Raw genomic sequence first — 72,089 nt, forward strand, 5'->3', positions numbered from 1 at the left:
CTTGAATATCAAGGACAAATATTCTCTAACATTTTTAATTATTTCCTTTCAAGAACAGAAGAAGAAATCCCTAACCACAAAATTAGATTAAGATGGAAAAATAAAATCTACAAATTACCCCTGCCAGGCTGCAGAGAAAGAGGGTAATAGGGTTTCTGCATTTCAACCCCAGCATTGCTTCCACTTCCTCTATATCCCGGCTGCTCCCACCTGCCTTTGCTCTGTTTGGGTGAGCCTTCCCTGCTGCCCCTCAGCTGGCTTCATTTCTGCCTGTTATTGGCACATTTCCAGTAAGTCCCCATTGGTTAAGCATTAACATTCTGCTTGCATGCAGCAGATTCTGTCTGTGTCAGCCTGTATCACATCCTCATATTATCTTCCCTCCTCAAACTGTGTGATATTGTCATTCAGTTGTATAACCAGAGAACACAGCAGGGCAACCATGCAATCTGTTGGGAGGTAGTAAATATGGGGTACCACTTAAGAGGATGTGGAGTCAGACGCACCAAGTTCAAATACCAACTGTGTTTCTTATTAGCTAAATGACCTTGGTGAAATCACTTATTTTCTCTACCTTTATTCTTCTCTCTGTAAAAAGGAGGGTAATAATACCACCTTTATGAGAGTACAGTGAGGATTAATCAAAGGGAGTGAATGCATATATGAACTGCTTAGCACAGTGCCCAGCACATAGTAAACACTCAGCAACTGGCAGCTTTCATGATTTCCCATTTATGTATTTAGGGCAAGTGTTGTACCTAGACAGACATGGCCTACATGATACGATGTGAGGATTACCAAGTGTGCCTATCTCTGAAATTCTGCAATCTCTCTCAGAACCTCAAATCTCCAGTTTAAGTCACCAAAAACTTTTCTTTTTTTTTTTTTTTTTCAAATTTGGGAACAACTTTATTACATTTTTCTCATATTATTCTTTTTTTGTTATTTTTTATTGGATTTTAGGTTTTGGGGTACATGAGCAGAGCATGTAAGACAGTTGCGTAGGAACACACATGGCAGTGTGCTTTTCTTTCCTTCTCCCCTTCACCCACATTTGGCATTTCTCCCCAGGCTATCCCTCCCCACCTCCCCCTCCCACTGGCCCTCCCCTTTTCCCCCCCAATAGACCCCAGTGTTTAGTACTCCCCTTTCTGTGTCCATGTGTTCTCATTTTTCATCACCCACCTATGAGTGAGAATATGCGGTGTTTCATTTTCTGTTCTTGTGTCATTGTGGAAGACACTATGGCGATTCCTCAAGGCCTTAGAAATAGAAATTCCATTTGACCCAGCAATCCCATTACTGGGTATATATCCAAAAGACTATAAATTGTTCTACTATAAGGACACATGTACACGAATGTTCATTGCAGCACTGTTCACAATAGCAAAGACCTGGAATCAACCAAAATGCCCATTGATAATAGACTGGATTGGAAAAATGTGGCACATATACACCATGGAATATTATGCAGCAATCAGAAATGATGAGTTTGTGTCATTTGTAGGGACATGGATGAATCTGGAGAACGTCATCCTCAGCAAACCAAAAACTTTTCTAATAGCAAGAGACTCCTATAAAATGCACAAATATTAACCAGGAAGAAGTGCATATTAAGCCATTTTTACTCATTAACAGCAATTACTTTATCAAATTAGCTATCCCAGTCAACTAGCATATTCTTGTTTCAACTCAGCAAACACATGTTGAACCCTTACTAGTGCAAGAGAGTGTGCCAAAGCTGAGGAGAAAACGGAGTTGAGTAAGAGCTGATCCCTCATTTCAAGGGGCTCACAAATTAATGGCAACAACAGATGTGCATGGATGTACTCACAAAACGTAAGGAACGCCATTGGATAGGAAACTGCTGTGCACACATGCTTTTATGGTAAGAAGGTAGAAATTCCTTTCTACATAAAAGAAACCATACTTGAGCTGAAGCACCCATTAATCTATCTATCCATCCCATTCATTCTTCTATCCATCTAACCATCTATCCATCCATCCATCTATCCATCCATCCAACCCATTCATTCATCTATCCATCTATGCATCCATCCATCTATCTATCCCTCCATCTATCCCATTCATCTGTCCATCTATCTGTCTATCCATTCATCCATGTATCCATCCATCCAAGAGATATGTATTAAATGCCAATGAAGTGCAAGCATATGTTAGGCACTGAGTTAATTAAAATAGTGAATAAAAAGATATTAACATTGTCCACATGAAACTCCTGGTCCAATATAGTGACAGACTAACACGAAATTAGATATATAATTACAATTTCTAAGAGGAGACAGAAAAGAAAATAGACATGTTTTATGATAAAGAATAAAAGCAGGCCAGGCTCCGTGGCTCACACCTGTAGTCACAGCACTTTGGGAGGCTGAGGTGGGTAGATCACCTGAAATCATGTGTTCAAGACCAGCCTGGCCAACATGACAAAACCCCATCTCAACTAAAAATACAAAAATTATCCAGGCATGGTGGCATGCATGTGTAACCCCAGCTACTTGGGAGGCTGAGGCAGGATGAGAATCACATGAACCCAAGAGGGAGAGGTTGTAGTGAGCCGAGATTGTGCCACTGCACTCTAGCCTAGGTGACAGAATGATACTCTGTCTCAAAAAAAGAATAAAAGAATAAAAGCAGAAAGCGTAAGGATTTCGTAGAAATCCTGTGGAAGAAGGGACATTAAGGGAGACCTGGAGGCTTCCCATGGGTTGTCCATGTGGTAACAGAGGGAAAAATAATTCTAGTGAGAAGAAACAGGGGTGAGAAAACAAGATGGCACTGTTCAAGGACTTGGAAAGATGCCCCAGTGTGGTTAGGAATTTTGAGCAAGGAAAAGTGAACTGAGTTGAGATTATTCAAGTGGAAAGATCAGATAGCACCTTGAACATCTTGCTAAGACACTGGGATTGTACTTTCTCCCACAGAACAGAAAAACACTGCAGAGTTTTAAGTAGAGGGAGGAAATTATGTTATTTAGTTTGCATTTTAACAGTTTTTCTTTCTGCTGTGACAAGAATAGATTAGAGGTAGATATAATTTACAGAAAGCAAGGACACAGCAGTTATCCATGATAAGAGATGAAATCAAACGTAGAAGAACCTCATTTATCCCATCTGCAAAATGGGGAAAACACCTGCAAGTAGGGTTGTTTGTGAAGAGAAACTGAGTTCCTATGCATAAAGTGTTTAGAACAGTACCTAGCATATAATACAGGTTTATACTGCTGGCCATTATAGCTGATATTACTATGGTTGTGATTTTGTATGTGGATTAACAAATGAGAATGTATCTGTTACTATCAGGTGCAAGAAGTATCACTGCCCACTTAAGTGATTTGCCCAACAAAGGACATGAACAGACATTTCTCAAAAGAAGACATACAAACAGCCAACAAACGTATAAAAACATGGTCAATATCACTCATCATCATGAATATGCAAATTAAAATCACAATGAGATACCACCTTCCTCCTGCAAGAATGCCCATAATTTAAAATGTCAAAAAATAATAGATGTTGTCATGGGTTAGGTGAAAAGGGAACACTTCTACACGGCTTGTGGGAATGTAAATTAGGACAACCACAGTGGAAAACAGTATGGAGATTCCTTAAAGAACTAAAAGTAGACCTACCACTAGATCCAGTAATCTCACTATTGGGTATCTACCCAGAGGATAAGAACTCTTTCTATGAAAAACACACAGGGACACACATGTTTCTAGCAGCATAATTCACAATTGCAAAGATACAGAACCAGTCTAAGTGCTCATCAGCCAACAAGTGGATAAAGAAAATGTGGTGTACATACCATGGAATCTACTCAGCCAGAAAAAGGAATGAAATGTCTTTTACAGCATCTTTGATGGAGCTGGAGGCCATTACTCTAAGTGAAGTAACTCAGGAATGGAAAACCAAATGTTGTATGTTCTCACTAGGAGCTCAGCTATGAGGAAGCAAAGACATACAGAGAGTGATATAACGGACTTTGGAACTTGGTAGGAGGAGGTTGGGCAGGAGAGAGAATAAAAGACTACATACTGGCTACAGTGTACACTCCTTGAGTGATGGGTACACTAAAATCTCAGAATTCATCACTATAGATATCATCCATGTAACCAAAAACCACCTGTACCCCCCAAAACATTGAAATAAAAAATAGTAATTCAAAAAAGAATCAACCTAAAAGAAATAATAATTTGCCCAAGTTCACAAGGCTAGTTAGTGGCAAGACAGCTTAAACACAAGCAATCTGGCTGCAGAGCTCTGCTCTTAACTGTACTATTGACCCTCCAAGGCACACATTAACTTGTACTGTACAGGCTTTTGTAATAGGATTTTAAAATTTAATGGTATATTCAAACACGTTTTCATTTCTATAAAAATAATCTATAACATTATTTTTCATATATACAACTTAATTTATTTAACTGTATGCAGAGCATAGAGATTGGTTCCAGGCTTTTTGATATTATAAACAATGCTGTGATGAACATCTCATTATTTTTTTTTGACCCACAATGATGACATTTTTCCTTTTAAGAGTTATTTCTTAGGAGGGAGATTATTCGTTAATACACATGAATATTTTAAGGATTTTGCCACGTGACGCTAAGTTATTCTCCAGAAATGTCTCACTAGTGTCCACTATTATAAACTTTTCTACTGATTCTCCCCTCTGGTCACAGATTTGGCCACAGGGCACCATTGTGGCTACTCTCAGGATCATATCAGTAATGCCTCTAAAAATTTGCACCCTCTCTCTTTCTGTTTTGCTCACGGGTTTCTGTGGGGGAGGTGCTACAGTACGGAACTCCTTGGACCTAGGCAGATAGAGAGGCACTAAGAGCGGTGCTAAGGAACATACAGGAAGATCCAGAGAAAAGGGGCAGGTTTTCTCCCAAACTGCTCAGTGTAAAGACTTGCTGCCTAGCATCTGGCTTGTCAGGCTGCCATTCTACTATCAAAGATGAAGTACAGAGCTTCAATATCAGTAGCTCTGGGTTTAAACTCTCATCAGCTTTATGTTCTTAGATAAATTCCTTTCTGAGTTTCACTTTCCTCATTGTAATATATAGCAATAAGATGGGTAATAAATTGAAAAGAATATACTGATTTTTTAAAGGCAACTTTTCTCCCTTTTTAACATTTCTGAAATAGGAATATGTCATACAATTGATGTCTTTAAAACTGTTTATAAGTGCACATTGTTCCACAGTTTAATTGGCAATGTTTTTTGCTTAGTGGTTGTGACAGGCAGGTGTCAATAAATGACTCTCTCCCCAAAAATGATGCTCTCCCTTATACAACCTTCTCCTCTTGAATGGGTGAAACTGTGAATAGAATGAAATGTCACTTCACTGATGTTATGCTATAGAGCAAAAGGGAGATTTCTAGAAAAGCCTCATATAATCACAGGAGCCCTTAAAAGTAGCCAGTTTTCTTTGGCTGGTGGGCAGAAGTCAGAAAGATTCACAGTGGATCAGAGATTTAAAGAGATCTCAGCCCTTGACTAAAGATGGCTTTGTGTTTTACCTTTCTGCACACATTGTTACCCTAAACAAACTCACTCTGTGAGGAATAAACTCAGAGAACATGGATATTGAATAGACATTCGTGGTGTCAGCCTGTACCCCTACACTATCCTTGGTGGAGGCAGAGTGAGGATTTCCATTTTCATCCCTCAGTTTTTGTCTTTTAACCTCTTTGATGTCTGTGTCAAAAATGGCTGACTCAAAACACTAGTTCTAGAATCACCGTGACTAAATATTCCTGGATTTGAATACTTAAGAGTTTTCAGAAGTTTCCATCTATACTCCTGTATTTTACTAGGAACTTGTTTTTTCCTTTTAATGGCAAAAGTAATGTTTTATCTGCTTTTGACTATTTTCTTTCTGTCTGAATCCAAGGTTCTAAGAAGTAACCAAATAGGAATAGCTCTTCAAATTTTCTAGTGCCTCCCTCAAAAGCCCTCAGGCGTTACTTCTGAGAAAAAAATAAATACCAATGCTCTCTCGTGGGTCAGAAAGTCACCCAGTGCTTAGGAGTCCTTTGGAATTTCTCTTCAAGTTCTCTAAGTTATTCAAATGAAAATAATGAATTTCTAAAGAAGGGAAAGTTTTACTGATTTTTAAGTAAACAAAAAATGTATTCCATCTGTCTATAAGAATTACTTTCAGCCACATTTTTTTCCTCTTAGAAGGACAGAATAGGCCCCCACTATCCCCCCCAAAAAATTACCAACAAACTTTTAAAGAAGATGGCTTTTATTTAATTTTGCAAATTAAGGGGAATGGCTAAACATTTCCAAATTGAGGCTGGATTTCTTGTTCTCTAATTTATGTTTGGCACTTAGAATATTGATAAAAACAATGTTACTGGAGTTGTGTTTGTATTGTGCATATTTAGTGTAAGGGAATGGATGCAGGCTAAGGAAACAGAAAAACTATAAGGGAGCTGGATTTGCAAATAAATGTTGTGGATGCAGCCACAATACTTAACGTCCAAGCCATACGCTTCCAAGTTTACAATAAAAGGGAAAAACACCCACTACATAGACTATCTACAGATTAAATAAGCCAGCACTTTATGTGTGTATGTATATAAATATATGTAGGTATGCATGTATATCATATGCATTTCATGAAACATGTAAGTATTAAATAATATGGACTTCAAAGTAAAATAACCTCATCAGCACAAATCAGTCTCCCCTGCTGTTACAGAAGCGATCAACAGAGTAAAACATTTCAGAAACAGCCTATAGTAGACTTAGAAAATAGAAAGAATATCATCTGTGTGCTGGAAACTTTAGGGAATTTCTACCCAAAATTGCACAGATCTAATCAGGTTGAAAAAAGAAGAAAGTGGTGACTTAATTCCCAAATCTATGTAGGAGTTTTATGGACTGTAAGGTAGTGGAGCCTGACCTTACACAACTCCTCCAGATCACACTTTATTCTAAGGAGTAACAACAGGTCATGAGGCTGAAGGTTCTGATCAGCATTGGGCTGCCATATCAAATATTAAAAGCATGCCCTATCCAGTATTCAGGACAAACATATACTAAGGAAAATTCACTGTGTATCTAAAATTCCAATTTAACTGTGTGTCCTGCATTTTTATTTGCTACATTTGGCAACCCTAAGCCAGCGTAATACAGAAGTTCCCCTTCTGTAAAAGTGGAAAACTACAACCAGATTACAACTGTCAAAGAATTAGGAAAGGATTTTAGAGACTGTTTAATTTATGGTTTCAAGAGACCCTACAGCACACTCCATTTTACAAAACTAGAAGCAGCTGATACAAAGAAAATCAAAATGCTTGACCTAGTGTTCAATTACCAAACAGGTAAAATAAATCTGTGAAAATTTCTATTGGGGGGGGGGGGGAACCCTCAGGTGTGTATATATATTTAAAAAGTGGAACTGCATCAGTGTTCCTGGGTGCAAGTAATAAAAATCAACTGACTGATCACTGTAGACAAAGAATCTATGGAAAGCCTATTGAGAAGCTCAGGAAATCATTCAGAGGGTTGCTGCGATAGGGCTTAGAAAATTAGCAAGACAAAATGGAAGAGGCAGGAACAAGAGCCCCGCCCAAATCATGCCACATCATCAGTCAGTTTCAAAACAGTGAGTACCAAAAGTGGCCTCACCAACAGTGGCCACTGCAACTCTGGGCTCCAGGCTCCAACAGGTGCACCTCCACCAAAGGGCAGACTCATGCGTTCCTGGAACTACCATGTTGCTGCTGTTGCTACTGCTTCTGTCACCAAGAACTCTCTGCAGTCCCTGGTCCTTCCATTCTCGACTCTCAATTCAAACTGAGAAGGTTTCATCCCACTAGGCTAGCCACAGTCATGGCTCCACAATCCAGCTGTAAAAGTGAGTGGAAAAGCCAAAATTTGGCAGTTAACCTCTTCAAAGATGTAAAGAAGATTCAAACATTGGGCAGTTAAATTAGAAAAAAAAAAGGATGCATTCTCCACTCAGAAATAAAAATACATGAACACATCAGTAGCGTGTTTCTATGTGGTCATCTCTTTGGTGAAATATATTTTTCTTCAAATTTTTCTGCATTTTCCAAATTGCCTACAATACTTATTGTAATTATAGTTTTTTTTTAAAGGTTATTTTAAAAAAGACTTCAAATGTCTCTTACAAACCTAATGATAATTATTTCTATCCATTTTATGTTTTATATCCTTTTGGTGGTAATGAAACATTGTTCACAGTTTTATTTTTCATTGAGATATTAAAATATTTTTTCTGCTCATAAATTTTTTTCAAATGTGTCAAGGAAAATTCCCTTAAGTAGTGGCTGTGCACAGCAGAACTCAATGTATTAGAAAATATTACTGATCTCTCTCAGACAAGCTACCTAAGAGGGAGTGAATTATGCCTCTTCCTCACAGTAATAGTTCTTGGTACAGAAAAGGGACAAGGCTGGTAAGTAGAGGCTACATCCATTATTGTCTCAGTGGTACACATTCCATAGAAGAATGAAAGCCATCAGGATAAAATGTGGCATGCAGCCCATGTACATCAACCAAGGTGAGTGAAAACGCTGGAGACACTTGTATTTGTTTTGCTGGTGGTGTGCTCCCTGCATCAGCCCAGAACTCATTATGGTCTTATTTATACAGTTACAGAGATTTCATTTAATGTGTATGGCAATATCATATTATGTCTTTAAAGGAGGAAGTATTAGCTAAAGCACAAACAGGTCCTGTTTGCATTAACTTGAGAAGGATAATCATTTGCAAGGAAAATTAAAAGAAAAAAACCCATAATTTCATAAGAACCACACTTCTGTGAAAATTTGGACTGAGAAATCTGGGCATGTCATCAGAGGCAGTTACAGAGCTTGGGAGGCATACATGAGAGTCAAAGGTGAGGCAAGTTCTGTTTATCTTCCAATGTCTCATTGGTCTCCCGGTAGAACCTCATCATAATGCTCTGCCCTTGTATGTTCTTTTTCATTTGTAGACACTTGGAAGCTGCCTAACCTTATTATATCCATTATTAGTTACTAGCTTGGATAATTCAGTTTTTCAGTTCATCTTCCATTGCTTAGAAAACATCACATCATTAGTACTTCTGTTAAGTTACCACGTCTCGGTAGTCAGCACACATAAGCAACCCTGTGTGGCCAGGTTCTCACGCTTAATCTCTTCGGTCATTTGTTAGTTCACATGCTGGTTATCATACGTTCTCTGGTCAGGACCTACACACACCAGCGGTTGAGGACAGAGACTGAAGCCAGAACAGCTGGCTTTAAATCATGCTCACCAGCTAGGTGAGCTTGAGCAAGTCTCTTCACTTTTCAGAGTTCAAGATACATGTCTACAAAAGGGCAATAATAAACCTGTCTTAAAATGCCATCACTAGGGATAAATGATGTAATTATTTGTAGATGCTTATTACGCTTAACATATAACTGATATATATGCAGCTGTCCCCCATTATCCACAGGGGATTGGTTCCAGGGCCTACTGCAGATATGAAAATCTGCAAATATTGCAGTCCCTGATATAAAATGGGAAAGTATTTGCATATAACCTATGCACATCTGCCCATATACTTTAAATCATCTCTAAGTTACTTATAATACCTAACGCAGGACAATGTCAATGCTAAGTAAATCGCTGTTATTGTGCATTATTTACAGAATAATGACAAGATTTAAAGTCTGTACATGTTCATTACAGAAGTAATTTTTTCTAAATATTTTTGATCTACCCTTAGTTGAATCCAAGAGGTAAAACCCACCGAAATGGAGGGCTGGCCGAATATGTGTATCTATGCACTTATAAGATGAATTCTTACACTTTACAGAGAGCATTTTCTCTAAGTATAAGAAATTTATTTCTCCTGCAAGAATCCATTTCTAAAATCTTATCTAGTCATAATTACTCGAAAAATCCCCTGGGTCACTCACAGAGAACAGAATTTTAATAACTCTTGAGAAGTCTGAACTACCAATTTTTTCTCCAGTGTTAAACTAGACCTTTGTTTCATTGACCAAGTGACAGATACAGTGGCTGACTCATCAATATTAGCAGCACAGTCAAAATGATGGGAACCTCCATGAGCACAGAGAACCCACCAACACCAGGGAAAGTGAATCCAAATCTTCCATCTCATGCTAAGGCAGATGTCATGTTCTAAAATTCTCTGTCTCTGTCTTCAGCCTTCCTCTCTCCCCCAGGGATAAGTTTTAGTTGAGTGGATATGGTATAGTTTCTATAATTCATACTAGTACACACATTAAAAAAGAAATGTGTTTGCCACAACAATGGTGCAAAAGCTGTGTGCTTATCATGTTTTATATTGGACTCTTGTTTAAGTGTGTCTCCTGCACATGTGTATGCACCAGTGTGTTCTGCACCAGTGTATCTCAAAGATTATCACCCACCCAGTCGCTTGAAAAGTCTATGGAAAATGCAGATTTCAGGCCCCCCGCACACCCCAGGGAGTATATTCAGTACATCTGGAGCTGGCCTTGGGCTGATGGGTGGCCGCTGGAAAAGGCTGGCTCAGAGTCACCAAATTCTCAACACATATCAGGGCTTTATTCAGGTCCATTTTTCATATATGAAAAGTCCAAGGGAATTATCTCTCACTGAAATTCAACAGCAACTGCCTTAAATGACTGGAGAGACTTCCATGAAAAAAATATTGAACATAACAACTATAGGAAGTTAAACAAAATGCCAACAGATACATTTGCTGATAGTCTTTTGCATTGGCCAGTAATAGTCTAAACTCTGGGTCTTAACTCCTAATGTGAATATTCTAGTATTTAAAAGAATGGTACTTGAAAGTTAGAAAGAAAGAAAAAAAAAAGAAGAGAAGAAGGGAAAAGACCACTGATTCTTTTTCTTCCAACTTGGGAAAGACCAAGAGCAAACACTGCATTTATTCTCTCCAAAGGCTTCAATATGAAAGGGATTCACAAAAATACAGCAGAGCTAAATGCAGTAGTGTGTCCTGGAAGATACAAGAACAAGAGAAAGACAACAGTGGATATGCTGGTGAAATCCAAATAAATTGAGGAGCTTTAGTAAACAGTCATGTACCAATGTTGATTTCTTGCTTTTGACACATGTACCATGGGCATGTGACAAAACAGAATCCTCTGCATTATCTTTGCAAATATCATTTCTTCTTTCATTATATATACATAATAGTCATACCGATTCATGGGGTACATGTGATATTTTGATGCAAGCATACAATGTGGAAGGATCAAATCAGAGGAATTGGGATATCCATCATCTCGTGCATTTATCATTTCTTTGTGTCTCTGCATATTTTCTATAAATCTAAAGTTACTCCATACTCAGATATGATTTTTTAAAAAAAGGTATTTAAAAAACATGGCAGTAGGCCCTAACATTTAAGAGCATGAGGATACAAATCAGATAGATCGTAGTTTGGTCTGTGGACCTGTATCATGGTGGCAGCTCAGCCCTCACCAGCTCTACGGCCTCAAGTTCTTCATCTTTTAAGTGGAGATGATAGTACTACCTGCCTCATAGAATTGTCACGAATATTGAATGGGTTAGAACACAAAAAGTGTTTAAAACTACACCCAATACCCAACAAGGACCTGTTGAGTGATGCCTATTATGACCCAGCAAGTCAGCCTCAGTTTCTTCCTGTGTTCAATGGAGACAATAAAAGCACCAACTCACCAGTGTGCTGGGGTGATCAAATGAAATAATGTAAGCAGTGAGCACAGGGTCTGTACATAGAGAACTTTAAATGGAATTTGGCACAGACTAAGCATGCAGTAAGTGGTAGCTATAATTACTGTCATTAATACTAATAAAAACTGATGGGTGACCTGCCCCAGTTCTAGCTTCAAAGTAACAAGAATCTCAGATTTGACTTCATTAGCTCCTCGCAGCCCACTGCCTGGCATGCGTATCTAAAAATGGAAGGACAAATACACCACGGAGCCTGTATAACCTCCACTCTTTCTTTTTTCCAGGAAGTAAGAAGTATCCCCATTTTAGGGCTCAGGTTTTGATTGACCAAAGACACAACTCGAGCTGACCTCAAAAACAAGGGTTGCCACTGACTTGTGAAACACCCAGGGAAGGCTGACTCCAGGGATGCAAAGATGCTGCCAGGATCCATCTAGCTGCACCTCCTAACTGGGCTTTCCTCCAGGTTGGCTTCATCCCCAAATACCTGCCGAAATCTCTAAGAGGTAGATCCTCAGTGGCTCAAATCCAGAAGTGGAGCCTCTGTTCTCTGAATTTGAACCAAAGTCCAGAGGCCTGTCTTCGTGGCCCAGGAGAGATCCTGTCTATCCCAGACCAGTCACAGTACTCAGGAAGATGGGATCACCAATTGACTTGGACCCACGTGCCCAGGTACTGAAAGTGAGGTCAACTCCTTGCAAACTAAATGAACTGAAAATAGGGAGGGGTGTTTTGCCAAAAGAAATTTGAGATATTGCTGCCAAACGAAGAGGTACTGAAAGCTGTGTGGCTCTAAACCAGCATATGTTCACTATAATCATGTGGATTTTGTAATTGATGATCACAGTTGGCTCAGCAGATGCAGAAACTCAGGGAGAAAAGCGTTAGCCATCCTGCTCCCAGTCCTCTCCAGCTAGACTGCTGTATCCAGCTGCCTCCAGAGTCAGTCACGCACATGTACAGACCTCCCTGGCTCTTTCGAGGGACACAACTTTGATTCAATTCAACATATATTTATTAAGCCATTATTACATGCCAGGCTCTGTACATGTCCCTGATTATAAATCATGTGCACTTTACTAAAAGAAACAATAGACTCCATGGTGAGCCTCTGAAATTTTTAAACAGTCTGATTGAGGTACCACTTCCATACCATAAAACTCACCCATGTCAAGTATAAAATGCAATAATTTGTATTAAATTTATGGTTGTGCAGCTGTCACCAGAATTCAGTTTCAGAACATTCTCATCACCCATTCATCATCATGCCCATTTAAATTAATCTCATTCACACCCCCAGATCCAAGCAACTCCTCATTTCTATTCTGCCTTTATAAATTTGCCTTTTCTGGATGTTTCTTATAAATAGAATCATATTTTTGTGTGTGCTTGCTTTCTTCCATTTAGCGTTTGTGTTTAAGATTTATTCTATAAATTCTTTGGAGCAGGTATCAGCATTTTGCTTTTTATTACTGAATAGTATTCCATTGTATGGCTGTACCACATTTACTCATTCATCAGTTGATGGATATTTATACCATTTACACATTTGGGGCATTATGAATAATGTTGCTATCAACATACAAGTCCTTGTATGTATATGTTTTCATTTCTATTGGGTAAATACCTAGGAGTATTTCTAGGTAACACCTAACATTCCTAAATCTTACTGAATAAAAATTGAAATATTTATTGCCTGCCCAACTTTCCTAAAAATTTAAATTAAGCCTTCACTCCAAGCAAATCATATTCTCAGTATTATATACATCACCTTCATAAAGGTTACAATCTTTATGGACCAGCCTTTCAACAAAGTTAACAAAAGTGGCACAGCGCTGAATGGTAACCAAAGGTTACATAAGTAGTCTAATCTTTACAGGCATCACTTGAGGAAGACTTGTGGTAAACTAAATTATATCCCAACACTTTATAGAATCTTCCTCCCTTTTATTTCTAATTTTTCTAACCTCTCTTCCAAAAAGTGAACACTGTCTTTACCCACACACACGGCATCTCATCTGTTTCCTCCTCTTTCTTCTTCTCCGGTCCTTTACTGTGTCCTCTGTAGAGCCTCTCTGACTTATGCCTGTGCAGGGCACCATGTGAGAAAACCAGGGACGCGCCCCTAGGTCTTCAACACCAAAACTTGAGTTCAGGAAAATAATTGTCCAACCAGTCATTCCATTAAAAAAATATTTGCAAGACAGGTTTTCTCACAGATTAGAGGGAAGTTAGCTTTAGAGTCTCTGTCTATAACTGAGTCATGATGCCAGTGGATCAGTGCAGATAGGCTAGCTTCTAATGTAGTCAAAAACAATTCCAAAATCTCCATGGGTACTTTGGGTGGGCAGGGAACTCTGCTCCTATCAGTCACTCATGGCCGAGGCTCAAATATTGGTGACCTTCATACCTTCAGAGCTCCAGAGGGTCTCCCACCAGTAATTGAATACTTACCCCAGAAGTAACACTTCTGCTTGCCTGCAGCTGGTTGGCAAGAGTCAGTCAATAGCCTCACTCAGTCACAAGGAAGCCAGGAAGAATCCTGCCACACGCCCCTCAGATGGGACAACAGGCTGTGTTTGAGAAACAGGACTAGTGACTGTCTTTCACCACCATCAGTTTCTCCACCACACTTGACACTTGTAAAAATGTGGGTATTTAAAAGTGGAACATTCACAACAAAAGAAAAGAATGAATCAGTATGATTTATTTCAGCCCTTTGGCAGGATGCAGGAAATTTGTATATAGTTCACATATTCACATATTTAAATTTTAAATGTTTTGAGTAAATTTCTTATTTTAAGAAGAATGTTGGTACGTCTTTTTCTTTCTTATTTGAGAAAAATTGCCCCTAACTGTAAATTCTCAGTTTGTGAACTTCACCAACATGGGATGCATACAGTCATTCATAGAGACAATGAGTCCCAAATATTTGGCAAGCAACGACTATCTAGGTTGCTCCTCCAAACTCTAGGAACAATTTGTTTTTGTCACATAATTGGAAAGTCTTCACCTGCGGCTCCAATCACCAAAAATCTTTTTCTTTGTGGCCTCCCCTCTGCCCACCCTCACACCTGCTTCGTCCAATTGCTGCTTCTATTGAGAATCATGAGCATCTCCCAGGGCTCAGCACCTGCTATTTCACATATAATAGAAGAGAAAGAATTACTCTTAGTAGCCCTCCTGGAACAAAAGGAGGCACCTTTCCCGGAGTTCCCAAGAGTCATCTCCACCCAAATTATGATACATTAATGCACATCACAAAAACAAGTCCACACTCCTCACACTGAGGGACAGGTCTGTCCTCTTCAAAATGCAAGACCAAAAATGGAGATGGAATAAATTCCCAGAGAAAACTCTGAGTGTTAGGAAAAAAAGGAGTTGAAGAAATGGTTGCTCTCAAGGCAATGAATACGTGCTCATAAGCTCATGTTATTTGAGGATCTTGACTCTCTACTGTGATTCTAAACCATTATAATATTGTGTGCTTCCTGCCTTGTAACATTTATCTCAGAAACACAGGGCTCTTCTGTATGTAAAACAAGAAGCCAATATCTACTGTGAATTAAAAACCAGATGATTATAAAACATTATTGTTCTTAAACTTCAAGAATGTAGAACATCATCAAGATTATGATGATGGGATGAATTTTTAATCCTCCTCTTTTAAATAAATGTTAGATGCAATGCAAGATCCCTGAACGGTAAAATTATTTCACCCTGTTATTGTTTCACCAAGATGTCATGACTTGACACAAGCCATATGTCATCACTCAACCTCCTTGCTTAAAGAAAAGAAAATTCAGAGATTAGAGTCAAGCCCCCTGTCTGACACAGGAAATATTTGTTTTAGTGGTCTTCAGAGTGCTGTACATAAAGTTGTTCAAACCATAGTCATCAGACTCCAATTTGTATTTCTGTTTTTACATTTCTGCCTGTAAAGCTAATTCAGTCTAATCCATCTCTTGTGCATGATTGGAAAACCCTCAAAAGATAAATACTGACTGTGGTGAAATGTAGCCAGAAGAGGAAGCAATTCAAATTAATCTCACTAAATATCACCGTTAGTGAGCAATAATTTATCTCACTCACTCAGAAGGGAGGATTTCTGTACACGCCTCTATAACTGTTATTTGATATTGGGGCTAGCCCTAGTTGACAAGAACTGTTTCAAGAAATGAAAACAGTCAGCACCAAAGCTAATGGTTGTTTTCAGTGTAATCTTGGGTTTATCCAGCCCACTTGGAAAACAGTCTTATCAGAATCACACTTGAAAATATAGCATTAGAGATCTTAAATTAGTATCTGTTGTCTGAGCAATGCTCAAGGTAAAATAAACATAAAACTCTCAATTTATACATGTATTTTAGGTGAGATGAAGGGCAATGTATACTTTATGGTAAGCCAGAATGTCGAAAATTTGGTTTGAACTCTACCATTCATGTATTAATTGATACCAGCAAAGTAAGTAACATCAGTTTTTTCCTATTTGAAATATGCCCAAGACATCTACTCTCATAACATCTGACTCACACAACATAGAAAATATATTATACACTGTTGATAGTGTTTCCTCTCCACTGAGAGAAGGAACAAGTTGATCAGACAAAGCACTGAGGTCAGGAATCTTTTCCAGGTTTAAAATTCCCCCAAGCACCATGCACATGGTGAGCCCTAGCTGATTTTTATCCAACACCCAAGTTTCTGTTGCTACTGCGACTTCTCAGCAGGGGTCCTGATTTTAGGTGCATCAGCTACAGCAGACATTGGGACCTACATATAAGTAATTTTGACCACTGAGTCATGTGGGTGAATTCATAAGATAAATTTGTGTGAACTTCAGGATAAAATATAAGCACACAGTTTGAGAATTTATGAGTAGGTGTTGAGCAGATATTTTCAGAGCTGTCTAAGGCAGAAAAGCATCAGGGGATGAAATCCAGGGGCTGTGACTTCTTATATTGTGACAATCTCTGATCCTGACTGTCTGAGTCATTTTAACTCCCTAAATCTCCCCTTCTCTGTGGTCAAAATGAGGAATAATAATCTATAAAGATATTTCCCTGTTTGTCCAGCATTTTCTCCTTCCTAAGGGAAGAGTAACCAGCCCACTCCCCTGTTCTAGGGAAATCCCTTACCCCTCATGCCCAAGTTCTTATATGAAGGGTACCTGCCCATAATAAAACTCCACCTCTGACCACAGAAACATCATGTACCCAAGATGAGCCAATTGGACGCCTTCTCCAAGATTTTTTATGTAGAAAAAAAACGGGAATAGTGTCTAATGAGCACCACCTGCTCTAGCTATACCCCTAGCTTCTCTGCTGGATGCGACAGCAGGAAATAAAACTGGGTTCATCAAATATCAATCCACAGAGGGCCTTTTGCCAGAAATCAATTTATTCTTTACCAGATGAATACATTTACTACTTTTTTTTTTTTTTTTTTGAGATGGAGTTTTGCTCTTGTTACCCAGGCTGGAGTGCAATGGCAAGATCTCAGCTCATAGCAACCTCCACCTCCTGGGTTCAAGCAATTCTCCTGCCACAGCCTCCTGAGTAGCTAGGACTACAGATGCACACCACCATGCCCAGCTAATTTTTTGTATTTTTTAGTAGAGACGGGTTTCACCATGTTGACCAGGATGGTCTTGATCTCTTGACCTTGTGATCCATCCACTTCGGCCTCCCAAAGTGCTGGGATAGGTGTGAGCCACCGCACCTGGCCAATTTACTACTTTTTATCTAGGAGCTATTGATGATGTTTGCCATAAACTATTACTGGATGAGATGCTATCAATAATTTCTGGATATTCCTACCGAGTTTTAGTTGAAAGTTATTTGTTTTTCCCTCAGACAAGCAGTTGAGGAATGTTCATCTTTATACCTGCAGCTCCCCATTTCCCAACTGCCCACGTTTCCTGTGACAAAACATATCTTTAGCCTTATTCCCACAAAGTGCTGGGAAACCAAGCCAAACTTGGTGGTCATGATAACACAGACCTATTATGACCTTTTACACCAGTTATTAATCGAAGTCCAACCATCTCCATGCCTCCTTCATTTTATCCCCAGAGGGTGGTGCATGCTCTGATATGGTCCAATCTGCAACTTCCAACCCCTGTCCTACACTGGAGTTCATGCTCTGTCATCAGAAAAATCTCCCTGACTCTCCATCTCTTCTCAGAATATTGTCTTTTTTTTATGGTTCTAACAAACTAGACTGTAATCAAAATACAACTTCTGCACATCCCAGGTCCTACCAGGCCTGTGAGTCAGGTATGTTTCCTTCTAGCTCTTCACAGCTCCCTCAAAACAACTTATTCCACGAAGTAAATGCCATCTAAGGCACAAGCCCATATTTATCCTTGTTGCCATCTCTTAGAAATATGTCACCCCCCCATCATTCAATGAAGACTGTGGCCTCTGGCCTGCCTTTTCGTTTCTCCCATCAGTCTTCTTGGGACCTTAAGCAACCACATAGGCTAATAATCTGAATTCACACATAGCACGGTATTTCCTCTAGCTGGCCTCAGTCTTGCATTTATATAATGACAGCATTAACTTTGCATCACTGAGAGCCATACCACCTCAAGACAGGTAAAATCTTACTTCCATGGGTCTCACTTTCTGACCACCATCAATCTGTCTTTCCAGTACAGTTTCTCTCTAGTATTATCATGCAACAATTCTCCAACCATACTGAGATAATGATATTGTTTGGCTGTGTCCCTACCAAATCTTACCTTGAATTGTAGTTCCCATAATCCCCACATATGGTAGAAGAGACCCAGCAGAAGGTAATTGAATCATGGAAGCAGTTTTTCCCATGCTATTCTTGTGATAATGAGTAAGTTTTCACAAGATCTGATAGTTTTATAAAGGGCTTACCCTTTGCTTGGCTCTCGTTCTTCTCTCTCCTGCCACCATGTGAAGAAGAACATATCTGCTTCCCCTTCTACCATGACTGTAAGTCTCCTGAGGCCTCCCCAGCCCTGTGGAACTGTGAGTCAATTAAACCTCTTTCCTTTATAAATCACCCAGTCTTGGGCAGTTCCTTACAGCAGCATGAGAATGGACTAATACAGATATCCAATCCATCCGCCCTGCTACTTTTTTATCATACATTTTCATGTCCTCACTTCCATTCTTGTCTAGGTTAGTACCCACTGCCCCACACTATAATCACTTGCTTGCTGCTCTATCTCCTTTGTATTTGCCTGAGAGAACCATGAGATGGGTTGCTCGCTGCTCCACACTTAGGCACAAGGGCCTGACCAGTTGAGCACAGCCACTCTTTGGGGCTTTTCTCCTGCCACTCTTCACAATCTCTACATTTTAACTGCTTCTATCCCTAAACTTCTGAGAGTAACTCAAGCCTCACAACCTGCTCCAATTCAGAGTCTATCAATTTTCTCCTTCCTCTACCTTGAGCAGTCCGCAACATTCAGATGCTCTTACCTGGCTCAGCTTCTCATCCTTCAGATCTCTGCTTTAACATTTTGCCCTTTTTATTTTTAGTTTAATTGTAATAAAATCAACATAAAATTAAGCATTTTAAAGTGAACAATTGAGAGGTATTTAGTACATTTACAGTGTTGTGGAACCAAAGCCTGTCTAATTTCAAAACACTTCCATCACCCCAAAAGAAAACCCAGTGCTCATCAAGCAGTCCCTCCTCATTCCCACCTCCCACCAGTCTCTAGAAATCACTGATCCATTCTCTGTCTCTATGGACCTGCCTATTTTGGGATACTCTACCTGTTTGATAGGTTTTCTTTAAAGATCCTCAGAGAACAAACGTTATGATTCTCTATCCTCTCATTCTCACTGTTTTCTCTTAATAGCACATGTTACTATCTAAAACTGTATCATTTTTATAGTTGCCTTTTCCTCAAAGATGTGAACTCCATAAGCAAAGATCTTGTTTTGTTCATTTTTCTGTTCTCAATGTTTAGAAGGGTGACTGGCATAGAAAGTTCTCAATACATATTTGTCAAGTGAATAAAATTAATCTTATGAGGTGGTATAGTCTTAGACTATACTTAGTTTACCGGTAAGTAACAATACTAAATTTAAACTAATTCAGGCAAAAACAAGTAAACAGATGAGGTGACTCTCTCTTCATCATCTTCATCTCAGATCATTTTCTTCATATGGATGGTTTCCAGATGAATTATGTAAACATTGCCTGTTTATTTTCCATCCACTCGTCTGTTCATCTATCCACTCATCCATTCACCCACCCATCCATTCATCCACCTATCCAGCTATCAATCCACCCATCTGCCCCACCCATTCATTCATCCATCCATCTATCCATCCATCAATCCAGCTATGTATTTATTGAATCCCATTTCTATGTTTAAGCACTTTTGTAAGCGCTGTACATGAAGCAATAACTAAGACTACATCAGATAAGGTATGTTTTTCCCTCTCAGTCACATAAAATTTCCTCTACTTAGAACCCTCTCCTCCCACATATCTCCCACACAGTGGGAATAAAAATTAAAATATTTATATCATGTAAAATTTCCAATGGGAGATATGTGTGAGAAGAGGGTTCTAAGTAAAGGAAATGCTGAAAACAAATGTTTTGATGAAAAGCTGTGCTACATGTGTTTAAAGAACAGCAAGGAGTCAAGTGTGACTGCAGGAACACAAATAAGAGAGAGACTGGCAGAACACATGGTCAGAGAAATGGCAACGGGCAAGGTCACATAGGGTCATGTTGGTCATTGCAAAGACACTGGATGTTATTTTGACTGAAATAAGGAGCTAGCATAGAGTTTTAAGCAGAGTAGCAAGTTAATGACATGACCTGACTTACGTTTTATAGTTTTACTACCACAACGAGATGTAGACTGCAGGTAGGCAAAAGTATAAGCAGCAAGATCTGTTAGGAGATGATGGTCAGAGTCCAAGAGAGAGATGCAAGTGGCAGGATAGAAACAGTACATGTGTAAGCAGTGGGGTTTTGAACTAATTTTTAATGTAGCCGATGGGATTAGCTAACAAATAGACAAGAGAAAAGAGGTAGGTAAAAATCCCTTGGGGTTTGGACCTAAGCAATGGAAAGGGATAAGTTGTCATTTACTGAGAAGGGGAGATGCCTGGGGAAGAAGCATATTTGGTGGAGAATTGAGATTTCTGATTTTGTCACGTTAAGTCTGAGACATCTAATGATGCATATAAGGCAGTTGTGTATACACATCTGGAACCCTGGGAACAGGTTAAAGCATGGAATAAAAATAGTTTAAAATGAAACAATACATATTAAAAAAAATTTGTGGCCAGGCGCGGTGGCTCAAGCCTATAATCCCAGCACTTTGGGAGGCCGAGGCAGGTGGATCACGAGGTCAAGAGATCAAGAACATCCTGGCCAACATGGTGAAACCCTGTCTCTACTAAAAGTACAAAAATTAGCTGGGTGTGGTGGCATGCACCTGTAGTCATAGCTACTTGGGAGGCTGAGGCAGGAGAATTGTTTGACCCCAGGAGGCAGAGGCTACAGTGAGCCGAGATTGTGCCACTGCACTCCAGTCTGGTGCCTGGCAACAGAGCGAGACTCTGTCTCAAAAAAAAAAAAAAAAAAAAAAAATTACATGTTGATCAGATTCTCTTACTTTTCAGCTCAACTTTGCAACAGTTGCCAACCTGAAAGAAGATTCTGGGTCTTTACAGTGGCCTCCAGAGTTCAGGTCCTCTTTGACCTCATCTCCTATACTCTCCCTCCATCCAGCCACATCAGCCTCTTAGATGTGTCTTAGCCTGGCAAACATGTTTCTTCCTAAGCACTTACGCATATCTTCCCATGCCTGGCATGTTCTGCCCTCAGATACCATCTCACCAGACCTGATCAACAACTTTAAGTCTTTTCTCAGATGTCACCTTCTTAATGAGGTCTACCTAGATCACTCTACCAAATTTTTAGGCCACCTTCACTGCATTCCATACATCTCTTTGCTGGGGCCTCTATAATTCACTATTTTCTGTCTCTTCACTTATAAATGTCCTAACTCCATGAAAGTAGAAACTTAGTTTGTTCCATTACTGTATTGCAAGTGCCCAAAATAGAAAACCCTGGATCAACATTTGTTCAGTGAATTGAATAAAAGAAAATACTACTCTTCAGGTGTGACCTAGTTTGGCAAGTATTTCGCTTTCCTAAACTTTTGCTTCTGTCTAGAAAATGAGACATTTTCAGGAAGATTTTCTCCTTTTGTCTTCTAGGAGTTTTATAGTTTCAGGTCTTACATTTAAGTCTTTAATTTATTTTAGTTGATTTTTGTATATGGTATAAGGATTCAGTTTTAATCTTTTGCATGTGCATAATCCAGTATTTCCAACACCATTTGTTAAAGAAACTATCCTTTCTCCGTTGATAATCTTGACACTCTCAGTGAAGAGCAGTTGATCATATATACATGGATGTATTTCTTGGCCCTTTATTCTGTTCCATTGGTCTGTATGTCTGTCTTTTTGCTGGTACCATGATCTTTTAATTACAATAGCCTTGTTATATATTTAGAAGCCAAGATTTGTGATGCTTCTAGCTTTATTCTTCTTTATCAACATTGTTTTATCTATTCTGGGTCTTTGGGGGTTCCATATAAATTTAATGATTGTTTTTACTATCTCTGAAAAACGGCCACTGAGATTTTGATGAGGAGAGTATGGTATCTGTCAGTCACTTTACAGTAAAGTATCGATTAGATGTTTTTCCATTTATTTGTGTCTTCTTATTTTTAATCAATGTTGTGTAATTTTCAATGTATAAGTCTCCTACATCCTTGGTTAAGCTTATTATTATGGTTATTTGTTGATATTACAAATGATTTTTTTAACTTTCTTTTTGTATTGTTCACTATTAGTGTATAGAAATGTAATTGATTTTTGCTGGTTGATTTCATATCCTGAAATTTAACTGAATTTGTTTATTAATTGTAAGAAGGTTTTTTAAATAAAGTTTACAGGGTTTCCCATATATAAGATTATGTCACCTGCAAGGAGAATTTTGCTGGATGCCTTTTATTTCTTTTTCTTGCCTGACTGCTCTCACTAGGCTTTCCAGTACTATGTTGAATATAAGTGTTGAGAGTGGGCATCCTTATCTTGTGCTGATATTAGAGGAAGAGCTTTCAGTTTTTCATCACAGGGTATAATATTAGTTGTACTAAATATTTTCTATAGTCTCTCCCAATTCAGACCTCTAAATTTAAGATTCAGAAGAACAATGGGGTGTAAGGGGATTTGACGCTGAAGCCAAAGTGCCTTAGTTCAAACATGGTTTCCATCCTTTATCTGTAATTTTCCTTTGTGTGGGTTTCTTTACCTGAAATGTGGGTAAAATAACAATACCTAACATCAGTCAGCAAACAGAAAAGCCAAAATTATACTGGATATTACAATTCTGGGGATGGGACGTGGGGAATTAGTCATACTCAGGGTCCACTAGGGCTTGTGGACAATTGTCAAGGTCCTGACACACAGTAAGTATACTAAAAATATAAGCTATAGGTGCAAAACAGTTAAAGAGATTATGCCTTACATTGAGGCTTTTGTCATTTCTATCATTGGATGCTTAAAAATGAGTTATTTAGAAGGCAAGAAAAGGGGAATAATAAGAATTCAACTAGAAATTCAAATGACTAATAATTAAAAAGAGGAAAGTTGAGGTGAAAGGGTGGAAAATAGTGGTTCAACTCATTCATTTTCTGCTTCCAAAAGAACACTAGTGAGAATTTCTACTTAAGAGCAAAGAAAAAGAAAAGTTAATTTATGCTGTCAGAGTCGGCCATTATTTTAGTTCCAAGCCCCCTGGTGAGCATACGGTATTTTTATTACCAAAGTTCATCACTAGTGCTTACTCAATAATTAGATAATCCCCATAGCAATCTATTATAATCATGCCTTAAAAAATTGCTTATTGCATCTCCACATATGTCAATAGCTTTCACAAACCATAAATCAGTAATATATTGCTGGCATCAGAGTTTTAAGCAATTAATGTTAATCAATATGAAAACCAAAAGATTAATGTGGTTGGTCTTTTTCTTTCTCTATGTACAATAAAGAAACTGCAACTCTATTTATTTGAATTAGTTCATCATCTTTTGATGTTTGTCGTTAAGCTGAAATGATGATTGCTGTCAAATCATCATCATCATCTAATAATTTTCTACAAATTTAACTTTGCATAGCACACTGTATGAGACTTTGAGCATGTCTCTAACTTCTTAGAAAGGCCCATGTTAAATTCTAGCAGAGATCAAAGACTCAAGGGAGACGTTAGTTTGAATAGTTCCAAAACACCTTATGGTATGCCAGTGTTGGAGATACTGTAAAGCATGGTGTTTCAAACTACAATGATACATGCTCCTCTGGATTAAAATATAGATAAGATTATGGAGAAGTACCCCAGACAACTACCTCTGTTCAGAGTGTAAGTCTGGGCCCTGGAAATGGAGAAAGACAATGTATCTGCTACCAATAAAGTAACTTGCAGATGGCAATGTTCTCTTACAGCCCTCCTGGAATAGGTTGTAGACTGCCTGCCAAGCATCTCCTTGCTCTTTCTCAGTTCCTGATAGGATTCTCACTTTATACAGGTATGCACCTCTTTTCTGTGCAACCCATGTGCTTTGCAGGAAGATGACATCACTCTCAGCATTCCAGATGGACTATTGGTATCAAGATCCCCTTGCCAGAGATTGGCTTTGGAATTGTCATGTGGCTCCTATATGGCCAATAAAACAAAGTGGCATCTCTTAAGAGAGTCCTAAGAAGGGTTTTCTTTCTTCTAAGAAGGAATCAAACGGGGGGAAAGTCTTTTTGATTCTAGACATTGTTTCTGTAGATGTCAAGGTTGCAATTTCCGCAGCCATCTTGCTGGGAATAAATTCAGAATGAAGATGGCAAAATGCAGTAAGAAATAAGTTCATGCCCCTGAAGGCCTCCTTCTGAAGTTGCTGTTACAGAAATAATATACTTCCTTATTGTTTAAGCTGGTTTGAGTTGGGCTTTTTTTTTTAATCACTGCAGCCAAAATTCCATTAGCAAAAATCTAAACTGGTGTACTTTTCACTTAATTGAGCAGCATATATTCCTGCTATGTTTTTGCTATACTCATTTGAAGGCTTCCTATGAAGGTAAAGTGAATTTATTCGATTGTGACCATTAAAGCGAATTCAAATATCATCTGGTCCTTGAAGCCTTCTTCAGATCTGCCAAAATAACTGATTCTTTTTTCTGTGTTTTTGTAGCATTTGCATCTACATCTACCATAGACTGCATCATTCTGTATTATAATTATTTCCTGCCTCCCAATATCATTTGATTTGGAGTACCTTAGGTAAGACATTGTTTCCCAGTCTCCTTCTGATTATCAGGTACTCTTGTGATAACCATTACTTAAGGAGATTTTCAATACTTATCTGAGAATGAATAAATGAACAAATGCATGAATGAATGAACCTCTAATCACAGATACCCATAACTCTCTACACGCCCTTCCTTGTCCTATGTTCTTGAATTTATCTAGCACAATACGCAGTTCTTTCTAATTATATCTCCCTTCTGTCCATTCGAAATGGGTCACTTTTTCCTACACTTAAAGTTTTCCTAAAATATCCTGAAGTGGTAACTGAAATGTATATATGTCATTAAGTAAACAATATCAGACCTTAAATAATCCAGTGAAGACTACCAATGCTCCTTGAAGAATTAAAGCTTAAATGGAGTAGATCAGCATTACTAATAATGCATTCCTCAGAAGAATTATCTTTTAAGATATAAACAGGTGTTTTTCTGGATAAGAAGCTCTATAATCAAGTAAATTAGAATACACTGTGTTTTAAAAATGTAACAGGTTCTTAAGCACAGAATTGCTTAGAGCTCACTGGATGCCAATATGCTCTATGAATCTCTGAGAGAGATACAGTATAGTATTTTTTCCAAAATGTACGTGATCACAGAACCAATTTTTCAAGGTACAACTATTAACATACCATGACAATTAGTCAAACACAGTTTGAAACACATTTTACTAGATCCATTGAGCTTTGACTGGGACATCCTCCTATTTTCCTATTTGAGGGAAGACAAAAAATAAAAAAGAATTACACATAAGATATTATCTTTACAAAATTTCTTATGTATTTTATATTTTTATATTATTAGGTTTTAGTAGCAACCTTAAGAGAATCATAGAATCTTTGATCTGAGAGGAAATCTTAAAATCTTAAGATTTTACATTGTACAGTATGGGGAGTGATTATGATGTTTGCATTTGTGAATCCCTCTAAAAATCTGATGAAAATAGCCCACCCTCACTCCAGGAAAATGCACCTACACAGAAAAGTTATGAGGAGTTTACAAACTTCATAGACCCCGTGTTTTATATGCCTCTCCTCTTAAGCTATCACGGCTACTGTACATATTGAAGAAACTTAAGTCCAAAAGTCACACTTAAGTCCAAAAGTCACAGCTTTTAAGATCAAAGTCAAGATAAGAATTTGGGAATTCTGGCTGGGTGCGGTTACTCATGCCTGTAATCCCAGCAGTTTGGGAGGCCGAGGCAGGCACATCACATGAAGGCAGGAGTTCAAGACCAATCTGACCAACATGGAGAAACCCCATCTCTACTAAAAATACAAAAATCAGCCAGGAGCGATGGTGCATGCCTGTAATCTCAGCTACTCAGGAGGCTGGGGCAGTAGAATTGCTTGAACCCAGGAAGTAGAGGTTGCAGCTAGCCGAGATCACGCCATTGTACTCCAGCCTGGGCAACAAGAGCAAAACTCTGTCTCAAAAAAAAAAAAGAAAAGAATTTGGGAATTCTGACAACCCCTCTACTTCTTTTTAGATTCAATCTAGCCAAAAATAATTTTTATATTATTTTTGGACTCTATCAGGCCTCTCTGATCTTCTCAAGCTGCTAATGGAATTAGTTGAACTTGGCTCAGTCCATCACTAAAGACAGTGTGGTTGACCAGTGTTCTCCAATATCTTAGACAGTTGTCCTAAGATTAATTCCCTACTACTGTCATACTATAATCATGCCACTATTGCCATAATTCAGTTTTTTTATATTAATTTCTAGCTAGTGAAGTATGTTAACATGAATGTTCTAGACTTCCTATGACATGCAAAGCACAAAAAAATAAGGATTCAGAAGCCTATGGTCATAAATTCCAGAAGAGAAATAACATGAATATTCTGAGCATGCTTCTTCTTTTTTTTTTTTTTTTTTTTTTTGAGATGTAGTCTCACTCTATCACCCAGGCTGGAGTGCAGTGCGACAATCTCAGCTCACTGCAACCTCCACCTCCCGGGTTCAAATGATTCTTTTGCCTCAGCCTCCCGAGTAGCTGGGACTAAAGCATGCACCACCAAGCCAAGCTAATTTTTGTATTTTCAGTAGAGATGGGGTTTCACCACGTTTGTCAGACTGGTCTCAGACTTCTAATCTCAAGTAATCCACTCACCTTGGCCTCTGAAAGTGCTGGGATTACAGATGTGAGCCAACACACCCAGCCGCTTCTTTTTAAATAAGTTTGATGACCCTTGCTGAAAAAAAAAATTATGAGTAGAAAATATGGCTAGTGATATTATCACTGAAACTTTATTGATGTGTCTGTGTGTCTGTATATAGTTGATAGATGATAGAGAGAGAGAGAGGTATATAGATAGACAGATAGATACGTCGATAAAGAGATATAAAATGGCATGTGTAGACTTTAAATGCTTTAATGTTTACAAAAGGTTATTACTATGGACAATACTCATGAATATTAATGAATGAAAGTTTCATGCTTTTACTCAAAATAGAGACTATACAATTAATTTAGTAAGCATTTATTAAGTAGAACATAGGCTAGCACTGTTACAAGCTGATGCTCCAGTATTGTTCTAAAAGCTTAGCTGAGGGGAAAAGCCCCAAACAAATGCAACCACTTTCGAATAGACCTATACACTGTTAACATTCATGAGTTACCACAGCGATGTGTCAGGTACCCAACTAACCACTGTACATGCAATCTTTCTATTTAATCTTTACAACAGCTAAAAAAGATGACTACTTACCACTCTTTTTTAACAGACTAGGACATGGAGACTCAGAAAAGACCAGTAACTGTCTCCTGCTCATACCACTAGTAAGGATGACAGCTTGAGTTTGAACCACTGACTTTTTGGTTCAGGATCCCAAGCTCCTAATCATTATACATCCTGCCCCTTGATAACCACTGGCAGTTCTGCAACTAGGTAGGGCCAAATGCAAGCTTTTATCTCCCCTACATTTGTTAACATAATCAGTCATTTTTGTTGAAAGATATTCTTTTCAAAAGCCAGCTATTACTGAGTTTTTCCACTTCATTCAAACTTTTCAATATGCATCATCCTGGTTTCCTTCAGTCAATTCCTTCACCTATGCATGCATTTATTATGGAAGACACTATGCAAAGCAAAGTTGAATGAAATATGGCCTCTGCCCTCAAGAAACTTGGAATTCAGAAGAGGAAGAAACAATTAAACCAATTAGTACGGCATAGCTTAAAATGTCAGCACATGAGTTACAAGATCATGGAAGAGACTTCCCCGAATTGCCCTAGTTTGTAGGATTGTATTCCTGAAGGAACTGTTGACTGAGCTGAGTTTTGAACAATGGTGGGAATTTGCTGAATAAAGAAGAGTTGGGGCTGGGAGTAGGCATTGTGGACCTAGGGGATAGTATGCATGAGACATAACCTAATAGAATGAATCCTACAAATTATAGCTACTTCAGAGCAAATGAGTTCTGGAGCATAGGTGCCCTGAATGTGTGTACTTTAATGCATGAGTAAGCTATGGCTCAGCCTTAACAAAGCCTTAGGATGCTGCCCACAAGTTTGCTCTGGGTCTAGGTCCCAGCTTCTCTATCAATCTAACTCTGAATATGCTGTGAGTGTGTGCATGTGTGTGGTGTATGTGTTTCGAGTGTATGTCTGCTGTGAATGTATGTGCATATGTTATGTATGTAGGTAGCATCTGTGAAAAACTCCTTTCATGTCCTTGTTTCTTGCAGAAAATTCTACATCATCCTACAAATCTCTTCTAGCTCCTTCCTCCTTATGAGGAAGGTGCTGAGAAACTTCCTTCATGGTCCTCCACACCCTTTGCCATCACAGTTTCCCATTATTCCTTCTTAAAAGAAGCAGATGGGATGAACCGACTATAACTATTACCAAATAAATTATACTAGCAACTGTCAGTCCCTTCCTGGGCAGTACAACTGCAGCAATGAAAAAGATATCTCTAATGTCCCTGTTCAATATCCCTTTGTTCTTAGATTTTGATTTCTCTATTTTTAATTTCTACTAAAAGAGAGAAACTGGCTTCTTAATATCTCCAATGAGACAAGAGATTTGAGATTAGATGTCACTATATGCTTTGAAAGTATACAAGCAGGTAAAATACTGCACCCAATCCCAACCCCTTGGGTCCATCAGTCTTGGCCGATCTCCAGGGTCTTGGCTTTGTATTTTGCATTCATTCCCATGGACAAGCCAGTCCTGTGAGCAGAAATGCAGAGACCGCGGAAGCAGCTCACCATGAGAAGAGCTCTGTAATGTTTGTATGTAACTTACATAGGGAGTAATCTGAATGTGACACTCTGTAATTTTCTCTATCTCCTTGGAATCTACCATTTTTCTCTGCAGTTCTTTCAAGGTACAGTCTGATGCAAAGAGAAGAGTCATCCCTGATTTGAGCAAATCCTAAGACTACCTTCATGAACTCTGTTCCTCTTCTTACACATTTAGCCTTTTGAAAATGAAGCCATCTATGGGACAGAGAAGCCCAGGATACATCATCCTGCTTGAATAGTTTTTAAAAGGCCCCAAAATGGGTAGAGGAGTCACAAGGAATAAAAACCCTCTTTTAATTACATAAGCCTATGCAGATTGTTCTGGTTATGAGATCACATTTTTCATGAAAATCTCAGAGGACTTGGCGTCCTCTAAAAGGTTAAGAACCCCTGATTGAGAGATATCTTTAGCTATGGAAATAAAAATTCTGCTTCTTCAGAATAAAGTGGATGTGCATATGTCATCTCCCCTCAGATAAGTTTGATGCTAATTGCTCATTCAGGTATGAATCCCTTCCATCTGACAGCACTGCTGCTTCCTGGTGTACCTGCAACTTTTGTGATTTTACTACCCATGCAAAGAGTCACTTGCTGCCTCCAGCAAAAGACACGAGCTATTTATTGCCTCTCTTTACAGATGCTGCTGGAGATCACATTTAACAATACAAATATCACAGAATTGTCTCTGGGTGTCACAAGCTGCCAAAGTGTAGCTCAAACCAGAGCCTGATAACGTACTTTGCAAAACTCTATGCTAGTGATTTTACACACATTCCAGGCTTAATTAGACAAGGCTAAAATAGAACTTAGCTTTTCGCAGTTACACTCTTTTGTCAATATCTAAACAGTAATGCTTATCTCTTGGTTTGTGACTTATCTCACAAGTATATATAATTGCAGTATTTCATTACTGGAAACAAACTTTAACATCTACAATAGCATGCAAAAATACAGTGAGCAATTCTATTTGGGCTGAAGATGTACCCCCAAAATAAATGGAATCTAGTCTTACCTAAGCATTCATCTTTCATTTTTAGGGAACACACACACTCACAGGCACACACCACTCCTAATGCTTGCTTTGTTCTGAGTTAACTGTAGATATATCTGAAACTTTCCAGGTTTACACGGAGCTGTCTAGTAGGTGGGAAGGTGAAGGTAGAGATGGCAGGTACAGTAGGAAAATGTTACCTGAGAAATCCTGGGGAGTCCCTTCACCCCTCCATGCCTCAGTTTTCTCAGGTTTAAAATTGGATAATAACAATTTCAGAGAATTGTTACATGAGGATTAAATCAAATGAGTTAATCAGTGCAGAGTCTTCAAACCAGACATGCTGCTAGATGGATGTTTATTAGTAATACAGTTATTATCTCACAACTGAGCATAAGAAGAGCACCTTATTGTATGACGGCTTCTCTGAAGTCAGGCAGGTTAGTACACACACAGCATTTAGAAGCATGTCCACACGTGTGAAAACTGTGCAACTGCCAACTGTTGCTATTTCATCTTCTGGAGGCATAATTGTAAAGACAGAGTTTAAATGTACCTATTGTATTCACCAACCCTCCACTATCGATTTTGTGGACTTATGTGCATTTTGGGCCTTTTGGTTTCAGAGTCAAATACTGTAGAGGGTAAAGAGACCAAGGACGGAAATTAGGAAAAAGGAAAAGGAAAAAAGAGAAAGAAAAGGAAATCAATAGAAGATGCACTTACTGAACTATTCTATGACTGATTAGCAAGGGTAGCTTTTTCTGCTTTCTCTGTTTTCTTCCTTCAGGTAAGTTTCCATCATTTTAGGCTGGTTTAAACTGTATCCAATCACTATAACCAAGCTTAATAAAGAGATAGGAGATTCTCTTTTTATTATTTTTGGCCAGTGATGTTCCAGCTTAAACTAATTACCAAGAGGCCCAAGGTGCTCATTCACTCACTTTTATATGAAACTGTAACAATTTTGCTTTCAATTGGGAAGAAATTTAAAGTGAATGGATTTGAAAAGGAAACAGCTCTAGCTGGTACCCATCTACAGCTGCAGTCATGCCAAAGCCTCATAGTGATGATGGCAGCAGTAACAACATGCAATCCGGGCATCACTTAGGGTCCCACATCCCTCAAGATCTCGGCAGGGTTGCTCCCGATCCCAGTGTCACAGCCTAATGGAGCCTCAGCGAGTCCCAGTCTCACCCACATGACTGTAAATGCCCATGGGATTCTGCTCTCAGCATCCACTCTCAAGCATATATGTACAGCCTTTATTCCAATAATTGTTGCATATATTAATTGGAGTCTTTGGGCACAAACAACAGAAATTAATTCTGGCAAAGTTAACGAATAGGGAATGAAGGTAAAGGTATGTGATGGTTCAAAGAGGTGAAGAAACCAGTCTTAGAGCAGAAGCCTGAGAAACCCACAGCTTCAGGTAGGAGTTGATTGATTGCTTTCTCACGGCTGTGAACACAGTATCCGATATGTATTTTTTCAATCTTGCCTCTTCTTTCCTTCCCTTCCTTGGGAATTCCCAGTGCCTTTTTAAATGTTTTTATGTTTTTAGGAATGGGTTTTGCCATGTTGCCCAGGCTGGTCTCAAACTCCAGAGCTTAAGCAATCCATCCACCTCCACCTCAGCTTCCCAAAGTGCTGGGATCACAGGTGTGAGCCACTATGCCCAGTCCCCAGTGTCTATTTTTCCCACCTTTGTGACTGTGTATATTCAATGTTTTGTTCCCACTTATTAGTGAGAACATGTGAGTTTTGCTTTTCTGTTTCTGCATTAAAGCACATAAGATAATGGCATCTAGCGGCATCCTTGTCGCTGCAAAGACATTATTTCATTCTTGTTTATGGCTGTGTTGTATTCTACAGTGTATATGTCCATTTTCTCTATCAAATCCACTGATAAGCACCTGGGTCGATTCCATTTTGTTATTATAAATAGTGCTGTGATAAATATACCAGTGCAGTTGTCTTTTTGTTAGAACAATTTCTTTTGGGTATATATGCAATAATGGGGACTGCTGGGTTGAATGGTAATTCTATTTTTAGTTCTTTAAGAAATCTGCAGACCACTTTTTTACACAGGCTGTACACCAACAGTGTACAAGCATTCCCTTTTCTTGAAAACCTCACTAACATCTGTTGTTTTTTGACTTTTTAATAGCAGCCATTCTGGGACACCTTATTCAATAAATAGTACTAGGGAAACTGGCTAACCAAAGGCAGAGGAGTGAAACTCTTTCTTGGGGCTAAGAGCAGTGGTTTGGGTACTCATGCCAGAGACTTGGTCCTGAGGTTCTGCTCAACTGCTTAAAGGGCACATGACTTTGTGTCATTCATTAAGTCACTCAGTGTCCTAATCTGCAACACGGGGATGGAAATAATCTCCCATATTAATAGAGCTATTGGGAGAATTAAATAAGTAGCCTGATACATTGTGAGTATTCAACATTCAATATATATTAGAAATATAGCTAAGAAATGTCTCTTTTTTCTTTTACTACATGTTTACCTTCAACTCATGTACTATTTTTGGTTTTGGACTTCATATTCTCACCCAGATTTTAAAAGCACCCAAGGGGTAGCTTCAATAGCATGTGACCCACAAGTCATTCAGGGCCCCCTGCTCAGAAGCGCCCCTTGTTTGGTTTAATACCCTGCTGTTACTATCTTGAAGTTCTTAATTTTTAAAGGGACCTCATATTTTCAGTTTTTCTTTCTATTACTTTACACAGCTATATTAGGCCATCCTTGCATTACTATAAAAAGATGCCTGAAACTGGGTAATTCATAAGGTAAAAAAGTTTAATTGGCTTCCTGTTCTGCAGGCTTTGCAGGAAGTATGGTGCCAGTATCTGCTTCTGGCGAGGCCTCAGGAAGTTTACAATTATGGTGGAAGGTGACAAGGATTAGGCTCATCACATGGCAAGAGTGGGAGTTGGAGAGAAGGAGCAGGGAGGTGCCACACTCTTTTAAATAATCAGATCTCACTTGAACTCGTTATCACTCATTACTGTGGAGAAAGTGCCAAGCCACTCATGAAGAGTCCATCCCCCAAGACCCAAACACCTCCCACCAGGCACCACCTCCAACACTGGGGATTGCATTTCAACATGAGATTTGGAGGGGAGAAACACGAAAACCATATCAAAAGTGATGCTCTGGCTGGGTTCAGTGGCTCATGCCTGTAATCCTAGCACTTTGGGAGGCCAGGGAGGAGTTTGAGACCAATCTGGTCAACACAGTGAAAACCCTCTCTACTAAAAATACAAAAACTGGCTAGGTATGGTGGTGGGCACCTGTAATCGCAGCTACTCAGGAGGCCAAAGCAGGAAAATTGCTTGAACTCGGGAGGTGGAGATTGGTTGCAGTGAGCCAAGGTCAGGTCACTGCACTCCAGCCTGGGCAACAGAGCAAGAATTCAAAGAAAGGAAAGGAAGAAAAGGAAGGAAGGAAGGAAAGGAAGGAAAGGAGGGAAGGAGGGAAGGAGGGAAGGAGGGAAGGAGGGAAGGAGGGAGGGAGGGAGGGAGGGAGGGAGGGAAGGAAGGAAAGAGAGAGAGAGAAGAAAGAGAAAGACAATGAAGGAAGGAAGGAAAGAAAGAAGAAAGAAAGAACAGACAGTTGTCAATCAATCCCCAAGGTACAGCTATTTTATAACAGTCGTAGCATTGTGATACATTTCTGGAGAGTGCTGACATCCCAGGACTGAAGACACAACCCTCCTCTCCAGCTCTGAGCAATACAGCAACACAAGGACAGGGTACAGTACAAGTTTGCAAAAGCTTCTGTTTTTCTGGAAGTGGGGGCAGAGAAAGGGTCTCAGATTTGCTTCAGGTCAGCAGCATAGTTACAGCAAACCTCCATTTTACTTTATTTAGAGAGGTTACAGATAAAGTACATTTTTGTTTGTTGTTTGTTTTATAGTGCATTGTTTTGTTACCCGAGTTAGATCTTGCTTTTTTATTAATGTTCCTTGATCACAAACTGTGGTCATTAACCAACCTTTTGGATCTGGCTTAATTTTAATTAAACAATCCTCCAATTCTTAACAGGCTAAATGTTTGTTTCTTCTGCAACTCTTATCACAAGGCAATTTTGTAGTATTTATAGATTTTCTGAGAAATTGCTTGATCAATTTTTCCCTGCAGCTGTACACTGAATCTGACTTGTGTTGCTAGCTGTTGCTTCAAATTAATTTTCTAATTTTTCCAGTTCTTTCTATTTGGCTAGTTAGTCCCTACATTAAATTTCTTCACCTTCTGATTAACAATTAGCAGTACTTATGGTTATTCCATGGTTATAAAATTGACCTTGCTGGGTTGCACACTTATCTTGCCTTAATGATCAAATCTGTTTGGTATAAGATTTTTTTTTCGTGACATCAACTTTCTATATTCTGGGATCTACAACTCAAGCTGTGTCCCTTTAGCCTCTTATATCATCACCAGCAATAAAGATTTTACTGTCAGGACTTAGCTAACAAATTTGCAGGCTCTTTATTACGGGCGATGATGGACTATAAGAAGCAGAAAAAACACAGCTTGAATCTCATTCCCAGCTTGAATTTGCAAGGCTGGCATTTAGAAAAATTATGTTGTGATTTCATAAACCAAGAAAATTTGAAGATGAAAGAGAATTAATAAAAATAACTTTTCCCTGTCTTCTTCTGAAATGGTTTTGGTGAAGTCATCACACAGTGTGGACTTGGGCAAGTCTCCACCAACAAGATTGAATGTATACATCATTCATGTGAATTCCTCTTACTTCAAGTATCTGCGTCACTTCAGTTAGAGGCATTTGAAGGACTGAACTATCTTGCTCTGTGGCAAGAAACTTTCCTGCTGTGTTCTAAGGGGACACCACAAAACATCCTTCAGTGGAAACCTAAGGATTGTCTACCCCAGAGAATTATCTACTCTATGGGAGCTACTTTACGACTCTGTAAATGATAGATAACTGTTAGCAAAGCAAAGTAATTCTTGTCTATGGACATCCAAATTCTGCCCTGTTCAGTAATTCAACTGACTTCCTTCTGCCACTGTGGAAAGAGCTGATTTTGCCTCCATTTGAACTTTTGTTTCAACGTTCCTTTATTTCATATGAATATGTTTTTTGTACTTCTCCTTTGCACCAATTATAAGATCCTCCTGTTTCATTGATTGAGTTCAAATATCGAACACATGTTCCTTTTATCTGAGTCATAATTTACTTCTTTTGAAAGTTATCTTTTAACAATATTTAATCCCTGTAAACTATCAAATTATAGTTTGATAAAGTGGTGGAGCAATGTGCTGCTAGGAAAGAGTTAAAGGTCAGGTTTGAGAGTCACTCCACATGGTTTCTAATTCCAGATTTGTTCTTTGCTACCTGGGCATATTTAAATGCTTCTAGTTTTATTACCTCATATATAAAATGTAAATAATAATAATACCTACTTTGTGGGTTTTGTTGTAAAAATTAAATGAAATAATACAAATGATTACATGTTTGGTTCAGTATTATTTATGCTTATAATATTAATTATTTCTATACAGGATTTAAAATGTATTGATGCATTGTTTAAACATAATCAAACTCATTAATTGCTTAAAAATTTCATTTGGAATTTCTTTACTCGAGTTTCTTTTTTATAATTTTAAAATAATTTATTTAGAGTTTATCATTTATTTTTAAGTTATATATATACATATATTTTAAGTTCTGGGGTACACGTGCAGATCATGAAAGTTTGTTACATAAGTATACATGTGCCATGGTGGTTTGCTTCATCCATCCCCCTGTCATCTACATTAGGTATTTCTCCTAATGTTATCCCTCCCCAAACCCCTGACCCCCAGCTATCCCTCCCCTAGGCCCTCACCCCTAGACAGGCCTTGGTGTTTGATGTTCCCCTCCCTGTGTCCATGTGTTCTCATTGTTCAACACCCACTTATGAGTGAGAACATGCAGCGTTTGGTTTTACTGCATCCCATCCCTTCAATAAGGAGCAATTTTGTTTCATGAATGTCTTGTCATCAGACTTACAAACTTTCTGAGCCATTTTAATTATTTACCTTCATAGTGAGTCTATATTTATATATATATATACAATTCCAGATCAGACCATATATATATATACAATTCCAGATCAGACCAAGTTTCTGCCTTTCTGTTTCTCAGAAAGGAACAAGAATCTAAACGTACATTGTCAGCAAACTCAGATGGGACTAGGCTCCTCACAGAGGAGGAAAGCGCAGAGGAAGCCTGCTCCAGTGACACTGACTCAGCTCCTGCCTGAAGCACCGCTTTCTGGCTGTGCGGCAAAAGCCACATGCAAAAAGGAAAGGGAGGTCCCAAAACCTCACCCACAGTGTGAGCACTGTATTTCAGCAAAATGGATTGAGAGCCTCAAGGTTACTCATGTATCCTTTGAAGCTGGCATTACACTTTCAGGAAAAGGCCCTGAAAAAATTTATATATATATGGACTTAGGTACAAACATATTTACCTAACAATTTCTGAGAGTGAAAAATTAGAGATAACCTTAATACCCTACACAAATAAACAAAGACGCTTCTTTCTTATAATGGAATATTAGTGATCATAGCCAGGTTTTTCAAAACTTTTAATAATATGAAAAATTCTCACCGGATAATGTTAAATGTAAAAAAAGAACATAAAATTACATATTCTATGCTTCCTATTTTGTAACAATTCACACACACACACACACACCAGTAGCGCACACACACCAGTATCTGTGTAATACACAGAATGAAAAGCTGGAGGAAACAGGCCAAAATAGTCGGCATTATTAAGTGTTCATTTCTGGATAGTAAGACTGGGGGGATATTTTCATTTTTCCTTAGGTTATTATGAATAGTCCAAACTTTAAACAGTGAGCATGTGTTGTTATTATTATAGTTGATTTTTAAAATGTTATTTAAAAAACAAGAACCTTCAGGTAGTATTAATAACTCTATTTAAAACCTCTGGAAGTGACCATTGATAGCTGAGGACATCATGCAAAAAGATCAGAAGGAGAATGGTTGCTGGCATCACCGTGAAAGGCCCAATGTGCCACCTCTACCGGCCGCATTGTCAGTAAGAGTTGGCTTTTTTTTGGCCAGGGACTAATTTCAGGCAGAAGATTTAAAACAGGTAAATGTAGATTCTGTCACAGCTACTGTTTTGTTTGCATAGCCAGCCATCTACACTGTTCCTACAAGGCCTTAATGTTTTTCTACCTCGAGGTGACCTTCAGAGAGTTGCCCTTTCGTAGAAAGAAGTACAACGGTCACCAAAAATGCTCATTCCGCAAACATCCAAACAATATTAGACGATTTTGGATTCATTTGGATTTTGGATGTCTTATTCCTGACAACTCTGATGTTGACAGCCTTTAGACGTTTTATATGTTTGCTTTATTTTCTCTCTTTCACACCATTCCCAGGAACTCATTATCGGATAACTAAAGTTTATTCATTTTAAAGGATTAACACAGTAAATTTAAAATCTTCGTTAAGCTGCCCTACTGCTAAAACGTACAACTTGATTATATACAAAATAATTTTAATTAAGAAGGTAATATATTTTTGCTGTGGTAACAGAAAGCATTTGGAAATAGACTACCTATGTTTATCACTAGCAGCAAGTTATTACGTATTCAGAAACAAACCAAAATAAAGCTTATTTTATATATCTATATACACACATATATATCCTTTCAGAAAGTTATTATTTTATGTATGCAAATGAAAACACCCTTGCAGTTGACAACTGTAATTAAGGTTTCTCTCCAGCTTTCTCAGAGATACAGTGTTTTTCCCTCTCTTCCCACAAAGTAGTCACCCAGTTGGTATACCTAACTGAACTTGAAATTGCATACATTTCACAAGATCATGTTAATCTCATAATTTTCTTCATCTCTTAGCTTGGTTAAAGGCAAAGAGTTTATTGAGAGAAGTTGTGATTGGCATGTCATCTGCTGACCAGTTGCAATTTCCTCTCCTTGTAAACTCTATTTAGTGTTACAAAAACAATTCAAAGGCAGATTGTAGGTGCCAGGCTTTTCCTCTGACCTTTAAATCAAATTTAGAATTTCACAGGGTAGTACGCCTTCAAGCAAAACCTGTCAGCTTAATAAAGTGGAAATTTTCTGCAATAAATCTGCAGTCAATTTCTACCATTCACAAAGAAAGCTAAGCTTTACTTACTATTGAATAGTTCTGAACAAGGGCATAAGCTTCTCGAGTGAAATAAAAACAAGTGCTGTTAAATGTAAGAACAACTCTAAATAATGAAAGAAAAAGGGTGAGTGGCATAAATATAATGAGAAAACGAAAGTCACACAAAGAAGGAAAAACAGAAGAAAAAAGATGACAGAATCACAAAGAGGCAAGACCAAGACATGAACACAGGGGAAAAAAAGAACGAACACAAGAAAAAACAGATTAATTTTTGTCTAGCTTTACCAATGAGTACAAGATCATTAAAATCATAAGCTGTCCTGCGTAGGGTACATAGAATCACTGTTTCGGGGGTGATGAACTACAACTACTCTAATCCCTGCTGAGTCTCCGTATGTGTTTGTTATAGCACAAAATGATATAATGGCTTATTCCATTTTCCAAACAACTAAATGCCAAGTATTTGCTAAGGAAACTAAGGTCAAATATACATACTTCTTTTCTCTATTTTCTTTTCTTTTCTTTTTTCTTTTTTTTTTTTTTTTTTTGAGACGGAGTTTCGCTCTTTTACCCAGGCTGGAGTGCAATGGCGCGATCTCGGCTCACCGCAACCTCCGCCTCCTGGGTTCAGGCAATTCTCCTGCCTCAGCCTCCCGAGTAGCTGGGATTACAGGCACGCGCCACCATGCCCAGCTAATTTTTTGTATTTGTAGTAGAGACGGGGTTTCACCATGTTGACCAGGGTGGTCCCGATCTCTTGACCTCGTGATCCACCACCTCGGCCTCCCAAAGGTCTGAGATTACAGGCGTGAGCCACTGCGCCTGGCTCTTTTCTCTGTTTTCTAAAGGAAATCCTATTGATTCCCACTGACAGAGGAAAACATGCATTTAAGAGACCAATAGATATACCTATTTGCAAAGAAGCTAGTAATAAATCACCAAAACAAACAAATTTAAAAACCCCAAAACATATCGAGATAAACTATCATACAATTAAAGTAAAATACTCTCAATGCAAGGCCTCTTCCTAGACATGGATTGTTTAGCTAGCCCAGTATCTTTAAAACATGGAATTAGCTGCCAATGTAAAAACAGAGAAATTCATATTTTTAAAAATCAGGATTTCTCGGATCCTCAAAAAATCAGAAACTCTAGCTGCATTCCTGTGTATTTATTACTAATTAGAGCATAAACTGCTATTGCCACAGACCTCATTACCCACTGCCATCCTTGCACCCACTTATTTGGATTATTTGCTTGAGCACTGCTGTCAGTGAAATTTACAACTCTTACTATTAAGATGATTCAGCTCAGTATTAGTTTCCTATTGCTGCTGTAACAAATACTACAAACATAGTGCCCTCTAACTCTACAGATTTATTCTTACAGTTCTGAAGGTCAGCAGTTCACAATGGTTCTTACAGGGCAAAAATCATGGTGTTGGCAGAACTGTGTGATTTGTAGAGGTTCTCCAGTACAATCTGTTTCCTTCCTTTTCTAGCATATAGAGACCACCTGCATTCTCTGCATGCTCATGTCCCCATCCTCAATCTTCAAAGCCAGCTGTGTAGCATCTTCCACGTCTCTTTTCCTCTGACATTCCTGCCTCCCTCTTATAAAGACCCTTGTGATTGGTTTTCTGTTCTTCTGTCAGTTTGCTGAGAATGATGGTTTCCAGTTTCTTCCATGTCCCTGCAAAGGACATGAACTCATCCTTTTTTATGGCTGCATAGTATTCCATGGTGTATATGTGCCACATTTTCTTTATCTAGTCTATCATTGACAGGCATTTGGGTTGGTTCTAAGTCTTTGCTATTATAAACAAAGCTGCAATGAACATACCTATGTGTGCATATGTCTTTATAGTAGAAGGATTTATAATCCTTTGAGTATATGCCCAATAATGGAATTGCTGAGTCAAATGGTATTTCTATTTCTAGATCCTTGAGGAATCACCACACTGTTTTCCACAATGATTGAACTAATTTTCCCTCCCACAAAATAGAAGAAATACCTAATGTAGATGACAGGGGGATAGATACAGCAAACCACAATGGCATGTGTATACCTATCTAATAATCCTACATGATCTGTACATGTACCACAGAACTGAAAATATAATTTTTAAAAAAGACCCTTGTGGTTGCATAGGGCACACCCAGATAATCCAGGATAATCAATACTTCTTGTTCTTTTTAACTTCATCTGCAAGGGTTTTTTCACAAGTTCCAGAGATCAAAACATGGACATATTTGATGGGCCATTTATCAGCGTGCCACAGGCTTCATCCTCAAAAGAACAAAGAAACTTCAAGCCATAGCAGGTTGAAAATACTGGCTCAAACATTCAGGAAAACCAAGATAAACAACAAGGCATGAAGGTTGTAAAGGCAGATCTCAGACATAAAACCATAATGAGGTTAGAACACAGGTTTTTCCTGATGTTCACTCCATTTTACTAAACCAGTTCTCTCTTAAAATGTATTTCAACACAATGTTTTCTTCAAATTGAAGCATTCTTTACATTGAGAACAAGTTTTCACACAAAGCCATTTGCCTATCAGAGGAAGATGCATGAAACTGTCCTCGTTACCTCTACCCTCCTCCACCTTCTCTATTTCTACTGATTACAATTAATTAACCCCTTTTTGAGCACCAGTGCTGTCCTAGGCATCATGCAGAGTGCTGTACAACTTTGCAGGGGTAATTTCGTCTATTCTTCACAGCAGGAGATTTACCTTACAGATGATATTTAGGTCCAAAAACAGCTCATTGACTTGTCCAAACTCACACAGTTATTAAATACAGTGTGGCTTGACCTTGGAAGTCAGATCCTCTTGGCCATCAGTTTATAATAACTTATTTATGACATGAATTTATGACACTTCTGGTCAACTGTCCCCATATTTTTGTTTGAAAGTGTTTGCTCTAGATGGAGAAGTTCAGGAAAATTTTTAAAAATGGATTTGAACTTTTTAAAATTATTCACAAAAAACAGTAAACAATCAGATCCATTTCCTCTTTACTATGTTTTGAATAAGCTTTGGTGCTGCTTTGGAGAAAGCAAGCAGCCTGAATATACCTTGAGCTTTGGAGAAGGAGGGGAGAAATATATTTTACTTAAGACAGGACTTTAAATCAAATACATTTGAGGTTAGGAAGGAAAATGAATTAAATCACCGTGACAGTGAGATGTTTACGGTGCTGTCTGGTGGCCAGTGAAAGGTGACTCCTTGATATACTTTTGCCAGTCTGTTTGCATTTTCCTTGGCCATATTCTTTCCATGACCTTGAGATAGCCATGTGGCCTCCTGTCTTGGTGTTTTGGTTAGAAATCTATCAAATGAAAATTATTATTTCAGTCCCTGTTTTCTTCAGATGGGTGGAGAATACCTAAAAATGAAAATCTAGACCTGAAAACTCGTTTCAAAAATAATTCTCAAATTTGTTTCTTCTCCACCTACACCACTACCTCCATAATCAAGCTAAGCATCTCTCACTTACTGTGTCCCTTAGCTTCCTGACAGGTCTTGGTGATTCCATTCTCGACCCTGGCAAACCTGATCTTCATGTTGCCACTGGTGCAATCTTAATACAATTACTGAACTCTTCCATTTAAAACACCTCAATGGCTTCCCAGTTGCTGTTTGAGTATGAGTCAGATGGCATAACTCATGTATTTATCTGGCTCCTAACTAACCACTTTGACCCCATCTCCTCCATGTTTAACTAACCATGTTGACTTTATCTCCTTCAAGGTTAACCCCTTTGACCTCATCTTCTCAAAAGTTTTCCATAGGCACATGCCTTTGTTAAAGATGCTCTTGACTGCATTACTTCTACTCTGTTATTAACTGCTTCTCATTCTTGCAGGCTTTGATTCTCATACATGAGGCTTATAAAGAAGTCCTAGGCTGGGCACGGTGGCTCAAGCCTGTAATTCCAGCACTTTGGGAGGTCAAGGTGGGTGGATCACAAGGTCAAGAGATCGAGACCATCCTGGTCAACATGATGAAACCCTGTCTCTCCTAAAAATACAAAAAATTACCTGGGCATGGTGGTGGTGCATGCCTGTAATCCCAGCTACTCAGGAGGCTGAGGCAGGAGAATTGCCTGAACCCAGGAGGTGGAGGTTGCGGTTAGCAAGAATGGAAGTGAGGACATGAAAATGTATGATAAAAAAGTAGCAGGGCGGATGGATTGGATGTCTGTATTAGTCCATTCTCATGCTGCTGTAAGGAATTGCCCAAGACTGGGTGATTTATAAAGGAAAGAGGTTTAATTGACTCACAGTTCCACAGGGCTGGGGAGGCCTCAGGAGACTTACAGTCATGGTAGAAGGGAAATCAGGTATGTTCTTCTTCACATGGTGGCAGGAGAGAGAAGAACGAGAGCCAAGCAAAGGGTAAGCCCTTTATAAAACTATCAGATCTTGTGAAAACTTACTCATTATCACAAGAATAGCATGGGAAAAACTGCTTCCATGATTCAATTACCTTCTGCTGGGTCTCTTCTACCATATATGGGGATTATGGGAACTACAATTCAAGGTAAGATTTGGTAGGGACACAGCCAAACCATATCATTATCTCAGTACGGTTGGAGAATTGTTGCATGATAATACTAGAGAGAAACTGCACTCCAGCCTGGGTAACAAGAGCGAAACTCCGTCTCAAAAAAAAAAAAGAAGTCCTAATACAGAGATATCATCATAGGCTTCCTAGATTTACCTAAAATTTAACTTTCCACTGTACTTAGCAAATAGACACTTGGTTGTTTCCCTTTATCCAACCTCAAATCCTGGGCCATAAACACATTAATGTAAATGAAAAGATCACAATGCTTACTGCAAACACTCAGGGGAGATTATCAAAACCTAACAGGAATATTGGCCTGTAGTTTTCTTTTCTTGCAATGACTTTGTCTAGATTTGGTATCAAGATAGTGCTGGCCTCACAAAATGAGTTTGGACGTATTCCTTCTTCGTTAATGTTTGCGAAGAATTTAAGAAGGCTTGGTGTAAATTATTTAAATGGTAGAATTTATCTGTGAAGCTATCTAGTCCTAGCATCTCTTGGTTGGGAGATTTTCGATTACTGATTCAACATTCTTATTCATGATTGATTCATTCCAATTTTGTTTCTTCATGATTTAGTCTTGGTAGGTTGTACATTTCAAGAAAAAAGTATTCATTTCTTCTGGGTTATCCAATTTGTTGGCACATAATGGTGCATAGAAGTCTCTTATAATCCTTTATACTTCTATAGCATCAGTTTCAATGTCTTCTCTTTCATATATGATTTTATTTTAGTCTTTTCTATTTTATCTTAGTCAATCTAGTTAAGGGTTTGTCTATTTTGTTTATCTTTTCAAAAAAAAGGCTACTGTTTAATTTTTACATATTTGTGAATTTTCCATTTTTCCCTTCTCTTTTTAATTTCCAGTTTCATTCCATTGTGATCAGAAAAGATACTTGGCACAATTTTAGTCTTCTTAAATTTATTGAGATTTTTTTAAGCCCTGACATATAATCAATCCTGCTGTGTGTGCTTGACAAGAATGTATATTTCGTGGCCATTAGATGAAATGTTCTGCATATTTCTGTTAGGTCCATTTGGTGTATGGTGTTGTTCAAGTCTGCTATTTCCTTAGTAATTTTTGGTCTGGATAATCTATTCATTTTTGAAAGTGGAGATTAAAGTATGCTGCTATTATTGTATTTCTGTCGATTTCTCCCTTCAGCTATATCAATGTTTGCTGCATATACATTTATATTAATATATACAACTCATATATATAGGTATTCTGATGTTAGAGGTATATATAATTATTACATCTTCCTGATTGATTAATTGACCTTTTCCTTTATCATTATATATTGAACTTCTTTGCCTCCTGTTACAATTTCTGATTTAGAGTCTATATTGTCTATATATAGCCATCCCTGCTCTCTTTTGGTTACCACTTCATGGAATATCATTGTTTCATTCCTTCACTTTCAGCCCATGAATGGGTTTTAAATCCAAAGTTAGTCTTTATCAGCATATAGTTTGATCTAATTTTTTTAATTCGTTCAACCAGTCTATGTCTTTTCATTGGGCAATCTAATCCATTTATATTTCCTTTTGTTTTCAGAGACTTTATTTATAGAAACATTTTAGGTTTACAGAAAGATTGGGCAAAAAGTAGAGTTTTCATATACTCTCTCTTACTCCTCCAAAGTAATTTTCCTTATTATTAACATCCTACATTAGTTCAGTGCATTTGTTAAAATTGTGGAATCAACACTGTACATTATCATTAACTTAAATTTGTAGTTACATTAAGGTTTATTTGTGGTGCACACTTCTATGGGTTTTGACAAATGTATGTCATAAAATGTATTCATGTTTAAAAAGTATATTTCTCAAATTTTTGGTGACTTCATTTTTTATTTTTAATTGATTTATAACAACTATATGATTGATGAGTTATGTGTAATATTTTGATACATGTATACAATGTGTAATTATCAAATTAAGGTAATTGGCATATCCATCACCTCACACATTTATAATTTTTCTGTGTTAAGAACATTTAAAACTTTTTTCTATTTTGTAACATATGATAAATTACTGTCAACAATAGTCACCCTACCATAGAATACTACAATACATTGCTCCTAAGAATGATATTGTACCTGTTAACCAACTCTCCCCATCAGCCCCATCCTCCATACCCTTTCCAGCCTCTGGTAATCATTATTCTACTCTTCTAAGAAATCAACTTTTTAATCAATAGGTAACATCTTACTATCATCATTTCACTAATTATTTTCCATCTGTCCTGTCATTCTTTTATCTCTCTTTTTCTCTTTTGTTGTCTTGTCATTTGTGATTTGTTGACTTTTTGTGCCTTCTCTTTTTCATTTGTGTAGATTTTATAGGTATTTTCTCTGTGGTTACCAGGAGGCTTACATAAAATGTAACATAACTTACATAAAATGTCTTACTTACTTCTAACTTACAGTTGGAAAGTCTACTTTAAGCTGGTAACAAATTCAATCATGTACTAAAACTCTGCACTTTTACTTCCTTCCTGCAATACTTTATGTTATTGATGTCATAATCTATATTGTTTCATGTTGCATATCCAATAACAAATTATTGTAGTTATAGTTATTACTACTTTTAATTTTTATACTAGAATTAAAAGTGATTAATGTGCCACCATTGCAGTATTACAGTATTCTGTGTCTGTAGGTACAATGACCTTTATCAATGAGTTTTATACTTTCGTATGCTTTTATGTTGCCACTTCGCAACCTTTGTTTCCAACTTAAAGAATTCCCTGTAACATTTCTCATTAAGTTGGGGAACAATGAACTCTCTAAGCTCTTGTTTGTTTTGGAAAGATTTTATCTCCCTTTCTTTTTTGAAGAAGAGGTTACTGGGTATAATTTTTAGTGGTTGGAAGTTTTTGTCTTTCATGATTTTAAATGTATTATCCAACTTCCTTTTGTCCTGAAAAATGTCGCTGAAAAATTTGTTGATAGTCTAGAAAACCATAGGTCAATATCCCTTGTGAACATAGATGCAAAAATCCCCAACAGAACACTGGCAAACAAAATTCCATAGAACATTAAAGGAATTATATATTATGACCAAGTGACATTTATCTTTGGGATGCCAGCATGGCTCAACGTGCTCAAGTCAATAATGTGATATACCACATTAACAGAATAGGGGCAAAAATCATATAATCATTTCAAGAGATGCACAAAAAGAATTTGAAAATTTTAAACATCCTTTCATGATAAAAACTCTCAACAAACTAGCTATGAAAGGAATTTAGCCCAACATTAAAGCCCATGTATAGGAAGCCTGTAGCTAATTTCATATTCAACAGCAAAAAACTGAAATGTTTCCTCTAAGATCAAGAACAAGGCAAATATTCCCACACTCACCATTTCTATTTAACATAGTACTGAAAGTGCTAGCCAGAGCAATTAGACAAGAAAGACCAATAAAAATTACCTAAATCATGATGGAAGGAGTAAAATTCTCTATTTGCAGATGACATAGTCTTATACATAGAAAACCCTAAAGACATCACAAAAATACTCTTAGAATAATCAAATTAAATTTCATAATACAAATCAACATACAAAAATCAATTGCATTTCTATATATTAACAATGAACAATCCAAAATAATTACAAGAACAATTCTATTCATAATAGCAACAAAATAAATAAATACTTAGAAATAAATTTAACTAAGGAGATTAAAGACATTAACTGGAAGCTATACAACATGGATGAAAGAAATTAAAGACACAAAGAAATGGAAAACTGTCTCATGTTCATGGACTGTAAGAGTCAATATTATTAAAATGTTTATAAAAACATATAGATTTAATTCAATCTTTATCAAAATGCTGGTGTCATTTGTTTACAGAAATAGAAAAGAAATCCTAAAACCCATAAGATGCCACAAAAATACTCAGAAGCCACACTGAGAAAGAAAAAAGTTAGAGGCATCACACTTCCTCATTTTAAAATACATTACAAAGCTACAGTAACTGAAACAGTATGGTACTGACAGAAACAAATGTATAGACCAATAGACCAGAACAGAGAGCCCAAAAATAATTGCACACATATACAGCAACTGATCTTTGACCAAGTACCAAGAATACATAGGGAAAGTATAGTCTCATCAACAAATGATGTCAGAAACACTGACTATCCATAAGCAAAAGAATGAAATTACACCCTTTTCATATACCATACACAAAAGTAAAACCTTGAAATAGATTAAAGACTTAAAGGACCTGATACAATAAAACTCCTATAAGAAAATGTAAAACAGAAGCAAAATTTGTCCAGTCAATGATTTCTTAGATATGATACCAAAGGCACAAGCAACAAAAGTAAAAATATACTAGTGGGACTACATCCAACTAAAAAGCTTAGGTTATATTTATTTATTTATTTTTGAGACAAAGTCTTGCTCTGTAGCCCAGGCTAGAGTGAAGTGTTGCAATCTCGGCTCACCGCAACCTCCACCTTCCAGGTTCAAGTGACTCTCCTGCCTCAGCCTCCAGATTAGCTGGGATTACAACCACCCACCACCGCACCCAACTAATTTTTTTGTATTTTTAATAGAGACAGGGTTTCATCATGTTGGCCAGGCTGGTCTTGAACTCCTGACCTCAGGTAATCCACCTACCTTGGACTCCAAAAATGCTAGGATTATAGGCTTGATCCACTGTGCCCAGCCCAAAAAATATAATTTATAAAATGGAAAAAAATGTTTGCAACTACTATGTAACAATGGGTTAATATTCCAAAATATAATGAACTACTACAATTCAATGGCAAAAAAAAAAGCAAACAACCTGATTTTTTAAGTGGCCAAAGGACCTGAAAAGACATTTCTTAAATAAGTTGTACAAATGGCCAAAAGGTATATGAATAGATTCCCAGCATCATGAATCAATAGGGAAATGCAAATCAAAACCACAATGAGATATTATTTCACAGCTGTTAGGATGGCTATTATCATTTTTAAACAGATAATAAATGCTGGTGGGATTTGGAAAAAGTGGAACCCTTGTGCATTGTTAGCGGGAATGTAAAATGATACAACACTGTAGAAACAGTAATAAGGTTCTTTAAAAAGTTAAAAATAGAACTACCATATGATTCAGCAATCCTACCTTTTGGTATATGACCAAAAGATTAAAAAAAAGATTCTGAAGTTATTCATATATCCATATTCATTGTAGTGTTCATCACAATATTCACAATATAGCCAAGATACTAAAACAATGTTCATCAATAAACGAATGGACATAAATGAAGCATATACATACAATGGAATATTATTCAACTTTATGAAAAGGAAATCCATCATATGTGACATGTATGAAGCTGGAGGACATTACACTGAGCAAAATAACCTAATCACAGAAGTTCAAATACCTAAGATTTTAACTATATAAGGTATGTTCATTCATAGAAACAGTACAGACGCTGTTTACCAATGGCTGGAGGTGGGGAAGAATATGGAGTTGTTAATCAATGAGAATAGACTTTCAGTTGTGCAAGATTGGTAAGTTCTAGACACCTGCTGTACGACATTGTGCCTATAGTGTGGTGTGCACACAAAACGTAGAGGGTAATCTCATGTTATGTGTTCTTATCACAATTAAAAATTAATTAAAGCCTCTTTCCCCAAAGATTCAGACCCAATTTGTCTAGGGTGGTTATACAGAAATTTGTTTAAGTTTCCAGGTGAATTTATTGTGAACCAATGTTGAGAAACACCCGTCTATAAGGATGAGTCAATAAATTGAATAATTACACAAATTTGTCTATCAGAGATATCACCAGGCTAAATTATTTAATAAGGTAAATTTTCAGCAAGCAAGGGGTATATGTTTTAGCCATCCAGGGTACATAGTTACATATTAGGTGTACATTTAATTGTATACTTTGTCTTATAAGAAGAACTTAGAATAGATGAGGTGGTACAACAGACCAAAAGTAATTATCCAATATCGTACCATACACATTTAAAAATGCACAAACACTCTAATTACAACACATGTGATTAGTAAGGGTGATGGAAGAGTTCTGCTGAAAGGTAGCAGAGTATGTGGGTGAATGAAGGATTAAGCACATATTACTGTTCCCCACACCCCAAGAAGATGGTAGTCAGACCTCCTTGCACTGTAGGATCCACTAAAACTTTCTACATCTCTTTTTTTTCCATAAAAAGAGCTCTAATCTGTTTTTAAAAACACTTTTTGTGAAAATGCCAGTTTATAATTTTATATTGAAAACTACAGTTTTCAAGACAGAAAAATTAGAAAATACAGAAAATATAAATTTGGAAAAACATTATATTGATAAAACATGAATATTTTAGTTAATTCTCTTACTTGTATAAATGCACAGTTTATGAACTTAAATTAACACAGTACATAAACATTTATGCCCTTTTTAAAACTAAATTTTAATTGTATCATGGGCATTTCTAATATATATTTTTTGAGAAATAGTTCTATTATGTATACATATAGTACTGGTTACATAAATTTACATTGTTTTATTTAACTATGTCTATCTTTCATATTTAGATTGATCTTAATTTTTCACTTTTATAAAGACATAAAAATACAATAATGTGTGTGTAGGGGGGTGTTTATTGTTAAAGAGAATAAGTGGGTTTAGTGGAAGTAGCAATTCCATACACTGGTTTCTATAAACCTCACCTTTGTGCTCTTGATATACCTACGAATTACAGATTTACCTGCCATGCCACTCCAGGTGTTTTCATTCATTAGGTCTCAGGCAATATGCATTTTTCAGTAAGCCCCACAAGCAATTCTTATGCAGACAGATGGTTTGCAGCTTCTACCTGTGAAACTGGTATCAGCCTTTTAAAAATTCTCACACATATTGGCAAAGAGTCCATCAGAAAGACAACAACTTTTTATTTCCCTAAGCAATATATAATCATGTCAATTAAGATCAACTTTTAGAAATCCTGTGCTAATTTGATAAGCAGTGAGTACCTGTTGCTTTTCAGGATGCCTTCCATTGCTAGTGAAGATGAAGGCCATTATACATGCTCCAGTCATCATGTATTTTATTCTGTAAATTTCTATTTCTTTTCAATCTTTTGCCCATTTTTTCCTCAATGGTTTACAAGAATTCTATTTTAAAATTACTCCTTGGCTGAAAATATATTTCCTGGTTTATTGTTTGAATTTTAATTTTCTCCTGTTTATTTCTTGTCCTACAGAAGTTCTGGGTATTTACACAAGCACATAGTCTATCTTTGGCGAAGCAGCCACCAAATCTTCCTGGCTTTTTTATGTCATTGTTTCAAGTCTTTCTATGCTGCCACTCTTGTTTCTGTTGTTTTATTTTTTTACTTTTAACTCTTGAAACCATCTGAAATTTATCTTAAAATACATTTTCTTCTTCGTTTTTTAAAATTTTCCTTTGAGGCAGAGTCTTGCCCTGTCACCCAGGCTGGAGTGCAGTCACGTGATCTCTGCTCACTGTAACCTCTACCTCCAGGTTCAAGCAGTTCTCCTGCCTCAGCCTTCTAAGTAGCTGGGATTATAGGAGCCCACCACCACACCAGGCTATTTTTTTTTTGTAAGAGGGGTTTCTCTTTCTCTAAGAAAATTAACTCATTTTAACCGGGTATGCTGGCTTACGCCTATAACCCCAGCACTTTGGGAGGCTGAAGTGGGCGGATCACTTGAGGTCAGGAGTTCAAGACCAGCCTGGCCAAGACGGTGAAACCAAATCTCTACTAAAAATACAAAAATTAGCCCGGCATGGTGGTACATGCCTGTAATCCCAGATACGCAGGAGGCTGAGGCTCAAGAATCACATGAACCCAGGAGGCCAAGCCTGCAGTGAGCCGAAATTGCACCACTGCTGTCCAGCCTACATGACAGAGCACAAACCTGTCTCAAAAAAAAAAAAGAAAAAAAAATAATTCACTTTTTCTAAGAGGGTCTGTTTTTAATAAATGTTCTTGTTAGTATTTCTTGCTGTTATATGGCACAACTTTCTCTAACCAATATGTCAAGTTGTTTCCCATATAAAATGAGACCAGAAGGAGATAACATTCAGAGATAACAGATACTAATTATCTTAACACACTTCTCATGATTAGTACAGGTTGGAGATAAATTTTTACCTGATGTAGTTTTTAATGTGCATTAAAATATCTTGTTATTTTAAAAACAATAACATTGTTTTTCTTGAAGAAAAACAATGCCTCCTTCCCAAATGATTTTTTAGAGGTTGACACTTGAAACTCATTTATACAACCTTCAAACACTAACAAAATGTCACATGCTCATGGTGCAACTATTGTTAGGTTATTTCACGATTTTTATTAATATAACAAGATTCACTGGTGTCTACAGAATGTAAATGTAAATATGTATAATTAATATATACCAGGGAAATATTTTAAATGAAGTGTTACCTTTCTACTTCTCTCTGTCTCTTTCTCTCTTTCTCTCTCTCTATATATATATTTCTATATATATGTATATGTTTCCATATATATATACTTTTTTCTATATAAATATAGAGAGAGAGGGAGAGAAAGATAAAAGAGACAGAGACAGAGAGAGAGAGGCATATATATGTGTATATGTGTACATGTGTAAGTATCTGTTTGGTTTTGTTTTAACTTAGAGACCACTGTCCCCATTAAAACTGGACCGTGGGTGAAGGGGAGGACGGCAGCAAAACACACTGCCATGTGTGTACCTATGCAACTATCCTGCATGTTCTGCACATGTACCCCCAAACCTAAAATGCAATAAAAAAAAACCGGACCCATTCTGGAACAGACTGTCCTAAAATTTAGGACATAGAGATCCCAACAAAAGCAAAGCCTGGAAGACCTTGTCTTTTGATTGCAGGAACTGAGCACTAGAAAAACGTTTTCCTCTTTTTTTTCTCTCCTTTTTTTAATGTCAAAGGTGTAGTTGTGTCTCAAAGAAGAGTTTATAAGAGCTAATACAATTTTCTCACCACACAGCATAGAAATAACTCTTTCTGGGATGAGATGAGGAAATATCTGAAAAGAGATAGTAGAAAATAACTTAAAGGCAGCCATGAGGTTTCTACCTCTTGTTTTTGCCCTGTACTTCAACCAGACCACGACCTTAGCGGGGAGATGGCAGCAATCCCAGAGAAGTTGTACAAAACAGGGAGATGAGACCTTTCTTACCACGGTAGAGCCCAAGAAAACTAAGAACCCTTCATGAGCTCCCTGCCCCCCAGGCCATAGTGTGGCAGAGCAGCAGAGCTGGGTACAAAGATAAAGGCAGGGAGCCTGAGTATGGTCTCACAAAATCCTATAGACCAAAGTTTGCCAAGCTTTGCCTGCAAAGAGCCAAATGGTAAATATTTTAGACTTTGCAGACCAGCAGCCTCTGTTGCTACTTGACTCTGCTGCTGTCATGAGGAAACAGTCACAGACAACATACAAGCAAACACACGGGCAAGGATGTGTTCTGGTAACATCTTATTTGTGGCCTCAGAAATTTGAATTTCATGTAATTTTTGCATGTCATATATTTTTTTGAGATTAGTTTTCAACAAATATGAAATTAAAAACATATGCTTAGCCCACAGCCAGATAGAATCTATGGCCAGAAGGCCACAGGTATGCAACCAGTGTGGTACACATGAGGATGATGGAAAAGAACATATGTAAGCTTCTAATGAATACCTAGGGATGGGTGAAGAAATGGATGACAGAGCCGGTGAACTAGAAAATGACTTTCAGGTATGACAAGAGGATTCTTTCAAAGGATACAGTGTTAACCGTACAAGCAGTAAACCATGAAAGTATGGACATCAATGGTAACACAGCAAAGACCTGGAAGCTTGGTACAGTGAGAAAAGAGCACTGGCAAGGACCACAGGCCCCTCCCCACAGGCCAGGCTGGCATACAACAACTACACACATGCATGCATACATTCCAGCTCCCAGATCATCTCCAGAGAGGAGGGAAAAATCATATTACACTGGGAGAGACTGAGTTGCTAATCCTAAAAAAGGATTTTTGCTATCAAAAGAAATAAGAATAGCAAAAAAGCCCTTAAATTTGCCACATTAAAGCAACACAGTCCCTCCTGGTGGAATATGATTCTTACCTTCACTCCGGAGATGACCTGAGATCTGGGATGTATGTGACGTGGGTTCACAAGAGCAAAGACTTGGAACCAATCCAAATGCCCATCAGTGATAGACTGGATAAAGAAAACGTGGCACATATACACCGTGGAATACTATGCAGCCATAAAAAAGGATGAGTTCATGTCCTTTGCAGGGACATGGATGAAGCTGGAAACCATCATTCTTAGCAAATTGACACAAAACAGACAACCAAACACCACATGTTCTCACTCACGAGTGGGTATTGAACAATGAGAACACATGGACATAGGGAGGGGAACATCACACATTGGGGCCTGTCAGTGGGTGGGGGGATAGGGGAGGGATAGCAGAAGGTGGGGTTATTGGAGAGGGGTAGCAGTAGGAGAAATACCTAATGTAGATGATGGGGTGATGGATGCAGCAAACCACCATGGCACATGTATACCTATGCAACAAACCTGCACGTTCTGCACATGTACCCAAGAACTTAAAGTATAATACAAAAGAAGAGAGAAATCAGGATGTAAGAATTGAACAAGTATCATTAATGAAGAAAGGGTTATGTTTCAACACCTTAGTTATATGATCCCTTAACATTCCTGACTGCCTTAGGAATATCCAGTCTGATGTTTGTAGTCATCCCTCCACTTCTGAGCAAAATGAAATTCACACCCAAAAGAACACAGCCAAAATATTGTCCCTTTCATTTGAAGTGGCTCCTCCATCACATCAAATACTTTGGTCTATTTCTCTGATTTGTCTGTGGGTCTACATATTTATTCTTGGTTTACAATCACACTGTGTAAATTGCTGTAACTTTATAAGAACCTAAATAATTGGCAACAAAGTCTCATTTAATTATGCTTCTTTTAGAAAATTTAATCAAACTTCTGTATCATTTATTCTTTCAAATGAGCATCAGATTTCGCTATAAGGGAAAAAACAAATTCCTCTGGGATTCTGATTAAAATTTATTTAAAGCTACAAATTAATTGGGAAAGACTCCACATCTTCAGAATACTAAACTTTACCATTTAGAAATACGGTTTTCTGTATCATAGTTAAGTATTCTATGTCTCCATTAAAGTTTCCATTATCTTATTCAAAAAATACACATTTCCTTTAGGGTTTTGTAGGAGAGTTTTTTATTGCTAATGGAAGTTTAATAAATTTTATTATATATTCTATGTGTTACTGTTACAAAGATACTCATTTCCGTGCATTTATTGTATATATAATCCTTTTTACTAAAAGCTCTTATTACTTCTAATAGATTTTCAGATGATTCTCTGACTTCTTCAGATGGATATACTATCCTCAAACAATAATTTTTTTGTAGTTGTACTAAGAGATATTAAAGTTCATAGTTCACTGAAAAGAGTGCAAATGATCCTTAAAGATATGGGGAATAAACTCACCTTGGCTCATGAATAACAGGCTCCTATAGCATGCTACCCTTCACCCATCAGATAGGCAAAAATCCAAAGGCTCTGCAACACATTCTGTGAGGAAGCTCGGAAAAAAAGAGTCTCTTTCCAACGGTGATGATGAGATTGCCAAGTGATTCACCTTCTCGGAGAGGAACTTGGCAATATCTGCCAAGAATCCATGCAAATTCTAGAAATTTCTGGAATTTGTATGGATTCTTGACAGATATTACCAAGTTCAAAAACCCAGAAATTCCACTTCATGGAATCTCAGATATACTGCCAAAAACATGAAAAGGAAATGCCAAAAACAGGTACAAGAATATTCTTTGGTTTTGTACTTAGATTTTCTTTCTTTTTGTTTTCAGACAAGGCCACGCATTGTCACTCAGGCTGGAGTGCAGTGGCACAATCACAGCTTACTGCAGCCTCAACTTCCCAGGCTCAAGCAATCCTCCAACCTCAGCCTCCCGAGTAGCTGGAACTACAGGTGCACACCAACACGCTTGGCTAATTTTTAAACTTTCTGTAGAGATGGGGTTTCACCAACTTTATTGCCAGTTATTTAGGTTCTTATAAAGTTACAGCCTGGGCTGGTCTCAAATTCCTGGACTCAAGCAATCCTTCAGCCTTGGCTTCCCAAAGTGCTGGAATTACAAGAGTGAGACACTATGCCCAGGTTTAGAATTTTTTTTTTTTTTTTGTACTCTAAGTTCTGGGATACATGTGCAAATCTTACAAGATTATTGCATAGGTAAACATATGCCATGGTGGTTTGCTGTCTCTCTCCCCCCATCACCTACATCAGGCATTTCTCCCAGTGTTATCCCTCCCCAACCCCCACTGTCCCTCCCCTAGGCCCCACCCCTCAACAGACCCCAGTGTGTGATGTTCCCCTCCCTTTGCCCATGTGTTCTCATTATTCAACACTCACCTATGAATAAGAACATACAGTGTTTGGTTTTCTGTTCAAATTATTATTTATCAATTAGTTCAACAATTTCTGTTCTTCCTTAATAATAAAAGCATTCAGAAAAATAAATTGTTCTCTAAGAATAGATTTAGCCAGCCCAATATATTCTAATCTCTTGTGTTATTATTTTGTTCAAAGACTTTAAAAGAGATTTTTCTTCATTTCTGGCAACCTGTTTGTCTGAAAACCTGTAGTCCTGAAAGATTATTTCTTTATCCTTGAAATTTAAATGTGTTACTAATATATTTGTCCTATTTAATTTGGCAAGACTAATTGTTAGTCTTTTTGATTTTTAGATTTAATTATTTGGCTGGTTGGGTTTTTCAGTGTCTGAGAATTAGACTCTATATGCCTCTGTTCTCTTTTTCTACTATTCTTGTTTTGTAGATTTCCAGAAACTATCCTCATCTCTCATTTTTTTTTCACTCATCACTTTTAACACTTCTTTTTTTGCCTCGGAATTATGGGTGATTTTCTTGCCTTCCATGGGACAAATTCTATATTCTATTGTTTTCAATACATACTCTACAGTTCATTATCCCCACCTAAGTTCAATCATTAAATTTCCTTGCAGACATTTCAGTGGCAGATTGTTTCTTCTTCCTACTTATTCTAACTCTGTAAATGTACTTATAAAATGAATCTTCCTAATAATGCAAATTTTTAAAAACTATTCCCCTAATTTTGTAGTCAATCTATTTTTAAAGGGGCATTTTCTTTAATTCCTTATGGCTGTTCATTACTTAAAACCTTATTGGATTGAATTTTTGTGAACAATTTCTCTTTTAGCAGCTTTTAGTGGTGTGCCCTTTTACTGGTTCACCTCCACCTTCTAAAGTAAAGGCCTGATTTATTACTCTCATCTACTATTTCCTGGAAATTGTATTGTAGTTCTCACAAGCTAGTCCCATCTGCCCTCTATGTGGCTAAAAGTACTTAAAATATATACTATATTTAGGGCCTTTTCCTGAGTTCTAAAACTATTCCCATTTTAATCTTCGGCTGGTCATATCCTGAAGACTTTAGAAGTTTTGTCATATGTTACTCAGAAGATGACAGATGACAGATCATGACTTTGAATTTCAGAAACAACCACTACCTCTTTATCCAATAACACATAAGCAATCACAAATCAAGTAAGAAGCAAGACCTTCAGGGATGCTTGAATGGGGATACTTAAGTTTTCAGAAAGTACCCTTTTGAAACAGGTTGATTTTAAAGGGAAGCCTATATCCTTGAGGTAAACTTTTCCCAGTAAGAAGCTTCCTAAAATCTCTTTCTGTTACACTCCACAAGAAAGACAAAGGAACACAGAGAAAGGGGCTTTTGGTAAGAACACACGAACTTTTTTTTTTTTGACACAAGCTCTTGCTCTGTCACCTAGGCTGTAGTGGAGTGGCATGTTCACAGCTCACTGCAGCCTTCAGCTCCTCAAGCAGTCCTCCCACCCCAGCTTCTCAAGTTGCTGGGACTACAGGTGCAAGCCACCATGCCCAGCCGATTTTTCTATTTTTTGTAGACATGGGGTCTCACTATGTTCCACAGGCTGGTCTCAAACTCCTGGCCTCAAGCAATCCTCCTGCCTTAGCCTCCCAAAGTGCTGGTATTACAGGTATGAGCCACTATGCCCATGACCTTTTAAAGCTATTTTATGAGATTTTTAAACATCTTCTCCATACTAGTGTTAGAAACTGGTTTTCTTTTTTACCTTTTATAGGAAATAGTTTTGCTAACATCTTAGTGAAAAACAGTTGATAGTTTATAGTAAAAATATGAATAGTAATTCATTTATTCAATCAACATTTATGCTATACCTACTAGATTCTAGAAGAGTGGCTGGTACATTACATATATTGATATAATGAGAAACAAAATCCAATCCCTAACTTCAGGCTATATAATTTAGAAGTCTCTTCAGACAGATAAATAGATGATGGATAGATAGACAGATAGATATTATACATATATGTATGTACAATAAACCACAAGTACACATATATTTTTAGAATTGAACAAAAGTGTATTATCTCCTTACTTAACTAGCCTAGGTATAGAACGTTCATGAATGTATAAGTGTTCCAGTTAATCGTCACAGCTTGAAATGAATGTGTATGTACATATATGCATCATATGAACAATTGCATAGCAAATGATGTAGACAGAACACATTGCTTACACCAACAAACCCTTTTATCTTAACACATCCTTTTATCCTTTAATAAAGTCCATGATTTTTTTAATAGACATTATTAAGGGAATGAGCTGAATTTCAGGCATCTACAGTTGGTTTATCATCAACTTATATTTTGTAAGTGGTAAACATCAACACTTAGAAATTTTACATTTGGCTGTACCACACTATAAAAACAAAAAGCAACAATAATCACCTCAACCACAAGACTACATTTGTTCGATATTTCCATCACTTCTGCCTGTTGATACCCTCTGGCCTTCTTACAATGGGTACCATTTCAGATTCTGACTGAGAAGGAAAGAACTAAAGTGACTGCTGAAAACTCTAGGAATCCTACATTTTAAAAAGTCATAGGTGATTCATATTTATGTCTGTTGGTTTACTTTGGTTCGTTTGCATGGCTCTAAGAAATTTCTGGATAAAGAAAAATGATCAGAGAAAAGGTTTGGAAGAGCAAGAAAAGCAAATCGAAAAATAAATAAATACCAAGGTGACCAGAGATTGTGACTAAGTCTAAATTTTGAAAATTATTTCAGGTTATTTTTATTTTTACTCATCACAGTCAATGATGCTGTTGATAGTCAAATAGCCATCAAACTGTTAGCTAAGATGTGTCAGAATAAGGGCTCCTTTCTGAGGAGATTCGATGAATCTCTCTTCAGTGGAAGGGGATGGGCATTTTAACATTAGACTTTAATCAATAATTAAGAATGTATCTCCTGACTTAGATATAATGATAAAGAACACATAAAAATCTAATTACTTTAATAAAAAGATGCCAACCTTGAAATACTTCTTAAAATTAAAGGCCTGTTATACTTACATCAAGACAGACAGTTTACTTCCTAAGATGCACACAGGCACACATATATACACTCCCTCTTTTCTCATTCCTATGAACTTGAATTGTCTTAAAGATTTGCCAACGAGAGTATGTGACCTACTTAGAAAATCAATTATATACTTTTTATTCTTTCATAAGGTCTACAGTTTTTTGGCTCAATTCATGTGAAATGCAATAAACTTGTCCTTCAATCACAAAACACTGGTAAAAATACCTATAAAGCACTTTTAGATATTATGATATAAAATATCAAGTTAGAAGTAAAATTATTATATAATAGTTTGGGGATAAACTCTTGCTAAGTATTCAATAGTCCAGATGTTCAAAATCTTTCTTACATGCTAACCAAAATGTAAAATCTTTGGTAGAGAAATCAACATGAGATTTTTTTCTTCTTCTGTTATTTTCCAGGGTTAGGGGAGTGAGAATAACGAGGGCAGAGATTTTGCTTTTATCTAAGATATTATTCATAAAACAACAGGCAAACATGTTCCCTGAGTAAAAGTATATAACTTCATACTGGCCTTGTTTTTTAATAGGGAATGAACTGGCATTTTCTCCTGTCAGCTAATGAAACAATTGGGGATTACTGGAGAATGATAAATGGACAATTAACAGCTTTATCTGGAGACAAAGATTTGCCCATCTCTGAATGATGAGTTGGCAATTCTGTGTTTTGGAAGCTTGTTTTGAATGTTCAGAGGGGAAGCGATGGAGAACTACCAGTTATTGCTTTAGGAGTTTTGTTTGTTTATGTGTTTTTGCATTTATGCATGTATGTATGTATGTATTTTTTGAAATGGAGTCTTGCTCTGTCACCCAGGCTGGAGTGCAGTGGGTTGATCTTGGCTTACTGCAACCTCTACCTCCCAGCTTTAATCGATTCGCCTGCCTCAGCCTCCCAAGTAGCTGGGACTACAGGCACACATCACCACACCCAGCTAGTTTTTGTATTTTTAGTAGACGGGGTTTCACCATGTTAGCCAGGATGGTCTCGATCACCTGACCTCGTGATCTGCCCATATCAGCCTCCCAAAGTGCTGGGATTACAGGGTATGTATTATTTTTATAATTGTAAGAACAAATGCTAAAGGCATGCAAAATCATGTTGCAGCTCAAGATAACCATTCCTTTTCATATTATCCAAAAAATATTTCTAGCAAATTCTTGGTACAATGAAAAGTTTAAAAGTTTTAAACTAGAAAACTCTAAGGTGAAGCGTAAGAATGGGACTCAAGGCCAGGCGCAGTGGCACAAACCTGTAATCCCAGCACTTTGGGAGGCCAAGGCGGGCAGATCATGAGCTCAGGAGATCGAGATCATCCTGGCCAACATGGTGAAACCCCGTCTCTACTAAAAATACAAAAATTAGCCAGGCATGTGGCAGACACCTGTAGTCCTAGCTACTTGGGAGGCCGAGGCCGGAGAATCACTTGAACCTGGGAGGCAGAGGTTGCAGTGAGCCAAGATCGCATCATTGTACTCCAGCCTAGGTGACAGGGCAAGACTCCATCTCAAAAAAAAAAAAAAACAAGAATTGGTCTCCAAGAAATAGATCAGTTATTTTTGTGATTCCTAACTTGTCTCCAGAGTTAGATAGCTGACTGTGATAAAAGATTTTGCTAGCCACCCTAAAAAAAATTCTGAGACATAACACAATGGAATGCAAACCAGTCATCTAAAATAATTATGTCGACAGGAAAAGGTCACAAAAATTGGTATCAGATAAGGCAAACTTTAAGTCCCCATCCTACCATTTATTACCTTTATTATCTTAAGCAAGTTATATCACCTCTCCAGAATTAACTGACTCAGAGAGTTGTAGAAATTAAGTAAAAGGATGCACCTGAAATGCCTATCACTGGGCTTATCCTCAAAACAGTTTTATTAAATGAGTAAGTAAACATTTAATAAATGTTTGCTTTTATTACAATCATTTTTGACATGGCAATATATCCATGACATTTCTGAGTTAAAAAAAAAAAAAACAGGTGCAGAACCACAGGTAACTGTGATGTCATACCCATGAGTCCCCTGCATGCATTTCACATTGCTGTGTACACATGAGCTATCTGGAAGTAAGTTCTGGAAATGAATTATTGCTCTCATGTCATGATAATTTGGTTTATCACTCTTTTCTTTGTATTCTCAAGGTATCTTAGAGAAACTGTTAAGGTATATATATAAAATCAGTTTTTACCAGAGAGGCTTTAACATTTATTCAAATATTCAGTGGATGGGACTGAAATCTTACTAGTGACAGAGAGCAGAAAAAAAAGATAACAGGAGTAATCTGTCTTTAGAGATCTTTTTCAAAGATAAAAGGTACAAAGGAATGGTCTCGCTGCTCATCAGGACCACAAAGAAAATTATATTACCATTTCTGTGCTACTGTACCACTGTCTTTTAAATTTTATTTTTAATTGATACATAATAATTGCACATATTTATGGGGTACAGTGTCATGTTCCTATATGCATACATAATGTATATACTGTCTTTTGATGAGTGCCTTTTAAACTTCCCATGTAATAAAGAGAAATGTATTACTCATTTCAAATAACCTCTTAGAGAACTTCTGCTACTAGATATCTGTAATGTTTTTAAAAGAAAAATGAAGGGGTAGCAGTTTCTCTTTGGAGTCTTGTCAAACTGCAACTTATCACTAATGAGCTTTTCACAAAAGGAACTTACAGTAACATGCAATGGAATTTGATGGCATAGGAAAAACCCATCACCTCAACTGGTGGTAAAACTTCAATAGTATTACACTGATACATAAAGTAACTCATTGCCACACATGATGAAATCCCCAGACAGTCTCCTTCTGCTTTGAATTTGTTTAGAAGCTTTCTTAGGATACATCCAGGAAAACTTTAGGGAAAAGACTGACCAGGAAGAGGGGGCATTTCCTAGTCTGTGACCCTGAGGGAGATGGCCACCATTGGAGCTTCATATCCTTTTGCTCTGTGTCAGTAATCCCTCCAGCAAAGGCTAAGCTGATGGGGTCAGTCAGAGACACAGGATCTGCCCCAGTTTAGCCATAATGCATAGTTTTATGCACTGAGATCACACCATGGAAAACAAAAGTATATACACAACCTGGGAACAGAAGTAACTTAGCAAATGAGAGGCTGAATGGCTAGAGCAATGTCATCCGATACTATTGCTATGTGGAATTTGTTAAATTAAAATTTAAAATCCAGCTTTTCAGTCATACTGGCCACATTTCAAATGTGCAGGTATCTCGCGTGACTAGCAGATACCATACTGGACGGCACAAACACAGAGCATTGACATCACTGTAGTAAATTCTATTTAACAGCATTGGGAGGGAGAGAAGCTGCCATATAACGTGTTGACCTTCAAAATGTTGTATTATGTGTATTTATTAACTATTCAAAACTTAATTATCATACATTTAAATTTTAAGTAGTCATGTTTTAATTATTTTATATAATTTGTATTTGAAAGTTCAAAAAGATCACCCATTTTTTAACTGGGGCTACTAGGATTACAATCACAAGCACACCCTTAAAGTGGCTGAATTCAGAAATACTGTTATAGGTTGTTCTCTCCACAGCAAGTGTAACAATTTAAAAATAATGTAAGGCACATGTTAATTACAATGATGAAATAAAAAGCCATGGTTTTGCTTCAAAGGCTAATAATAAATTGCTTTTTAAACATTTATTTTCAGGTACAGGAACCATATCACAGATGGAGAGTATAATGAGACAAGTGTCAAATGGTATATATTGAGTATTAGATTCAAACTGTGCACAGCAAGACTGTAGAGTGACACTCCCAGGTATGGGATACCTGCTTCTCTCCCTCCCTGTTTTCTGTATAAAGCAGAAAATTAGAATATTTAGTAAGTAATGGCATTTACAGTACTGGCCTCTGTCAGCATTAACAGGAGTCCAAAATAGTAACCATGTGAAACTGTCTTTCATACAGTTTATTTCTGGGGAAAAATGATGCATTTATGTAGTTATTTATTTATTTATCTATTTATTTTAAAATATATATTGATTGCAGGGGTGGTGGCGCATGCCTGTAATCCCAGTAATGTGTGAGGCCAAGGCAGATAATCACTTAAGGCCAAGAGTTAGAGACCAGGCTGGCCAACATGACAAAACCCCATTTCTACTAAAAATATAAAATAATTAGCCAGGTGTGGTGGCATATGCCTGCAATTCCAGCTACTTGGAAGGCTGATGCATGAGAATCACTTAAACTTGGGTGGCGAAGGTTGCAGTGAGCCAAGATTATGCCACTGTACCACAGCCTGGGTACAATAGAGCAAGACACTATCTCAAAATACACATGCACACACACACACTTGTGTGTATGTGTGTGTAAGTGTGTGTGTGTGTGTGTGTGTGTGTGTAATGCTTACTATGAATGAGGCTCTGTTCCAGGCCCTGGTAATATAGCAGATAAAGCCCCGATCTCATGTTGGTTGCTTACTTTCTAAGCTACTAAGTAGAGTAAATAAACAAATAAAATGGAAAGTGTGTCAGAGAGAAGGATACAGTGTGTCGGCAAAAGCATGCTAATTTACATAGAGTGGCAGTCCTCCTAGGATGTCCATGTTGTAATTTCAGAAACCTATGAATATGTTACCTTACATGGCAAAAGGGACTTAGTTGTGAATAAGTTAAAGCTCCTGAGATGACATTATCATCCTGGATTATCTGGTAGGGTCCAATGTAGTCACAAGGGTCCTTATAAGAGGTGGAAGAGATGTGGAGGTGAGAACGAGTGTTGAAGAAATATCATTGCTTCTGGAAGGGGAAGAAATGTTGGCAACTTCTAGAAGCTGGAAAAGACAAAACAAACAACAAAACCCTAGTTCTCCTCTACAGTGTCCAAGAGAAATGCAGATCTGCTGACACCTTGATTTTAGCCCAGTGAAAAACATGTGGGACTCTGACCTCTAGAAGCATAAGTTAATAAATCTGTGGTGTTTCAGGTCACTAAAGTTGTAGTGATTTGTTATAGTGGCCAGAGGGAACTAATATGCTAGCCATGGAAGGCTTCATTGAAAAGTAGACATTTGGACAAAGATCTAAAAGGAGGGGTACCCCCCTTCCTGTGCAGAGATTGTGGTGATATGGAGCCTTCTACACTCCATACCTAGTCAGATCTCCAGGCATCTGGAACAACCACTCTCCTGGATTAGGAGTTTGAGTTGCCCTCAATCCCCTACGCCAACCCTGCAGATCACTGGGGACTGAGGAGATTCCCCAGCTTTATGACCAGGCACATCTCACCCACCAAATTCTTCCTTGTCAATGGTGCTTATGCCTGTGACTCGGGGCCTGTAGGTGGGCCTTCCCAGACTGGCTCCACCCATCTTGCCTTATAACCCCCAGGATTGAGCAGGGACCTCAGACTACTGTTCACTCTATGGATCAGCCCACTGTCTGAAGCAACAGAGAGATTCTACTGGCAAACAATGATCAAGTATATGCCTAGCCACATTGGCTGCAGCTGGCTCTTACCCATAAGGATCATCTATTGACTTGTAGGTAGAACTGCACAGCCCAGTAAAAAACCTGCTAAAAAGAAGCACACAGGGTTGCAGAGGCAAAGCCAAAAAACTCTACCCAACATTCTCTATAGTAACACCCCTAGGGAGAGGCAGAGGGGAAGGGAAAAAAACACAAGAATACTATAGGAATAAAAAGAAAAGGAGAAAAATCTTACTTGCATGAAAATAATTACAAAAATTAGAAGTGCCACCATCTCTAGATGAGAAGGAACCAGCATGAGAATTATGACACCATGAAAATTCTGCTTGTACTGACACTACCAAAGAATCGCACCAGCTCTCCACCAATAATTCCTAACCAAAATGTAAACTCAGAAACAGCAGATAAAGAAGTCAAGGCATGAGTTGCAAGGAAGCTCAATGAGATCCAAAAGAAGGTTGAAAATCAACAAAAAGTAACTTCTAAAGCTTCCTTCAATCCAGGAATTGAAGAAAGAGATAAAAATTTTAAAAAGAAATCAATCAGAGCTTCTGAATTGAAAACCCCACTTAAATTTCAAAATATAATTCAAAGCTTTATCAATAGACTGAACCAAGTAGAAGAAAGAATTTCAGACTTTGAAGAATGGTCTTTTGAACTAACTGAGACAAAAATAAAGAAAAAGAATTAAGAAAAATGAACAAAGGGTTCAAGAAATATGGAATTATGTAAAGTGACCAAACCTACAAATTATTGGCATTCCTGAGAGAAGAAGAAAAAGTAAATAACCTGGAAAAACATATGTCAGGGAATAATTCAAGAAAATTTCCCGTTTGATAGAGAGGTAGATATCCAGATGCAAGAAATCCAGAGATAATATACAAAATGAAGTTCCCCAAGGCATATAGTCAGCAGAATAGCAGCCAGAGAAAAAGGCCAGATCATATACAAAGGGAACCTGATCAGGTTAACAGCAGATTTCTCAGCAGAAATCTTACAAACCAGGAGAGGAATGGGAGCCTGTTTTCAGCATTCTTAAAGAAAAGATATTCCAACCAAGTTTTTCACATCCCACCAAACTAAGCTTCATAAGTCTAACAGCAGACTTCTCAGCAGAAATCTTACAAGCCAGGAGAGGATTGGGAGCCTGTTTTCAGCATTCTTAAAGAAAGGAAACTCCAACCAAGTGTTTCATATCCCAACAAACTAAGCTGCAAAAGTGGGGGAGAAATAAAATCTTTTCCAGACAAGTAAATCCTAAGGAAATTTGTTACCACTAGACCAGCTTTACAAGAGATTCTTAAGGGAATTCTAAACGTGGAAACAAAAGAATATCTATTACCAAAGATACATTTCACTACATAGCCCACAGATCCTACAAAGCAACCACACAATAGAAACTACAGAGTAACTAGCTAAAAATAGAATCAAAATCTCAATATCAAATAATTATCTTAAACATCAATAATCTTGAATGTAAATAGTCTGAACACCCCCACTTAAAAGGCACAAGATGTAAACTGGATTTTTTTAAAGACTCACCTATCTTCTATCTTCAAAAGATGAATCTCACATGTACCAACACCCATAGGCTCAAAATAAAGGGTTAAAAAGATCTATCATGCAAAGAAAACAAACAAACAAACAAAAAAGCTGGGATCACTATTCTTATATCAGATAAAAACAGATTTTAAACAAACAATAGTAAAAAATGACAAAGGACATTACATCATGATAAAAGGTTCAACCCAACAAGATGACTTAACTATTCTAAATATATATGCACTTAACAGTGGAGCACTCAGGTTCATAAAACAACTACTTCAAGACCTAAAAAAGATTTATACAGCTAAGCAATCATATTGAGAGACTTCAACACACCACTGACAGCATTAAACAAAGGCAGAAAACTAACAGATAAATTCTAGACTTGAATTCAACACTTGATCAACTGGACCTAAAAGACATCTACAGAATACTCCCTCTATCAACTACAGATTAATACATTCTCCCATCTGCACACAGAACATACTCCAAAATTGACCACAGGCTCACCCATAAAGCAAGTCAAAAAATTTTTAAAAATTAAAGCCATACCAACCACACACTAGGACCACAGTGGAATAAAAATACAAATTCATGCCCTAGTCCTCTTTTTTTTTTTTTTTTTTATTGCATTTTAGGTTTTGGGATACATGAGCAGAACGTGCAAGACAGTTGCGTAGGTACACACATGGCAGTGTGTTTTGCTTCCTTTCTCCCCTTCACCCACATTTGGCATTTCTCCCCAGGCTATCCCTCCCCACCTCCCCTCCCACTGGCCCTCCCCTTTTCCCCCCAGTAGACCCCACCTAGTCCTCTTAAAACCACACAACTACAGGAAAATTAAAAAAACTTGCCCCTAAATAACTTTTGGATAAACAACAAAATTAAGGTAGAAATTTTTTAAAAATGTTTGAAATAAATGAAACAGAGACACAACATACCAAAGTCTCTGGGATATAGAAAAAGCAGTAGAAAAAAAGAAAGTTTACAGCACAAAATTCTTATGTGAAAAAGTTACAAAGATCTCAAACTAACAACCTAATATTACACTTAGAGGAACTAGAAAGACAAGAACAAATAAACTCCAAGGCTAGAAGAACAAATAAAATAAGTAAAATCAGAGTTGAACTGAACAAAATTGAGACCCAAAAATCTATACAAACAATCAATGAAAGAAAAAGTTGTTTCTTTGGAAGTAAATACAAGATTGGTAATCCACTACCTAGATTAACAAAAAAAAAAAAAAAAGAGAGAGAGAGAGAGAGAGAAAGGGAGAGATCCAAATAAGCACAATAAGAAATGACAAAAATGATATTACAACCAATCCCACAGAAATGAAAAAGATCCTCAGAGACTATTATGAACACCTCAATTCACTCAAACTAGAAAACCTAGAGGAAATAGATGAATTCCTGGAAAAACACAACCTCCCAACATTAATTCAGGAATAAACTGAAACACTGAACAGACCAATATCAAGTTTTGAAATTGAATCAGCAATAAAAACATACCAGTCATAAAAGCCCAGATCAGATGGATTGTGTGTTAGTCTGTTTTAGCATTTCTACAAATAAATACCTGAGACGGGATAATTTATAAAGAAAAGAGGTTTAATTGGCTTATGATTCCACAGGCTATACAGGAAGCATGACTGGGAAGGCCTCAGGAAACCTACAAATAGACTGGAAAATGAAGGGGAAGTAGGTACTTCTTCACATGGCCAGAGGAGGAAGAAGAGAGACAAGAGGTGCTACACACTTTTTTTTATTGGACTTTATGATCTGGGGTACATGTGCAGATCATGCAGCATTGTTGTATAGGTACACACATGGCAATGTGATTTGCTGCCTCCATCCCCCTATCACCTATATCTGGCATTTCTTGTCATGCTATCCCTCCCCAACCTCCCCACCCCCTACTGTCCCTCCTTGGTCCCCACAACAGACCCCAGTGTGTGATGCTCCCCTCCCTGTGACCATGTTTTCTCATTGTCCAACACCCACCTATGAGTAAGAACATTCAGTGTTCGATTTTCTGTTCTTGTGCCAGTTTGCTGAGAATGATGGCTTCCAGATTTATCCATGTCCCTACAAAGGACACAAACTCATTGCTTTTTTATGGCTGCATAGTATTGCATGGTGTATATGTGCCACATTTTCCTTGTCCAGTCTATCATCAATGGCCATTTGGGTTGGTTCCAGGTATTTGCTATTGTAAGCAGTGCAACTATGAACATACGTATGCATATGTCTCTATAACAGAACGATTTATAATCCTTTGGATATATACCCAGTAATAGGATTGCTGGGTCAAATAGAATTTCTATTTCTAGGTCCTTGAGGAATCACCACACTGTCTTCCACAATGGTTGAACTAGTTTACACTCCCACCAACAGTATAAAAATGTTCCTATTTTTCTACATCCTCTCCAGCATCTGCTGTCTCCAGATTTTTTAATGATCACAATTCTAACTGGCATGAGATGATATCTCAATGTGGTTTTTATTTGCATTTCTCTAATGACCAGAGATGACGAGCATTTTTTTCACATGTTTGTTGGCCTCATATATGTCTTCTTTTGAAAAGTGTCTGTTCATATCCTTCACCCACTTTTGAATAGGTTTGTTTATTTGTTTGTTGTAAATCTGTTTCAGTTCTTTGTAGATTCTGAATATTATCCCTTTGTCAGATAGATAGATTGCAAAAAATTTTTCCCATTCTCTTGGTTGCTGGTTCACTCTAATGACTGTTTCTTTTGCTGTATGGAAGCTCTGGAGTTTAATTAGATCCCATTTGTCTATTTTTGGCTTTTGTTGCTGATAATACACACTTTTAAACAATCAGACCTCACCATAACTCACTCACTGTGAGAAGAACAGAACCAAATGGAAATCTGCCCCCATGATCCAGTCACCTTCCAGCAGGCCCTACCTCCAACATTGGAGATTAGAATTTGACATAAATTTGGGCAGAGAAACAGACCCAAACAATATCAAATTCATAGCTGAATTTTACCAGACATACAGAGAAAAGCTAGTACCAACCCTACTGAAACTATTTCAAAAAAATTAGGACAGACAGATGCCTCCATAACTCATTCTGCAAAGGCAGCATCAACCTGATACCAAGAACCTGGCAAAGATACAACAAACAAAATAAGACCTCAGGCCAATATCTCTGATGAACACATACTCAAAAATCTTCAACAAAATACTAGCAAACTTCATCCAGCAGCACATCAAAAAGTTAATTCACCACAATCAAGTAGGTTTCATCCATAAGGTACGAGGTTGGTTGAACATATGCAAATTAATACATGTGATTCACCACATAAAGAGAAATAAAAACAAAACAACCATATGATCATCTTAATAGATGCAGGAAAAAAAGTCAATAAAACCCAAGATCCCTTCATGTTAAAAACCTTCACCACCTATTCACCACAGTACTAAAAGCCCTAGCCAGAGCAAGCAGTCAAGAGAAAGAAATAAAAGGCATCCAAATAGGAAAAGAAGAAGTCAAAGCAGCTCTCTTCTCTGATAATATGATTTCACGCCTGGAGAATCCTAAATACTCAATGGAAAGGCTCAAGGAGCTGATAAACAACTTCAGGATACAAAATCATTGTCCAAAAATCAGTAGCATTTATGTACATCAATAATGTTCAAGCTGAGAGCCAAATCAAGAATGCAATCCCATTTATAATAGTAACAAACAAAATAAAATACCTAGAAATATATCTAACCAAGGAGGTGAAAGATCTCTACAAGGAGAACTAGAAAACATTGCTAAAAGAAATCACAAATGACACAAACAGACAAATATCAATTGGAAGAATCAATATCATTAAAATGGCCATACTGTCCCAAGCAATCTACCAATTTGATGATATTTACATCAAAGTACCAACATTATTTTTCACAAACTAGGAAAAACTATTCTGAAATTTATATGCAACCAAGAAAGAGCCCAAATGGCCAAAGCAATCATAAGGGAAAAAAACAAAATCAGAGGCTTCACTTTACCTGACTTCAAACTATGCTATAAGGCTACAGTAACCAAAACAGCATGATATTGGTACAAGAACAGATACTTCAACCAATAGAACAAAATTTTAAAAACACATCGACACACATCCACACACACACACACACACACACACACACACACACACACAAATAAAGCTGGATATCTGCAGCCATCTGATAGTCAGCAAAGTCAGCAAAAATAGCAATGAGGAAAGGACTTCCTATTCAAAAAATGGTACTGAGATAGCTGGCTAACCATATGCAGAAGAATGTAACTGGACCTCTACCCTTTGCCATATACAAAAATAAACTCAGTGTGGATTAGAGATTTAAATACCAGGCCTCAAACTTATTAAAATTCTAAAAGAAAACCCAGGGGGCATCACTCTGCATATCAACCTGGTAAAGAATTTATGACTAACTCCTTGAAAGCAATTGGAACAAAAACAAAAATTTACAAGTGGGACATAATTAAATTTTGCTTCTGTTCAGCAAAAGAAACAATCAACAGGGTAATCAAAATGGAAGAAAATATTTGCAAACTATGCATCTGACATAGGTTAAATACCCAGAATCTATAAGGAACTTAATCAAACAAGCAAAAACCAAATAACCCCATTTTTTAAAAAAGGGAAAAACAAGAACAGACACTACTCAAAAGAAGACATAGAAGTAGCAAAAGAAAAGAAAGAAAATTCCCATCATCACTAATCACCGGAGACATGAAAATCAAAACTACAGTGAGATATCATCGCACACCAGTCAGAATAGCTACTAAAAAGCTTACTAAAAAGCTAGAAAACAACAGATCTTGGCAAAGCCACAGAGAAAAATGAACACTTATACACTGTTGGTGAAAAGGTAAATTAGTTCAGCCACTCCAAAAAGCAGTTTGGAGATCTCTCAAAGAACCTGAAACAGAACTAACATTTGACCCAGTAATCTCATTACTATATATCTGTCCAAAAGAAAATAAATCACTCTTCCAAGAAGACACATACATTTATATGTTCATTGCAGCACTATTTACAATAGCAATAACAAAATATCAACCTCCATGCCTTTCAATGCTAGATTAAATTTTTCAAATGTGGTACATATACACCATAAAATACTACACAGCCATATAAAAGAACAAAATAATGTCCTTTGTAGCAACATAAATGCAGCTGGAGGCCTTTATCCTAAGTGAATTAATGCAGCAACAGAAAACTAAGTACCATATTGTCTCACTTATAAGTGAGTGTTAAATACTGGCTACTCATGAACATAAAGACGGCAACCATAAACACTGGGGACTATTGTGAGGGGACAGATGAGGGCAAGGACTGAATAATATTGGGTACTATACTCACTACCTGCATGGACTGGATCATTCATACCCCAAACCTCAGCATCATACAATATACCCATGTAACAAACTCCTGTATTCAGGGGCACATGTACTCCCTGAATCTGCAATAAAAGTTGAAATTATATGTGTGTGTGTGTATACGTATATATATACACATATATGTTTATATATGTGTGTGTGTATATCTATGTATGTATATATATATGTACATACACATACACACACACACACATATAAAGGAGAAGTGGGGCAAACCAAGTATATGAGGAAAATACATTAGAGGCAGAGGAAACAGCAAGTGAAATTTCCTGAGACAGGTACACAACCAGCACATTGTAGTGACATCAGGAGAACAGTGCAGCTGAATGGAGTCAGGAGGGGGAACGTAGCAGTGAGTGAAGTCAGAAGTGACTGTCAGAAGAAGCAGACACATGTCAGGCAAACTGGGCTGCTGTGAGGACTCTGCCTTTTACCTCAAAGGAGTCACCGAAGAGGTTTTCAACAACAACAAAAATGACATGAAACTTACGTTGGAGAGGATTACTCAGGCTGCTGCTGAGATTAGATTGTAGGGAGCAAAATCAGCATGAGGGAGAACAGATAGGAGGGTCTCCTAATAGTCCAGGTGGAAGGTAATGTTGGCATGGATCAGGGAAGTTGAATGTGGTGGGTCTCTAGGTGCATTGTACAAGAATCATTCTGGTTGTCAGATTAGAAGACATTTTGGGGTTGGGTTATGGAGCAAGGGAAGGAGCAGTGAGACAGTTGAGGAATTATTACAATAATACAGGGAACAAATTAAGGTTGCTAGGAGCTTCATCCAAGAAGAGATGATTGACACTGGTATCTATTTTCAAGGTAGAGCTGACAGGGTTTTCTAACATCCAGTAAGAATGAAAGTTACCCAGGGGAAGTGCGACCACCCACAGCTCTCGTTTCCCTTTATCCCTTAATCCTGAGCCCCAGGTAGCCTAAATATTCTCCCCAGGAGACCCACCTTTATGGTACATTTGAACAATTTACTAG

Source organism: Callithrix jacchus, chromosome 5 (assembly GCF_049354715.1).
Source record: "Callithrix jacchus isolate 240 chromosome 5, calJac240_pri, whole genome shotgun sequence".
Taxonomy (NCBI): domain Eukaryota; kingdom Metazoa; phylum Chordata; class Mammalia; order Primates; family Cebidae; genus Callithrix; species Callithrix jacchus.